The sequence below is a fragment of the Eleutherodactylus coqui genome, chromosome 2 (assembly GCF_035609145.1).
Source record: "Eleutherodactylus coqui strain aEleCoq1 chromosome 2, aEleCoq1.hap1, whole genome shotgun sequence".
Classification (NCBI taxonomy): Eukaryota; Metazoa; Chordata; class Amphibia; order Anura; family Eleutherodactylidae; genus Eleutherodactylus; species Eleutherodactylus coqui.
This window is the reverse complement of record NC_089838.1, coordinates 126,191,240-126,263,328: the sequence shown is the minus strand read 5'-3', so window position 1 is coordinate 126,263,328 and position 72,089 is coordinate 126,191,240.

Genomic DNA, 72,089 nt, shown 5'->3' with positions numbered 1-72,089 from the left:
TTGAACGTCGCAGTAGATATCACGAGAGTTGAGTAATTTAGCCAGCAGGGGTCTAGGTGGTGCTCCTGGTATGGGCGGTTTCATGGGCACCCGGTGGGCTCGCTCAATCACAAAGACTTGTGATAGTCCAGCATTGGGGAAGGTTTCGCGGAGCCATCATTCCATAAATTCTTCGGGTCGCTGCCCTTCAGCTCGTTCTGGTAGACCCACTACGCGCAGGTTATTCCGTCGTGAGCGGTTTTCGAGATCATCCACTTTTTGTCTCCAGTACTCGGCTTTCTGTATGAGGTCTCGTATGGCGGCCGACATTGGAGAGACGGAGTCATCTAGTGTAGAGATCCTGTCTTCCGTATTAGTGACTCGTTCTCTTAGGTTTTGGAGGTCTTGTCTCAGTAGGCTCACGTCCATATTTACTTTGTCGATTTTGCCAGTTAGAGTGGCCGTGGACGTTTGTATTGCTGATAGAAGTTGTTCGGATAACTGTTGCAAGGTTTGGACTGTGCCCTCTGGTGGGCCTGGGCTGCCGTTCTTTGTTGCTGATGTTCCTGCTATGGCGGGCGTAGTGGGTTCTGGGCCGGAGTCTTTTCGGGTCTGCCCCCTGGCAAATGCTTTAAGTTTGTCGACAGACGAGCTCTGTCTAGTGGGGCCCATGATGAGATAGTTTAATATTTCGTGCTGGTGAGAGGTTCTGCGGCGCTTTCAGTTCTCCACAGGGGGCTTTTGTATTCCCTGTATATGGGGGTTAGTAGCTGTATGCCCCTGGGGGATGGCAGCGGCGCTGCGAAGCTGGTGATTGCCTCTCAGAGGTATATGCTGTGCTTTTCTTCTTTACCTTCACTCTGCGGTCTCCCCCCTGCCCCCCCCCTCCGCTGGTTATGGCGGGAAAGTATGCTGTTCCCTCTCTCAGGGTGATATAGGGCTCTCTGTTCAGTTGTTCTCTCTATTCCTCTGTGTTCTCAGCACTGCCTCGGGGTGCCGTCTCCTCTTCCCAGGGGGGACCTCCCTGTGTTTTCTCAGCCTTCTCTTACTACTCACGGCCGGTGTTGCCTTCGGGTTAGTGGCGGCGGCGGTCGCGGCGCCACAGGTCTGCCGCCAGCGTCTCCTCCGTCACAGGTGCTGCGGGGTTGCTGCAGGCAGCCCGATCTCTCCCCTCTTCCTCGGCTCCGCGGCCGGTGTTGTCCTCCAGTCGGCGGCGGCAGAGGTCACGGCGGGTCCACCGCCCATGTCTCCTCTGCCTCGGGTGTTGCGGGGTTCGCTGCAGGTGGTCCAGTCCCCTCCCTCCCTTCACTTCAACCTCGCGGCCGGCGTTTCGCGCTAGATGGTAGCTGCAGCAGCCGCGGGTCCGCCGCTGGTGTTTCTTCCGTCCCGGGTGCTGCGGGGTTGTTTCAGATGGCTCAGCCTCCCCCCTCCTTACTTCGGCCCCGTGGCCGGCGTTGGTTCCAAAATGGCGGCGGCAGCGGTCGCGGCGCCGTGGGTCCACCGCTGGTGTCAGTTTCGCTGCAGGTGCTATGGGGCCGTTGCTGGTGGCTCTGTCCGCTCTCCTCTCACCTCAGCTGGTGTGTTGGTGGGTACAGGGGCCCTCAGCATGTTTACAGGATTCAGATATGCCGGCTTGAGCGGGAGCTCTCCTCACATGCTTCCGGTCTGCTCGGCTGCTTGGCCACGCCCCTCCTCAGAAATTTTTAACTTGCTCATATCATTTTGTATAACTTTTGATTAAAATTTTGGAGGCTTTGGAACCAATTAACAGTTTTCCATAGAGTCAGAGTTAATTAGTTCCATAGAAAAGCAATTGATATTGTATGTTGAGGGATCTCTGTGCAAAAAAAGAATCTTACCGTAATAAAAATTTTAACTTTCATTGTAGCTTTCAATAACCATTTTATTTCTTTATTTTTTTATATTTCAATAGACTGTATATATTACGCCATGCTTAGCAATGTAGTAGTAGGTGTAGTCTTTATGGTAAATGAAGAGAATAGTAGGTGGATAGTGCATTGTCGAAAAAATAACACAAAATAAATACATTCATAAATAAGAGTATCTACAAAGCCTCACATTTTATTATATTTGCTGTTAAGATCTTTTCTAAAAAACAGTATAGTATTCAACACAGTGGTTGGATTGGAACAGTATTGAAAAGCTGATGTTGGAATGAATATGCAAAGACAACAGATACAAATGATGTACCATTACATGAACTATAGACCTAGAATATAGTAAATTTAGTCTTCGGCTGGATGTCAGCATGTTGTTCAGTCTATTTTAATATCACTCTTTTAACCTATAAATTGAATCATTAGTGAAATAATAATAGCTATTTAAACCCGTCATCAGCAATTAGCAAAAGTAGTTGGAAAGGCAGCCTAGCTGCAGTAATTTTATGGACCTGTGCTGAATTTACTTTACTTGCATATAGCTAGCACCCAGATTAACTCTCAATAGTTAAAACTGGCAAATTAACTTCCTTTTACTTGAGGCAAAGGTATAAGGGGTACTAGTGTAGTAATTGTACCCGGGAACTTGATGGGGCCAAAAGGCCCCTTTGCTGCATACGAAAGCACCCATATTCTGAATGACCAATGATAGGTGGAGGTCTCTGTTACAGATCTTGTTCAGGCGCCTGAGAACTTCAAGTTACACCTCTGTCTTTCTTTTATAACTAAGGCCTTATGTCCACGGTTCGCACGGAATCCACCACTGTCCGTGGGCAGTGAGTCCTGCTTACCTGCATTTCCCCAACAGCAGCGTCCACGCAGATTCCTCCACTTCCTGGTTCGCTGTACTGCGCATGGTCCTCACTGCTCACCGTCGGACATGCACAGTATGGTTTTTTTTTTCTTTTTAAATCTCCTGCTTTCTTCAATGGAAGCCGTCTGTGCGGGAACCGCACAGAAATGGAGCGAACTGCAATTTGTTTTCCGGACCAAAAGGTCCGCAAATCAAATCAGCATGTTTAATCCATTTGCGGATGCCCATCCATCTCTATGGGCGGCTTGATTTGTGGATCTCCCGTGCGGATTCCGCAAATTGAATTTGCCTGTGGACATTGGGCCTTATACTAGGTTTACATGCTATACTGAAAAGATCACTTGCAGTACAGTGTTTATAAAGATTTCAAATGACTATACAGACACACTACAATAAATCTTAGCTCACAACACACATTTTTACCATGGCAAAGAAAGAAGGGTTAGACCAAAAACCCCAAATCCCAACAAACATAATCTTATGTATATATAAATCCAACTCAAATATAACCATACAAGAGCATCCTGCAGCTCTTACTCTCTCCCTGTCAGACTTTTGATGGTGTGCTTACTTATGCAGATATCAATGGCTGCACTCAGTGCAGGATAATGTCCATGCTCTTATATAAGATACTAAGAGTTGAAATACAGGCACTCTGAAACTATATGAGGAAATGGACTTGATGTATGTGAAGTCGGTGGTCCAGCCCATATACAAGTAGTCCCTGGATTCTTTATGTGGTCACATGACCAATGACAAACCTGAGAACAAGGGAGCCCTGATCACTATTCCTTAATTTGCTTTCCATGGATTCGGTAAAATTACAGCAATATATACGTTGATGTTAACATGTTTTTGATACATATATATATATATATATATCTATATATATCTATATATATATATATATATATATCTATATATGTATAGCGGCGTAACTATATGGGATGCAGGGAATGCGGTTGCGCCCGGGCCAAGGAGCCTTAGGAGGCCCATAAGGCCTCTCTTCTCCGTATAGTGAGCCCAGTACTATGAATAAACCATTATAGTTGGGGGCCCTGTTATAGATTTTGCACTGGGGCCCAGAGGCTTCAACTTTCGCCTCTGGAAATGTGTATATTAGAGATGAGCGAGCATACTCGTCCGAGCTTGATGCTCGTTCGAGCATTAGGGTACTGCTGCCTGTGACCGTGTTCAGTTTACTGCGTGTCTGCGGGGGGTAGTAGTCGCTCACTATTACTCAGCTAGGTGTTACTGCAGCCTTGCGCATAATTTTTTCTGGCTGCACTGTGCTTTTTCCCAAAAATTGGAAAAAAATACTATATTTGGGCTGCCTGTGACCGTCTTCAGTTTACTGCGTGTGTGCTTGGGGTAGTAGTCGCTCATTATTACCCAGCTAAGCCTGTGACTGTCTACAGTTTACTGCGTGTCTGCTGGGGGTAGTAGTCGCTCATTAATACCCAGCCTTGCGCATAATTTTTTCTGGCTGCACTGTGCTTTCAATAACCACAGTCATCCTCCAACAGGGAAATCCATATACAGGCTATATAGGCAGTGGGCTTTTTTCCCAAAAATTGGAAAAAAATACTATATTTGGGCTGCCTGTGACCATCTTCAGTTTACTGCGTGTGTGCTGGGGGTAGTAGTCGCTCATTAATACCCAGCTAAGCGTTACAGCAGGCTTGCGCATAATTGTTTCCTGGCTCTGCTGTGTCCGTTACATGATCGCCGTCATCCCGCCAGAGGGAAAAAGCATACATATATACGCTGCATACGGTGTCTGCCTGGTTTTTTACCTCACCATTTTAAAAATAGGAAGCAAAATACTTAAGGCCTACCACTGGCCTTTGGCCATTTTACTGGCAGTTTTAGACTGAGAGTGCAGGTGACCGACGAACTGTGGTGTGCAAGGTTTGCCACGCCAAGATCAGCCAGGGAGCCACCACCACCAGCCTCACCACCCCCAGCATGCGCAGGCATATGATGACCAAGCACCCCACAAGGTGGGATGAAGGCCATTCACTGCCTCCGGTTTGCACCACTGCCTCTTCCCCTGTGCCCCAACCTGCCACTGAGATCCAACCCCCCTCTCAGAACACAGGCATGACCATCTCTCGGCCTGCACCCACACCCTCACCTCTGCTGTCCTCGGGCCCCATCCAGCAATGTCTCTCAGCGCAGCGTCCAGCCGTCGCTAGCGCAACTGTTTGAGCGCAAGCGCAAGTACGCCACAACGCACACGCACGCTCAAGCGTTAAACGTACACATAGCCAAATTGATCAGCCTGGAGATGCTGCTGTATAGGATTGTGGAAACGGAGGCTTTCAAAAACATGATGGCGGCGGCGGCCCCGCGCTACTCGGTTCCCAGTCACCACTACTTTTCCTGATGTGCCGTCCCAGCCCTGCACGACCACGTCTTCCGCAACATTGTACGCGCCCTCACCAACGCGGTTACTGGCAAGGTCCACTTAACAACAGACACGTGGACAAGCACAGGCGGGCAGGGCCACTATATCTCCCTGACGGCACATTGGGTGAATTTAGTGCAGGCTGGGACAGAGTCAGAGCCTGGGACCGCTCACGTCCTACCCACCCCCAGAATTGCGGGCCCCAGCTCGGTGGTGGTATCTGCGGCGGTGTATGCTCCCTCCACTAAACCACCCTCCTCCTCCTCCTACGCAACCTCTGTCTCGCAATCAAGATGTGTCAGCAGCAGCACGTCGCCAGCAGTCGGTGTCGCGCAGCACGGCAGCACAGCGGTGGGCAAGCGTCAGCAGTCTGTGCTGAAACTACTCAGCTTAGGAGAGAAGAGGCACACGGCCCACGAACTGCTGTAGGGTCTGACAGAGCAGACCGACCGCTGGCTTTCGCCGCTGAGCCTCCAACCGGGCATGGTCGTGTGTGACAACGGCCGTAACCTGGTGGCGGCTCTGCATCTCGGCAGCCTCACGCACGTGCCATGCCTGGCCCACGTCTTTAATTTGGTGGTTCAGCGGTTTCTGAAAAGCTACCCACACTTGTCAGACCTGCTCGGAAAGGTGCGCCGGGGCAGTGCACATTTCCGCAAGTCCAACACGGACGCTGCCACCCTGCGGACCCTGCAACATCGGTTTAATCTGCCAGTGCACCGACCGCTGTGTGACGTGCCCACACAATGGAACTCTACGCTCCACATGTTGGCCAGGCTCTATGAGCAGCGTAGAGCTATAGTGGAATACCAACTCCAACATGGGCGGCGTAGTGGGAGTCAGCCTCCTCAATTCTTTACAGAAGAGTGGGCCTGGTTGGCAGACATCTGCCAGGTCCTTGGAAACTTTGAGGAGTCTACCCAGATGGTGAGCAGTGATGCTGCAATCATTAGCGTCACCATTCCTCTGCTATGCCTCTTGAGAGGTTCCCTGCAAAGCATAAAGGCAGATGCTTTGCGCTCGGAAACGGAGACGGGGGAAGACAGTATGTCGCTGGACAGTCAGAGCACCCTCATGTCTATATCTCAGCGCGTTGAGGAGGAGAAAGAGGATGTGGAGGGGGAGGAGCATGAGGAGGAGGGGGAAGAGACAGCTTGGCCCACTGCTGAGGGTACACATGCTGCTTGCCTGTCATCCTTTCAGCGTGTATGGCCTGAGGAGGAGGAGGAGGATCCTGAAAGTGATCTTCCTAGTGAGGACAGCCATGTGTTGCGTACAGGTACCCTGGCACACATGGCTGACTTCATGTTAGGATGCCTTTCTCGTGACCCTCGCGTTAGATGCATTCTGACCACTACGGATTACTGGGTGTACACACTGCTCGACCCACGGTATAAGGAGAACCTTTCCACTCTCATACCCAAAGAGGAAAGGGGTTCGAGAGTGATGCTATACCCCAGGACCCTGGTGGACAAACTGATGGTAAAATTCCCATCCGACAGCGCTAGTGGCAGAAGGCGTAGTTCCAAGGGCCAGGTAGCAGGGGAGGTGCGGAGATCAGGCAGCATGTACAGCGCAGGCAGGGGAACACTCTCCAAGGCCTTTGCCAGCTTTATGGCTCCCCAGCAAGACTGTGTCACTGCTCCCCAGTCAAGGCTGAGTCGACAAGAGCACTGTAAAAGGATGGTGAGGGAGTACGTAGCCGATCGCACTATCATCCTCCGTGACGCCTCTGCTCCGTACAACTACTGGGTGTCGAAGCTGGACACGTGGCCTGAACTCGCGCTGTATGCCCTGGAGGTGCTTGCTTGCCCTGCGGCTAGCGTCTTGTCAGAGAGGGTGTTTAGTGCGGCTGGGGGAATCATCATGGATAAGCGTACCCGCCTTTCAACCGACAGTGCCGACAGGCTTACACTCATATAGATGAACAAAGCCTGGATTTCCCCAGACTTCTCTTCTCCACCAGCGGACAGCAGCGGTACCTAAACAATACGTAGGCTGCAATCGCGGATGGAAGCATCATTCTCTATCACCATAAAAAACGGGGACCTTTTAGCTTCATCAATCTGTGTATTATATTCATCCTCCTCCTCCTGCTCCTCCTCCTGAAACCTCACGTAATCACGCCGAACGGGCAATTTTTCTTAGGCCCACAAGGCTCAGTCATATTACTTTTGTAAACAATGTTTATACGTTTCAATTCTCATTAAAGCGTTGAAACTTGCACCTGAACCAATTTTTATTTTAACTGGGCTGCCTCCAGGCCTAGTTACAAATTAAGCCATAGTAACCAAAGCGATTAATGGGTTTCACCTGCCCTCTTGGTTGGGCATGGGCAATTTTTCTGAGGTACATTAGTACTGTTGGTACACCAATTTTTTGGGGCCCTCGTCTACAGTGTAATCCTAGTAATTTTTATGGGCTTCGCCTGCACTCATGGTACAGCAAGGTGTGTAGGGCTGGCCTACACTTTTGCTGCATAAATGTAACTGGGGCCTTGTCTATACTGCAACTACTGAAATGTGAAAGAGACTGTTATCTCCCTAAACTGCTGCAACGGGAATGTTACTGTGGCCTGTCTTGACTGCTACTACTACTGAAATGGAACTAATACTGTGCTCCCCCTATACTGCTGCTTCAGAATTGTTACTGGGGCCTGTCTTGACTGCTACTATTACTGAAATGGAACTAATACTGTGCTCCCCCTATACTGCTGCTAGTGATATGTTACTGGGGCCTGTCTAGACTGCTACTACTACTGAAATGGAACTAATACTGCGCTCCCCCTATACTGCTGCTAGTGATATGTTACTGGGGCCTGTCTAGACTGCTACTACTACTACTGAAATGGAACTAATACAGTGCTCCCCTGATACTGCTGCTTTGGAATTGGAATGGGCAGTTGGGCAGCATGTTACCCAGGAGAAGTGGCAGTGGAGTGTCATGCAGGCAGTGATTGTGCTTTGTTGGAGGTAGTGTGGTGCTTAGCTAAAGTATGCCTTGCTAATGAGGGTTTTTCAGAAGTAAAAATTGTTGGGGGGAGGGGCACTCTTGCCGCTATTGTGGCTTAATAGTGGGACCTCGGAACTTGAGATGCAGCCCAACATGTAGCCCCTCACCTGCCCTATCCATTTCTGTGTCGTTCCCATCACTTTCTTGAATTTCCCAGATTTTCACAAATGAAAACCTTACATGTAGCCCCTCACCTGCCCTATCCATTTCTGTGTCGTTCCCATCACTTTCTTGAATTTCCCAGATTTTCACAAATGAAAACCTTAGCGGAGCAGCGGTCCCATACAAAAATGCTCGGGTCGCCCATTGACTTCAATGGCGTTTGTTACTCGAAACGAACCCTCAAGCATTGCGGGAAGTTCGACTCGAGTAACGAGCACCCGAGCATTTTGGTGCTCACTCATCTCTAGTGTGTATATATATATATATATATATATATATATATATATATATATATATATATACATACATTTCACCCAGATGCTTAAGCTGAGTGAAATGAAAAAAATCCAAAAGAGATGAAGTATGATACAGGCTGAATTTTTGTTAAAGTGATGGGTAAGTTTGGAGTGAGACTCATCACTCCCTTTATTTTTTTGTTGTATATGTCTATGTGCTATACATGACAGTGTTTCCACAAAACCTCTGTTCCTGGCATAAAGAAAGTTAAATGGACTTTTAATTGCACTGTCTCAGTGGCTGTGTCATTGCCAAAGATCCCGAAGAAATAAGACATCTCTCAAAGTGTATTTGTTGCTTATACAGAGAGCACTCAACTCAAGATGCTTGAAAGACCTATAAGTAGATTTTGCAATTGAACTTCTGTTTGACAGTACTCATATTCTGTACAAAAGGAACAAACTTGAACATATCCGAAAGGAATTCTTGTCTGTACTAGCTGCAATAATACACCATTATGTTCAACTATTGCATAAGACAGTAATTCCTATTATGATTACTTCTTCTTGGTTAAGTTGTAGCTATAAATAACACATTATTGCTACTGTATATACTAAATGGCCTATTTAAATTTTCTTCGGAATTGAAAAGAAGGAACTAAGGCTCTTTTTATCTTATGTTTAGTCATCCTGTGTGGTTTTCTTCTCTGATTTCCATCCTCCTTACAGAAAAAATGCATGGAGATGGACAGCTGGGAAGAACTGGGATGGAACTATTTGAGTCAATATGTGAGATGGAGAACTCTTTTGCCTCAGTTTCACATAGTTTCCATCCTTGTCAATCTTTTAAACTGGATAGAAAATAGCCTTAGTAATAAGAGTATGTATTGCTCTACTGTTATAGGTACTGTGAACTTACAACTAACTGTCTGATTGCTTCTACAGTATGCTTCAGTATTGCAGTAAACTGTATTTTTTAACGCTATTAAGCCCAGCAACAGGCATGGCTTAATAGGTGATCGTTAAAAATACAGTTACTGCAATACTAAAACATACCATAGAAGCAATCATACACTTGTAAGTTCAAGTCCTAAAAGGAGACTTAAAACAATGTAAAATTAAGTAAACTAATTTTTCTTTTTAAATAAAAAAAATTGAAACTAAACAAGTTTTTGACAATTTATCTCAAAACAATCTAAACATAAAAAAAAAATTGGTATCACCACATACAAAAAATCCCAAATTACCTATGTATTGCTTTATTTATCCCACACAGTGAATGCCAAAAATGCATAAATAAACCCACAAAAATTGCAATTTTATTTGGTCACTAGAGATGAGCGAGCACACTCATCCGAGCTTGATGCTCGTTCGAGTATTAGGGTACTTGAGATGCTCGTTACTCGAGTCAATTGCATTTCCTTCCCCGCATGTTTAGTGCCATTTTCTAGCCAATAAACATGCGGGGAAGGCATTACCACTTCCTGCTGTGACGTGCCAGCCCTCTGCCCGCCAACAGCAGTGAATGGCTGGGCCGATCGGGTGACCGCCGAGTACTGAAACTGGTCCCACCCGCGTCTAGGGAAAGTGTTGCAGCTTATACAGGGATAGTGTTAGCGTAGGATCCTGTCTTCAAGAACCCCAACGGTCCTTCTTAGGGCTACTCCTCATCTTGTACATTATAGTTGTGGCTGGCTTGGAGCAGTAGTGCACCAATTTTTTTTTTAACCATCTCGGGCTGTGCAGGCCATTTCAACTATAGCATTCTCAGTCTGCAGTGTATTACGCAGAGTTTAGGGACAGAGCTGCCTATATAGGGAAAGTTTTACAGGACTCCTGATCCTCTGTGCAAGAGCCCCAATGGTCCTTCTTAAGGCTACATCTCACCGTGTGCATTATAGTTGTGGCTGGCTGGGAGCAGTAGTGCACCAACTTTTGTATTACGCATCTAGGCCTGTTCCCAGCCTTGCAGATATAGCGTTCTCAGTTTGCAGTGCCGTACAACGAGCTTTCACCGTGAAACTGCACTCTAAAATTTCCTAGGCTACTGCAAAGTATTTTAGTTATATCGCTCTATGTCTGCAGTGCGTTAGACAGAGGTCTCACTGCTAAACAGTACTCGAATATTTCCTGGGCCACTGCAAACTATTTCAGTTATACCGTTCGATGTCTGCAGTGAATTAGACAGAGGTCTCACCTCTAAACAGTACTGTAATATTTCCTGGGCCACTGCAAACTATTTCAGTTATACCGTTCTGTGTCTGCAGTGCATTAGACAGAGGTCTCACCGCTAAACAGTACTCTAATATTTCCTGGGCCACAGCAAATTATTTCAGTTATACCGTTCTATGTCTGCAGTGTATTAGAAAGAGGTCTCACCACGAAACAGTACTGTAATATCTCCTAGGCCACTGCAAAGTCTTTCAGTTATACCGTTCTATGTCTGCAATGCATTAGACAGAGGTCTCACTACTAAACAGTACTGTAATATTTCCTGGGCCACTGCAAACTATTTCACTTATATCGCTTTATGTCTGCAGTGCATTAGACAGAGGTCTCACAGCTAAACAGTACTCTAATATTTCCTGGGCCACTGCAAACTATTTCAGTTATATCATTCTATGTCTGCAGTGCATTAGAAAAAGGTCTCACTGCGAAACAGTACACTAATATTTCCTGGGCCACTGTAAACTATTACAGTTATATTGTTCTATGTCTGCAGTGCATTAGACAAAGGTCTCACCGCTAAACAGTATTGTAAGATTTCCTAGGCCACTGCAAAGCCTTTCAGTTATATTGTTCCATGTCTGCAGTGTATTAGACAGAGGTCTCACCACTAAAAGGTACTCTAATGTTTCCTGGGCCACTGCAAAATATTTCAGTTATATCGTTCTATGTCTGCAGTGCATTAGACAGAGGTCTCACTGCTAAACAGTACTCTATTATTTCCTAGGCCACTGCAAAGTATTTCAGCTCTGCCACTGTGCAGAGCGTCTCACAATACCCTTTCCTTGGTGGTGTTGAGATAGCCGCAGTTACCAGCACTATGCACTGGCTTTACAGTCTTCTCTCACTCCATACAGCCTCTCTTATCTACAAATCTCTGTAAGCAGTAAATTCCCCTAGGTATCAGCACAAGACAGCGGGTTAATTTTTTCAAGTCACAGCATAGAGTCTCCGCTATCTACAAGTCTCTGTGTGCGGTGGATTAGCCACAGTTGTCAGCGCTGTACAGTGGGGTAATTTATTTGGGCCCTGCTCTATTCTTAATCCGCCATGATGAGGAGTAGGGGTAAGGGTCGAGGACGTGGACGTGGACGCGGACATCCAAGTGAGGGTGTGGGCACAGGCCGAGTTCCTGGGCATGGTGAATCACAGCTGGCTGCTGAGCGATTAGGAGAGAGGCAAGTTTCTGGGCTCCCCAGCTTCATATCACAATTTGCGGGTCCGCGTGGTAGACCTTTATTACAAACAGAGCAGTGTGAGCAGCTCCTGTCGTGGATGGCAGAAAACGCGCCCAGCAATGTATCGATCGCCCAGTCTTCTACGCAGTCCACTACTTCTGGCCTAGGGACTGCAACTCTACATCCTGTAGCTGCTTCTCCTTCCTCCCAGCCTTCTCACTCCAAACATGACAAATGACATATTCTGAGCAGGCAGACTTCCAGGAACTATTCTCGGGTCCCTGCCATGAGTGAGAAAAAACGGTTCCTCTCTCACCTGAGGAGTTTGTCGTGACCGATGCCCACCCTTTGGAAAGTTCCCGGAGTCCGGGTGATGAGGCTGAGGACTTCTGGTAACTGTCTGAAGAGCTTTTTGTGGATGAAGATGATGAGACACAGTTGTCAGTCAATGAGGTAGTAGTAAGGGCAGTACGTCCAAGGGAAGAGCGCACAGAGGATTCGGAGGTAGAGCTGCTTGACGATGAGGTGACTGACCCCACCTGATTTGCTAAGCCTACTGAGTACAGGGCTTCAAAGGGGGAGGCAAGTGCAGCAGCAGGACAGGTTGGAAGAGGCAGTGGAGTGGCCAGGGGTAGAGGCGGGGCCAGAGTGAAGAATCCCCCAACTGTTTCCCACAGCACCCTCTCACGGCAAGCCTCCATGCAGAGGGCTAGGTGTTCAAGGTGTGGATGTTTTTAGGTGGGGGCGCGGATGATCGACGAACAGTGGTGTGCAACCTGTGTCGCACCTAGATCAGCCGGGGAGCCACCACCACCAGCATATGATGGCCAAGCACCCCACAAGGTGGGAGGAAGGCCATTCACCGCCTCCGGGTTACACCACTGCCTGTTCCCCTATGCCACAACCTGGCACACAGATCCAATCCCCCTCCCAGGACACAGGCACAAGCGCCTCCCGGCCTGCACCCACACCCTCACCTCCACCGTCCTACACTCCATCCAGCAATGTCTCTCAATGCAGCGTTCAGCTGTCGCTAACACAAGCGTTGGAGCGAAAGCGCAAATATGCTGCCACCCACCCGCATGCACAAGCTTTAAACGTGCACATTGCCAAATTAATCAGCCTGGAGATGCTGCCGTACAGGCTGGTGGAAAGGGAGGCTTTCAAAAACATGATGGCAGCAGTGGTCCCGCGCTACTCGGTCCCCAGTCGCCACTATTTTTCCCGGTGTGCCGTCCCCACCCTACACCAGCACATCTCCGGCAACATAAATTGTGCCCTCACCAACGCGGTTACTGGGAAGTTCGACTTAACCACTGACACGAGGACAAGTACAGGTGGGCAGGGCCACTATATCTCCCTGATGGCACATTGGGTGAACTTTGTGGAGGCTGGGACCGAGTCAGAACCTGGGACTGCTCACGTCCTACCCACACCCAGAATAGTGGGTCCTACCTCGGTGCTCGTATCTGCAGTGTTTTATGCCACCTCCTCCGAACCCTCCCCTTCCTCCTCCTGTGCCACGTCTACCTCTCAATTAAGAAGTGTGAGCACATCACCAGCAGTCAGTAGCGCGCGGCGCGGCAGCACATCGGTGGGCAAGCATCAGCAAGCCATGCTGAAACTAATCAGCTTAGGTGACAAGAGGCACACGGCCCCTCAAGCTGTTGCAGGGTCTCACAGAGCAGACCGACCTCTGGCTTTCGCCACTGAGCCTCCAACCGGGCATGGTAGTGTGTGACAACGGCCGTAACCTGGTGGCGGCTCTGCAGCTCAGCAGCCTCACAAACATGCCATGCCTGGCCCATGTCTTCAATCTGGTGGTTCAGCGGTTTCTAAAAAACTACCCATACTTGTCTGACCTGCTCGGCAAGGTGCGCCACGTCTGCGCACATTTCCACAAATCCACCATGAACGCTGCCACCCTGAGGACCCTGCAACATCGGTTTCAGCTGCCAGTGCACCGACTGCTGTATGACGTGCCCACATGCTGGAATTTTATGCTGCACATGTTGGCCAGGCTGTACGAGCAGCGTGAAGCAATAGTGGAATACCAGCTGCAACATGGGTGGCGGAGTGGTAGTCAGCCTCTGCAATTCTTCACTGAGGAGTGGGCATGGATGGCAGATAACTTCCAGGTCCTCGGAAACTTTGAGGAGTCTACCCAGATAGTGAGCGGCGATGCAGCCATCATTAGCATTACCATTCAGCTGCTTTGCCTGCTGAGAAGTTAGCTGCTAAGCATAAAGGCCGACGCTTTGCAGTTGGAACAGGAGACGGCGGATGACAGTATGTCACTTGATAGTCAGACCACCCTCATGTCTATATCTCAGTGAATTTTGGAGGATGAGGAGGAGGGGGAAGAGACAGCTGGCCACACTGCAGAGGGTACCCATGCTGCTTGCCTCTCATCTGTTTAGCGTGTATTGGCTGAAGAGGAGGAGGAGGAGTATCCTGAAAGTCATCGATCTAGTGAGGACAGCGATGTGTTACGTACTGGGACCCTGGCACACATGGCTGACTTCATGTTAGGCTGCCTTTCCCGTGACCCTCGCGTTAGACGCATTCTGGCCAAAACAGATTACTGAGTGTAAACCCTTCTAGACCCACAGTAAAAGGAGAAACTTTCCACTCTCATTCCTGAAGAGGAAAGGGGTACAAGAGTGATGCAATACCACAGGGCCCTGGTGGAAAAAGTGATGCTAAAGTTCCCATCTGACAGCGCTAGTGGCAGAAGACGCAGTTCCGAGGGCCAAGTAGCAGGGAAGGCACGGGAATCAGGCAGCATGTCCAGAGCAGGCAGGGGAACACTCTCCAAGGCCTTTGCCAGCTTTATGGCTCCCCAGCAAGACTGTGTCACCACTCCCCAGTCAAGGCTGAGTCGGAGGGAGCACTGTAAAAAGTTGGTGAGGGAGTATGTTGCCGATCGTACCACCATCCTCGTGATGCCTCTGCTCCATACAACAATTTGGTGTCAAAGCTGGACACGTGGCACTAACCTGCGCTGTACGCCCTGGAGGTGCTGGCCTTCCCTGCCGCTAGCGTCTTGTCAGAGAAGGTGTTTAGTGCAGCTGGGGGAATCATCACGATAAGCGTACCTGTCTGTCAACTGCCGACATGCTTACACTCATAAAGATGAACAAAGCCTGGATTTCCCCAGACTTCTCTTCTCCATCGCCGGAAAGCAGTGGAACCTAATGATTCTTTCCACTGCAACAGGAGAAAAATGCATCCTCTATCACCCCAAAAAAAGGGGAATTAACTTTGTCAATCACTCTCGGATATTATTACTCCTCCTACTCCTACTCCTCCTCTTAAATAACATGTCATCACGCTGAACTGACAATTTTTCTGCGGCCCAAAAGGCTCTGTTTTTTTACAATTTTTCAAAGTTTCAAAAGTATTTATACTTTAACAGATACCAATTTTTTTCACAGGGCTGCCTCCAGGCTCTGTTACAAATAAAGCATCAGCGAGCTGTATTTTTAAAAAATATTTATGGGTTTCACCTGCCCTCGCTGTTGAGCAATTTTTCAGGGGTACACTTGTACTTTTGGTACACCAATTTTTCAGGTCCTTGCCTATACTGTTATCTAACTAATTATTCCGTCCTTCGCTTACACTGTTGGTAACCAATTTTTTTCAGGTGTTCGCCTATACTCTTGGTACACCAATGTTTCAGGGGTTCGCCTACACTCTTGCTACAGAAATGTTACAGGGGTCCGGCTATACACTTGGTACAGAAATGTTACAGGGGTCCGGCTATACAATTGGTACAGAAATGTTACTGGGATTCGCCTATACTCTTGCTACATAAATGTTAATGGGGTCTGCCTATACTCTTGCTACAGAAATGTTATTGGGGTCTGCCTATACTCTTGCTACAAAAAATATTTGATTGGTGTCCGCCTATACTCTGGCTACAGAAATATTACAGGGGTCTGCCTATACTCTAGCTACAGAAATGTTACTGGGGTCCGCCTATACACTTGGTACTGAAAGGTTTGAGGGGTTCGCCTGTACTCTTGCTACAGAAATGTTACTGCCTATACTGTGGGTGCACAAAGGTTTCCCATTGCAGTGTTCAGCTGCCTGACACATACACAGAATGAAGTGTGTGGGGACACATGGATTTCCTATAGCTATTTAACTCACGGCACCTTGGGTCACACAAGGTGGAGGCTGGGACCGAGCCTGACCCTGGGCCCGCTCACGTACTTCCCTCACAGATTAATGAGTCCTACCTCGGTCTTGGTTTCTCGGCCTTATTATGCCACCTCCTCCTCCTGCTTGGGGTCTGGGGATCAGCAGTGGGCAACATTTATTTTCTCTCGTGCTACCACAGTTATCTGAGACAGTGGTTTGGGCCAAACAAAAGGAGCGTTTCTGCATTAATGAGACATTCACAGCTGCACTAGCATCCGAGTCCGCTTGAGGACCACGATTACTGAGGGTGTAGGCAGAGGCCAAGGTCCTGGGTGGGAAGAATCAACTGCGCTTGGTATGGCTTGTGGAACTTCTTTGTTGTTCATCCAGTCTTTGGAGCCATGAAAGCAAATGTTACTGATTTAAAGAGACGTTCACAGCTGTACTAGCATCCTAGTCCTCTTTATGCCCACAATCACTGAGGGTGTGAGCTGAGGCCGAGGTCCTTGGCGGGATGAAACTGCCTTGGTTAGGTGCTCTGATTTCTTTATATGTAATACCGTCTTTGAGTTTTATGGGCTCGCCTATGCTGTGGGTGCACAAAGACTTCCCATTGCATTGTTTTACCTGTCTGGCAGAAATACAATGACTGACTTGGCTAGGGTGCAGACGGCTTTCCCATTGCGGTGTTTTACCTCTCTGGCACAAATACACTGAATGACTAGGGTAGAAGTGTGGGCCAAGGTCCTGGGCGGGTTGAAACTCTGCCATGTTTGGGCACTCTCTTTTCTTCCTGTATAATTTTGTCCCTGGGTTCCAGGGGCTCGCCTATGCTGTGGGTGCACAAAGGCTTCCCCATTGCATTGTTCAGCTATTGGACACATACAAAGAATGAATTGGGCAGAAATGTGGGCCGAGGTCCTTGGCAGGGTGAAACTCTACCATGTTTTGGCACTCTGATTTCTTCATGTGTAATACTTTCCTTGGGTTCCAGGGGCTCGTCTATGCTGTGGGTGCACAAAGACGTCCCAAGGTGGTATTTTACCTGTCATGCACAAATGCACTGACTGACAAGGGTAGAAATGTGGGCCAAGGCCCTTGGCGGGGTGGAACTCTGCCATGTTTGGGCACTCTGATTTCCTCATGTGTAATACCATGTTTGAGTTCCTTGGGCTCTCCCATGCTGTGGGTGCACAAAGACTTCCCATTGTGGTGTTTTACCTGTCTGGCACATACACTGACTGACTAGGGTAGAAAGGTGGGCGGAGGCCCTTGGCGAGGGGAAACTCTGCCATGTTTGGGCACTCTGATTTCCTCATGTGTAATACCATGTTTGAGTTCCTTGGGCTCGCCTATGCTGTGGGTGCACAAAGACTTCCCATTGCGGTGTTTTACCTGTCTGGCACACATACACTGACTGACTAAGGTAGAAATGTGGGCGGAGGTCCTTGGCAGGGTGAAACTCTGATTTCTTCCTGTGTAATACCATCTTTGTGCACTGACAGCATAGGCCAGCTCAAGGAACTCAAAGACTTCCCATTGCGGTTTTGAGCTATCTGACACCTACACAGAATGAATTGTGTGAGGACACACAGACTTCCCATCGCGGTGTTTTACCTGTCTGGCACAAAGTTACTGACTGACTTGGGTAGGGGGCAGATGGCTTTCCCCTTGCATTGTCGATGTGGTATCCGGCACCCAAACAGAATGAGTAGTGTGTGGACACATGGATTCCCCATTGCTGGGTCACACAAGGTGGAGGCTGGGACCGAGCCTGACCCTGGGCCCGCTCACGTGCTTTCCACACAGAGCATTGCTGCATTGTGGAGATGTGTAGAAGTGCTGGCACCTGAGTGCCCTTTATGCCCACGTTTGAGGCTCCTGACAATTTTGTGACGGAGGTGGCACGGAATTGGAATGATGATCGTACATCAATTTATCATCAATTCTTAACAGCAATGTGGGCTATCGCCCCCCCTTTAAAGAAGGGTCGCTGCCTCGCCCTGCCAACGTTCTGCAGTGTGTGCCTTTGGTCCCTCCTCATTCAATACACACTTATAAATAGACATGAGGGTGGTGTGGCTATGAAGCGAGCATGTGGCATGAGGCCAGCTGGACGCTGCGCAGGGAAACTTTTGGTTGCACTGTGGATGCAGGGTCGTGTGGGGGCGGGGGGGGGGGGGTTGGACAGCAATGCGAGCATGTAACCTAGGAGAAGAGGCAGTGGTGTCACCCGCAGGCAGTGATTGTCCTTGGTTGCAAGTAGTATGGTGCTTAGCTAAGTTGTGCCAGCGCGTGTGCTTTGCTAATGAAGGTTTGTTGCAAGTAAATTGTTAGGGGGGTAACCGCCAGGCTCTTGCCCCCATTTTGGTTAAATAGTGGGACCTGGGAGCCTCAGATGCAGCCATGCATGCTGCCCCTGCCATTCCCTATCAGTTTCTGTGGTGTTTATATGACTTTCTGATTTTTTCTGATGTTTCACAACTCATCACCTATGCGAAGCATCGGTCCCATACAAAAATGCTCGAGTCCCCCATTGACTTCAATTGGGTTCGTTACTCGAAACGAGCTCTCGAGCATAACAAAAAGTTCTACTCGAGTACCGAGCACCCAAGCATTTCGGTGCTCGCTCATCTTTATTGGTCACCACATCTCAGAATAAAAATTGAGTAAAAAGTGATCAAGAAGTCATATGTACCCAAAAATGGTAGCAATCAAAACTACAACTCACCATGCAAAGAATAAACCCTCACATAGCCCCATTGATGGAACCATAAAATACTTATGGGCTCGGAATATGGTGACAAGAAGCAATTCTTTTTTTAAAGTAGTAAATCATAAAAAAACTATGAATCTATTTTTATTGTAATCATATTAACTGTTTGAATAATGGTATTGTGTCACTTTTCTGTATCATGAATGCCATAAAAGAAAAATCCTCTGAAATTTCTGAAATTGCTTTTTCTTTGCATATCACCACACTTAAAAATGTAAAAGAAATATGTCAATACATTATATGGTACATTAAATGGTGCCATTAAAAATTACAACTCATCCTGAAAAAAATCAGACCCTCATATGGATATGTTGACAGAAAAATAAAAAAGTTATGGCTCCTAAAAGGTAAGGATGAAAAATATGGAATTGAAATGGCCTGCAGTTAAGGGGCTAATACATACACATTTCAATAAGTATAACAGAAAATGAAATTAAATTTAAATTAAATTAACAAATTAAAACATTGCAAAATTACATAACCTAATGCTTATCTAAGTCACACCTGCGTTAGAGCTCAGTTCAGTGTTTCCGTCTCTCTGCTCCATTTTTAGAGAAGAGAAACTGAAATAAAACAAAAAAAATTATCAGTTTTTATTCCCCCTAATGATGTCAATGGGTTTTCAAAAAGCAGTAAGCTAATGAAAATGCTTCCGTTTTTTCCATTCCATCAGATTATTGTTTTTAAATACTAAAAGAATGACACAGCAAACTGTGCTATTTTCCTGTAAAAAAAAAAACCCGGAAACCTAACTGAATGGAAGCAAACTGAAGCATTTATGTTTGCTTTCTGATTTTTTTAAACCCCATTATTGAAATCAATGGGGGAAAAAAGCTGATCTGTTTTTTTGCTATTTTATTTCATTTCTTTCTTCCAAAAATAGAACAGAGAGAAGGAAACTCTGAACTGAGCTCTAATATGTGAACCCAGCATCACATGGTGGGGGATATGTGTACAAACTGGTGCAAAGTAAAAGTGGCGCAGTTGTTCATAGTTGAGTCACTTAGAAAAGTCAGAGGAGAAATTTGACTGTTTGGATGCAGACAACTGTTCTACTTTCAACTTCACATATAACAGAAATTCCCATTGAGAAAATTACCTAAAATGCACTGTAATATCGATGTGTTACATGTGAATTGGGGTACACATTATGATTTTGTAAAAGTATGCAGCAGAGGGTGGTTAGGAACAAATTCCATTAAAGGTAGTGACTTGGCAGTTACTTGAACCCACTGAGGTGCTGGGAATATCTATATGAATTGGCTGTTGCAATCTCAGGGTAAAAAGCCTAGTTGAGGCAAGATCTGTCAGGAGGTAGCCTCCCATAGACTCCCAGAGGCAGGGTAGGTCAGATCAATAGCCACTTTAGGTGCAACCTGACCCTTAGTGAACTTGTGGAGCATGGCTTGGTCCCCCCGCCTTGAGAATCGACCTTCAGAATTGAACAAAAATTTTGTAATGTAACTGTTTGTACCACAAAGTGAAGCTATCAAGCTTCTAACTCTCAAGCATTTGTGCCACTGTAAAAAAAAATCCTAATTTGTTCAATCATCATGTTCTACAATCAAATCAATACAATAAGCAACCCTTACAAATTTATTGTTGGATTTACTAGAAATGGAAGAGCATTTCATGCATGCTGGAACGCATTGATGTCGTTAAAGAGAGAATGGGTTTGTATGGAAATATTTTACTGGGTACTAGAGATGAGCGAGTATACTCGCTAAGGCACATTAATCGAGCGAGTAGTGCCTTAGCCGAGTATCTCCCCGCTCGTCTCTAAAGATTCGGGGGCCGCTGCGGGTGACAGGTGAGTTGCGGCAGGGAGCTGGAGGGAGCGGGGGTGAGAGAGGGAGAGAGAGATCTTCCCTCCATTCCTCCCTGCTCTCCCCCGCCCTCCCCGCCCCCCGAATCTTTAGAGACGAGCGGGGAGATACTCGGCTAAGGCCCTACTCGCTCGAGTAATGTGCCTTAGCGAGTATACTCGCTCATCTCTACTGGGTACTAAAAATTATCTTTTGTCTAACACAGACTTAGCAATGTATTTTTTGTAATACATTTAAAATTTTTCCCGGGAAAATCTGGAACATTTTGACCATAGTAACGTAACCTACAGTTTAAAAATTCACAATTTTCATCACAGTTTCCTTTTCTTCATGTACTGTTTTTTTTTAGCAATGCTCCTCCCAATAACTGTTGAAAGAAACTTTCATAATGTAATTAGTAATTAGGGAATGTATGACAGATGAAAAATCCTAACAGATCTTTTAATTGAACTGAAAAATGCATTGTGATAAACCTTTCTTATCTTAGAAAAGGAAAGAAAAGTTCTAGTTTTAAAGCTCCGTAAACTTAGTAAAGTTTCTTAATAGATGATTTTTATCTACACTATTGCAATAGAAGATAATACACTGTAGACAAAAGCCAAGGCATTTATACCAGTCAACATGATCATATAATTACATATTGCACAGCTAAGTAGGCACAAGACAAAGCAAATTAATTAAATGTAGAAAGAGATACGACACGCACCCATGTTTGGAAATTTTCCAATGACTGTATATCTCCAGTTATCTGATCTATATTAACTCTATTCTGAGAAGTAAAGAGGATGTTGTTCAGCTCTCCGTATAATGACATTGCCCAAGTTATTTATCTTCGTTGACTTTCATTAAATCAAGTCAAGCTACAGAAAAGTCGTTGTAAGAAAACATGTTAGCCATATTAACATTGGGAAGAAACAACTAAAATGGATACATGTGGTCAAAATGAAAGTTAGTGTTAAACTATATATTAAAAGCATAGTAAGCTGCATAAAACAGTATTGTATAATCTCATTAATTAAATGCTGTCACATTAAGCATGAGTAGAAAAAAAAAATATTTTCAGAAATATTTCAATTGACAACAGTATTGCAGTTTGTTTGTAACGTATCAAATTTCTAATGTTGTAAGGATATATATGTATTTGAAGCACATACAGTACTACACTTTACAAGCCCCTTCTTCTTTGTATCACTAGTATGACCTGGTGCTGGCAGTCCACAGTTAGGAGATATAGAAAATGTTGAACACACTTTTTTTCACAAAGATGGACACACTGTTATAAAAACAACATGCACATAATATTGCCATATTTTATCATTTTTTCAGACATCTTTGTAACATAGTAACTTGGTATGTTAGGCTGAAAAAATGACATGTGCCCATCTAACTCAGCCTATTATCCCTAAATATTGATCAAGATGAAGGGAAAAAACCCCAATGAGGTAGTAACCAATTTTCCTCATTTCAGGAAAAAAATGACCTTCTTGACTCCAAGTCTAGCAATAATCCCTGGATCAACAACCCTTCTAAAGTAATTATTGACTGTGAGGGCTCAGTCACATGGGCGCATCGGCACCCGTACACCGGCGCCGATGCGCCTGTGTGACTGAGCTGTTACTGCAGAAAGAAGACAGCCGTACCTGAAGACGGACGTCTCTCTGCAGCGCTGATGAAAGAACACATGACCGGCAATGAAGCCGGTCACATGTTCTTTCCTCCGGCGCTGCAGAGAGATGTCCATCTTCAGGTACGGCCATCTGCTACCTGCAGTAACACGGGCGCTGATGCACCCGTGTGACTGAGCCCTGATATGTAATATTGTAAAACTTAAAAAAGGTGTCCAGGCGCTATCTTCTTCCAGGCTATCTGCAATGACAGTGAGACTACAAATCAGCTGATCGGCGAGGATCCTGTAATCTGATTCTCAGTCCTCTCAGGACTTGTGGGAGGAGCCTGGCTTACATATTGTGTGTGCTGTATTTTATAGACTGTACGTAAAAAATAGCAGATCCTGTTCTCTGAATATATGTAACATACACAGATTTAAATCATGTTATGGTACAGTGTACAGTAAGAGTAAGTATGATTTCTGTAGCTAAAACACATTACTATAAGCTTGCGGGCAGAGAATGTTTGAGTCACTCCTACCCACCTTCCTCTTCTCCTCTGCTTTGCAATCTATGCTGTTGTGGCAAGCTGGCTGCAATTGGGAAGTGGAACTGGGGTGGTGTCATGATGTCAGCCCTGTCCCACATGATTACACATTTGACAGATGCCCGCTGTCATTCAGCATTCGTCCCAGTAAGTGCCTCTTTCCTGTTATTGCAGAAGTTCTCTTAGGAGTCATCTGTTGGGAATCCCTCAGTGTTCAGTCTTCCTTTCTTCTCATCCCTGCTACAATATTTCCTGTAGTGTATGGACTGATTGGCTGACAGGAGGTGTTTCTCCTAGCCGGCCAATGAGATATAATGGATACTTTTATTGTGTTTTTTTCCATCTAGCTCTGGAATATATGTATATAGATAGCACCTACTATATATAATTCCCTATCCTCTGACTAGGAACAAACTAGGTCCCCTAGGTTTTAGATGTAGGGCTGTCCCCAATTGGATTATAACTTTTAGACACACTAACATAATCTTATAAAATAGGTTAGGGAGAGGGTTCCCACTCCTATATTGGTGTTTCCCATGTGTTAGTGTCTTAATTCATGTATATGTTGGTCCATTGCAGTCCATTTATCGTGTCAAGGTTAGACATGAAGGTAATGTCTATGAGGGTCACCATACTTGTGCCCCATACGAACATAACATATACATTTTAATGAGCACAATGGCTTATCCCCCACAACTGTTCTAATGTATCCATGTCTCCTGTCAATCAATGGAAAGCAGACATTGAACAGCAAACTATGAGGAAGGGAGACAGCAGCTTAGAGTTATTTTTCAGTACAAAAATGGAATTTTGGGTAAGTAGCAATTCTGCTAGTTATCACACTGGCTATCATACAAACACATGTTGTTTGAAAAGATAAGGACTAGAGATGAGCGAACACCAAAATGTTCGGGTGTTCGTTATTCGGAACGAACTTCCCGCGATGCTCGAGGGTTCGTTTCGAACAACGAACCCCATTGAAGTCAATGGGCGACCAGAACATTTTTGTATTTCGCCGATGCTCGCTAAGGTTTTCATGTGTGAAAATCTGGGCAATTCAAGAAAGTGATGGGAACAACACAGCAACGGATAGGGCAGGCGAGGGGCTACATGTTGGGCTGCATCTCAAGTTCACAGGTCCCACTATTAAGCCACAATAGTGGCAAGAGTGGGCCCCCCCCCCCCCTCCCAACAACTTTTACTTCTGAAAAGCCCTCATTAGCATGGCATACCTTTGCTAAGCACCACACTAGCTACAACAAAGCACAATCACTGCCTGGATGACACTCCACTGCCACTTCTCCTGGGTTACATGCTGCCCAACCGCCCCCCCTCCCCCCCACAGCACACACCAAAGTGTCCCTGCGCAGCCTTCAGCTGCCCTCATGCCACGCCACACTCATGTCTATTTAGAAGTGCGTCTGCCATGAGGAGGAACCGCAGGCACACACTGCAGAGGGTTGGCACGGCTAGGCAGCGACCCTCTTTAATAGGGGCGGGGCGATAGCCCACAATGCTGTACAGAAGCAATGAGAAATAGAATCCTGTGCCACCGCCATCAGGAGCTGCACACGTGGGCATAGCAATGGGGAAGCTATGTGCCACACACTATACATTCTGTCAAGGTGTCTGCATGCCCCAGTCAGACTGGTAACATGCACCTTAACAGTAACCGCGTTGGTGGTAATGTGGTGGTGACTGCGGACCTAGTAGCACGGTTGTATTTTGTTGGTTTTCGGAATGTGGCCAGGATTAAGTGGGCCGTGGCGGGGGGATGGTGTGGGGGCTCTCTTGTTGTGTCGGTAAAGGTGAAATTCTTGGACTGCCACCAGACGAACCAATGCAAAGGCATTTGCCAAGAATGTTTTCCCTGTTGGAGGAGGAGGGGGATTTTTTTGAGGCACTACGTGTCCTCTCCACGTGTCCGTGGTTATATGCACCTTAACAGTAACCGCGTTGGTGGTAATGTGGTGGTGACTGCGGACCTAGTAGCACGGTTGTATTTTGTTGGTTTTCGGAATGTGGCCAGGATTAAGTGGGCCGTGGCGGGGGGATGGTGTGGGGGCTCTCTTGTTGTGTCGGTAAAGGTGAAATTCTTGGACTGCCACCAGACGAACCAATGCAAAGGCATTTGCCAAGAATGTTTTCCCTGTTGGAGGAGGAGGGGGATGTTTTTGAGGCACTACGTGTCCTCTCCACGTGTCCGTGGTTATATGCACCTTAATAGTAACCGCGTTGGTGGTAATGTGGTGGTGACTGCGGACCTAGTAGCACGGTTGTATTTTGTTGGTTTTCGGAATGTGGCCAGGATTAAGTGGGCCGTGGCGGGGGGATGGTGTGGGGGCTCTCTTGTTGTGTCGGTAAAGGTGAAATTCTTGGACTGCCACCAGACGAACCAATGCAAAGGCATTTGCCAACAATGTTTTCCCTGTTGGAGGAGGAGGGGGATGTTTTTGAGGCACTACGTGTCCTCTCCACGTGTCCGTGGTTATATGCACCTTAACAGTAACCGCGTTGGTGGTAATGTGGTGGTGACTGCGGACCTAGTAGCACGGTTGTATTTTGTTGGTTTTCGGAATGTGGCCAGGATTAAGTGGGCCGTGGCGGGGGGATGGTGTGGGGGCTCTCTTGTTGTGTCGGTAAAGGTGAAATTCTTGGACTGCCACCAGACGAACCAATGCAAAGGCATTTGCCAACAATGTTTTCCCTGTTGGAGGAGGAGGGGGATGTTTTTGAGGCACTACGTGTCCTCTCCACGTGTCCGTTCCATGTCAGCAATAGTAGCACTCAAGACAGGCCCCAGTAACAATTCTGAAGCAGCAGTATATCGGGAGCGCAGTCTTCGTTCCATGTAAGCAATAGTAGCACTCAGGACAGGCCCCATTAACAATTCTGAAGCAGCAGTATAGCGGGAGCGCAGTCTTCGTTCCATGTAAGCAATAGTAGCACTCAGGACAGGCCCCATTAACAATTCTGAAGCAGCAGTATAGCGGGAGCGCAGTCTTCGTTCCATGTCAGCAATAGTAGCACTCAAGACAGGCCCCAGTAACAATTCCGAAGCAGCAGTATAGCGGGAGCACAGTCTTCGTTCCATGTCAGCAATAGTAGCACTCAAGACAGGCCCCAGTAACAATTCTGAAGCAGCAGTATAGTGGGAGCGCAGTCTTAGTTCCATTTCAGTAGCCTTAGTATAGCCAAGGCACAAGTTACATTTATGTAGCTAAACTGTAGGCCAACCCCACACACCTTTCTGTACCATGAGTGCAGGCGAAGAACATAGAAATTACTATGATTACACTGTAGGTGAGGGCCCACAAAAAATTGGTGTACCAACAGTACTAATGTACCTCAGTAAAAATTGGCCATGCCCAACCAAGATGGCAGGTGAATCGCTTTGGTTAATGTGGCTTAAGTGGTAACTAGGCCTGGAGGCAGCCCAGTGTAACGAAAAATTGGTTCAAGTTAAAGTTCCAACGCTTTTAAGCGCATTGAAACTTATAAAAATTGTTCAGAAAAATTATTTGAGTGAGCCTTGTGGCCCTAAGAAAAATTGCCCGTTCAGCGTGATTACGTGAGGTTTCAGGAGGAGGAGCAGGAGGAGGAGGAGGAATATTAGACACAGATTGATGAAGCAGAAATGTCCCCGTTTTGGATGGTGAGAGAGAACGTAGCTTCCATCCGCAGGTGCAGCCTACGTATTGCTTACGTATCGCTGCTGTCCGCTGGTGGAGAACAGAAGTCTGGGGAAATCCAGGCTTTGTTCATCTTGATGAGTGTTAGCCTGTCGGCACTGTCGGTTGACAGGCGGCTACGCTTATCTGTGATGATTCCCCCAGCCGCACTAAACACCCTCTCTGACAAGACGCTAGCCGCAGGACAAGCAAGCACCTCCAGGGCATACAGCGCTAGTTCAGGCCACGTGTCCAGCTTCGACACCCAGTAGTTGTAGGGGGCAGAGGCGTCACCAAGGATGGTCGTGCGATCCGCTACGTACTCCCTCACCATCCTTTTACAGTGCTCCCGCCGACTCAGCCGTGACTGGGGAGCGGTGACACAGTCTTGGTGGGGAGCCATAAAGCTGGCCAGGCCCTTAAAGACTGTTGCACTGCCTGGGATGTACATGCTGCTCGATCTACGCACATCCCCTGCTACCTTGCCCTCGGTACTGCGCCTTCTGCCACTAGCGCTGTCGGCTGGGAATTTTACCATCAGCTTGTCCGCAAGGGTCCTGTGGTATAGCAACACTCTCGAACCCCTTTCCTCTTCGGGAATGAGAGTGGGCAGGTTCTCCTTATAGCGTGGGTCGAGCAGTGTGTACACCCAGTAATCCGTCGTGGCCAGAATGCGTGCAACGCGAGGGTCACGAGAAAGGCATCCTAACATGAAGTCAGCCATGTGTGCCAGGGTACCAGTACGCAACACATGGCTGTCCTCACTAGGAAGATCACTTTCAGGATCCTCCTCCTTCTCCTCCTCCTCCTCAGGCCATACACGCTGAAAGGATGACAGGCAATCAGCCGGTGTACCGTCAGCAGCGGGCCAAGCTGTCTCTTCCCCCTCCTCCTCATCCTCCTCATGCTCCTCCTCCTCCTCCTGTACGCGCTGAGAAATAGACAGGAGGGTGCCCTGACTATCCAGCGGCATACTGTCTTCCCCCGCCCCCGTTTCCGAGCGCAAAGCAGCTGCCTTTATGGTTTGCAGGGAATTTCTCAAGATGCATAGCAGAGGAATGGTGACGCTAATGATTGTAGCATCGCCGCTCACCACCTGGGTAGACTCCTCAAAATTACCAAGGACATGGCAGATGTCTGCCAACCAGGCCCACTCTTCTGAAAGGAATTGAGGAGGCTGACTCCCACTGCGCCGCCCATGTTGGAGTTGGTATTCGACTATAGCTCTACGTTGTTCATAGAGCCTGGCCAACATGTGGAGCGTAGAGTTCCACCGTGTGGGCACGTCGCACAGCAGTCGGTGCACTGGCAGCTTAAAGTGATGTTGCAGGGTGCGCAGGGTGGCAGCGTCCGTGTGGGACTTGCGGAAATGTGCGCAGAGCCGGCGCGCCTTTACGAGCAGGTCTGACAAGCGTGGGTAGCTTTTCAGAAAGCGCTGAACCACCAAATTAAAGACGTGGGCCAGGCATGGCACGTGCGTGAGGCTGCCGAGCTGCAGAGCCGCCACCAGGTTACGGCCGTTGTCACACACGACCATGCCCGGTTGGAGGCTCAGCGGCGCAAGCCAGCGGTCGGTCTGCTGTGTCAGACCCTGCAGCAGTTCGTGGGCCGTGTGCCTCTTATCGCCTAAGCTGAGTAGTTTCAGCACGGCCTGCTGACGCTTGCCCACCGCTGTGCTGCCACACCGCGCGACACCGACTGCTGGCGACATGCTGCTGCTAATACATCTTGATTGCGAGACAGAGGAGGAGGAGGAGGAGGAGGAGGGTGCTTTAGTGGAGGAAGCATACACCTCCGCAGATACCACCACCGAGCTGGGGCCCGCAATTCTGGGGGTGGGTAGGACGTGAGCGGTCCCAGGCTCTGACTCTGTCCCAGCCTCCACTAAATTCACCCAATGTGCCGTCAGAGAGATGTAGTGGCCCTGCCCGCCTGTGCTTGTCCACGTGTCCGTAGTTAAGTGGACCGTGGCAGTAACCGCGTTGGTGAGGGCGCGTACAATGTTGCGGGAGACGTGGTCGTGCAGGGCTGGGACGGCACATCGGGAAAAGTAGTGGCGACTGGGAACTGAGTAGCGCGGGGCCGCCGCCTCCATGATACTTTTGAAGGACTCCGTTTCCACAACCCTATACGGCAGCATCTCAAGGCTGATGAATTTTGCGATGCGGACGGTTAACGTTTGAGCGTGCGGGTGCGTGGCGGCGTACTTGCGCTTGCGCTCGAACACTTGCGCAAGCGACGGCTGGACGGTGCGCTGAACTACACTGCTGGATGGGGCCGAGGACAGCGGAGATGAGGGTGTGGGTGCAGGCCATGAGGCGGTAGTGCCTGTGTCCTGAGAGGGGGGTTGCATCTCAGTGGCAGGTTGGGGCACAGGGGGAGAGGCAGGGGTGCAAACCGGAGGCGGTGAACGGCCTTCGTCCCACCTTGTGGGGTGCTTGGCCATCATATGTCTGCGCATGGTGGTGGTGGTGAGGCTGTTGGTGTTGGCTCCCCGGCTGAGCTTTGCGCAACAAAGGTTGCACACCACTGTTCGTCGGTCGTCAGGCGTCTCTGTGAAAAACTGCCAGACCTTAGAGCACCTCGGCCTCTGCAGCGTGGCATGGCGTGAGGGGGCGCTTTGGGAAACACTTGGTGGATTATTCGGTCTGCCCTGCCTCTACCCCTGGCCACCGCACTGCCTCTTGCAACCTGCCCTGCTGATGCCCTTGACTCCCCCTCTGAAGACCTGTCCTCCTGAGTAAGCGTTGCACACCAGGTGGGGTCAGTCACCTCATCGTCCTGCTGCTCTTCCTCCGAATCCTCTGTGCGCTGCTCCCTCGGACTTACTGCCCTTACTACTACCTCACTGCAAGACAACTGTGTCTGATCGTCATCGTCCTCCTCACCCACAGAAAGTTGTTGAGACAGTTGGCGGAAGTCCCCAGCCTCTTCCCCCGGACCCCGGGAACTTTCGAATGGTTGGGCATCAGTGACGACAAACTCCTCTGGTGGGAGAGGAACCGCTGCTGCCCAATCTAAGCAGGGGCCCGAGAACAGTTCCTGGGAGTGTTCCCGCTCCTGAGCAGGTGTTATTGTAGTGGAGTGAGGAGGCTGGGAGGAAGGAGGAGCAGCAGACAGAGGATTCGGATTGGCAGCAGTGGACGGCGCAGAACTGCGGGTAGACGATAGGTTGCTCGAAGCACTTTCTGCCATCCAGGACAGGACCTGCTCACACTGCTCATTTTCTAATAACCGTCTCCCGCGTGGACCCATTAATTGGGCGATGAATGTGGGGACGCCAGAAACGTGCCTCTCTCCTAATCGCGCAGCAGTCGGCTGCGACACACCGGGATCAGGAGCTCGGGCTGTGCCCACACCCTGACTTGGCCCTCCGCGTCCTCGGCCGCGTCCACGTCCTCTAGGCCTACCCCTACCCCTCAGCATGCTGTATTACCAGTGATTTGATTTCACAGGCAGGAAATAAATTGGCGCAAGACTGCAGGCCAAATATAATTTTTGCCCTTTTTGGAAAACGAAAGGCCCCACTGCCTCTAGTGAATGAATTATCTAAGTTTAATAACTGTGCTGTGTCCCTGCTTATGTGTCACAGAACGTGAGGGTAGCAGAGTTATTATAACTCTTGGAGAGCAGGTATTTTTTTCCCAATTAAGGAAAGCAAATGGCGAAGCCAGCAGTAAAGCGTAGCTGGGTGCGTCTGATTTAGCAATGTTGTTCACGCAGCTCACACGTGTCCACCGCCCTTAGGACGGACAGAGGCTGGACAAATAGATTTGTTTTCAGTTTTTTTCCACCAAAAGGCAGCACTGCGTATATTCAATGAACATGAGAAGTTTAATAACTGTGCTGTGTCCCTGCTTATGTGTCACAGAACGTGAGGGTAGCAGAGTTATTATAACTCTTGGAGAGCAGGTATTTTTTTCCCAATTAAGGAAAGCAAATGGCGAAGCCAGCAGTAAAGCGTAGCTGGGTGCGTCTGATTTAGCAATGTTGTTCACGCAGCTCACACGTGTCCACCGCCCTTAGGACGGACAGAGGCTGGACAAATAGATTTGTTTTCAGTTTTTTTCCACCAAAAGGCAGCACTGCGTATATTCAATGAACATGAGAAGTTTAATAACTGTGCTGTGTCCCTGCTTATGTGTCACAGAACGTGAGGGTAGCAGAGTTATTATAACTCTTGGAGAGCAGGTATTTTTTTCCCAATTAAGGAAAGCAAATGGCGAAGCCAGCAGTAAAGCGTAGCTGGGTGCGTCTGATTTAGCAATGTTGTTCACGCAGATCACACGTGTCCACCGCCCTTAGGACGGACAGAGGCTGGACAAATAGATTTGTTTTCAGTTTTTTTCCACCAAAAGGCAGCACTGCGTATATTCAATGAACATGAGAAGTTTAATAACTGTGCTGTGTCCCTGCTTATGTGTCACAGAACGTGAGGGTAGCAGAGTTATTATAACTCTTGGAGAGCAGGTATTTTTTTCCCAATTAAGGAAAGCAAATGGCGAAGCCAGCAGTAAAGCGTAGCTGGGTGCGTCTGATTTAGCAATGTTGTTCACGCAGCTCACACGTGTCCACCGCCCTTAGGACGGACAGAGGCTGGACAAATAGATTTGTTTTCAGTTTTTTTCCACCAAAAGGCAGCACTGCGTATATTCAATGAACATGAGAAGTTTAATAACTGTGCTGTGTCCCTGCTTATGTGTCACAGAACGTGAGGGTAGCAGAGTTATTATAACTCTTGGAGAGCAGGTATTTTTTTCCCAATTAAGGAAAGCAAATGGCGAAGCCAGCAGTAAAGCGTAGCTGGGTGCGTCTGATTTAGCAATGTTGTTCACGCAGCTCACACGTGTCCACCGCCCTTAGGACGGACAGAGGCTGGACAAATAGATTTGTTTTCAGTTTTTTTCCACCAAAAGGCAGCACTGCGTATATTCAATGAACATGAGAAGTTTAATAACTGTGCTGTGTCCCTGCTTATGTGTCACAGAACGTGAGGGTAGCAGAGTTATTATAACTCTTGGAGAGCAGGTATTTTTTTCCCAATTAAGGAAAGCAAATGGCGAAGCCAGCAGTAAAGCGTAGCTGGGTGCGTCTGATTTAGCAATGTTGTTCACGCAGCTCACACGTGTCCACCGCCCTTAGGACGGACAGAGGCTGGACAAATAGATTTGTTTTCAGTTTTTTTCCACCAAAAGGCAGCACTGCGTATATTCAATGAACATGAGAAGTTTAATAACTGTGCTGTGTCCCTGCTTATGTGTCACAGAACGTGAGGGTAGCAGAGTTATTATAACTCTTGGAGAGCAGGTATTTTTTTCCCAATTAAGGAAAGCAAATGGCGAAGCCAGCAGTAAAGCGTAGCTGGGTGCGTCTGATTTAGCAATGTTGTTCACACAGCTCACGCGTGTCCACCGCCCTTAGGACGGACAGAGGCTGGACAAATAGATTTGTCTTCAGTTTTTTTCCACCAAAAGGCAGCACTGCGTATATTCAATGAATAACAACTGTGTTGTCGCCCTGCCTATACAATTCTTTCCCTGCAGTATCAATGGAGGGTGCAATGGTCTGCAGAGGCGATTTTGAGAAGCAAAAAAAAATGCAGCACAGCTAACAGCAGCCTGGACAGTACTGCACACGAATAAATATGGCCCTAGAAAGGACCGTTGAGGTTCTTGAAGGCTACACTCACTCCTAACACTCTCCCTGCCTATGCAGCACTTCTGTCCCTAATGCCAGGTGCAACGGTCTGCAGAGGCGATTTTGAGAAAAAAAAATTTGCCACTGCTAACAGCAGCCAACACACAGCTATCAGTGGCCCTAATAAGGACCTTTGGGGGGTCTTGAAGCCTACACTAACTACCAATTCTTTCCCTACAGCAGCTCCGGTACAAACAGCACTGTCCCTCATCTAACTCACACCGCATCTGAGGCGAACCGCGGGAGGGGCCGACTTTTATGTTCGGGTGACACCTGATCTTCCCAGCCACGCACAGCAGGGGGGTGGTATAGGGCTTGAACGTCACAGGGGGAAGTTGTAATGCCTTCCCTGTCTTTCAATTGGCCAGAAAAGCGCGCTAACGTCTCAGGGAAGGAAGTGAAAATAACCAGAACACCGCATGGTGTTCGTTACGAATAACGAACATCCCGAACACCCTAATATTCGCACGAATATCAAGCTCGGAAGAACACGTTCGCTCATCTCTAATAAGGACCATTCAGTATAAAATGTAAAAATTAAAAAGAAAAGGAAATGGCAGATATAATTCTTCTACTGACAAAATATCATAAATTATATACATGGTAACTAAATCTGCAAATTCACACCATTTGGAGTGGCAGATGTATTCCTCAATTTAGCTACACAGAAGTGACCAAACCATAAGATTACATTAAACATTTTGGCCTATGAACGGTGAACAGAGAGTGTAAATTAATTTTCACTTCACAGTGGCATCTTTTTGCAATTGCAAGTTGAAAGCAAAATCGGCGTGATTGAATTAATCTGAATGTCCAATAACAATCTTGAATGCAACATGACTATTACTGAAATGATAGTAGTTATGTGCAATTGGCCTGTTATTGCTACAATTACTACAGCATTAGAGCATAAATGGAACTGTGTGCAATGCCCATGTAAGTGTTTGCATGCATTTTAGAATTGTTGTGCTCTGAGATCATATATAACAGAGAACCAGAAAATGTTATTAGAATTTCACATTTTTAACATAGCAAGTCATTTTAGGGCATACTAAGGATAACATAATTATGTCCATAAAGCTATGAACAGTGGTTTACATCCACTAACTGTACTTTTCTGTTAGAACTCTTGAATAGTGTTTTTTTTTAAAGCCTGTTTTTGTGGCAGGTCTTTAACAGTTTTTGGAGCAAAAGCCAGAAATGCAATCAAAATAAATGGAAAATATAAAGGATTAGCTGATTTGCCCAGCTTCACCCGAGTTGTGTGGTACAGGTGTTTACCTGTTGTTCGCACAGAAAATTTTATGGAGTCATGATTACTTCAGAGGAACCGAGGAAAAATATATATACACATAGAGAAGCATTAGATTCTCCTCAGACTGCATGTACCGATATCCCTCTGCGGAATGTGCCACCCCTCCCACTCGCCTCACTTTTTACTTTTAACGGTAACACCCCTTTTTATTCAAATTTACTCCCAGACTGGAGGTTGCAGCCTCTTCTTAGCCTTAAAGGCATGCTTCATTCCTGCAGTCCTTGGCCACTTCCTTATGTACTTTACAGCTTTTTCAGTATATACACAGAGGTCAGTTATATTCTCCTTAGTATATACACATAGAGGTGGGGTAGATTCTTCTCAGTATATGCACAAAGAGATCAGTTAGATTCTCCTTAGTATATACAAACAGAGGTAAGGTAGATTCTCCTTCGCATATGCACATAGAGGTGAGGTAGATTCTCCTCAGTAAACAAATCATTTCCCTAGGCTTTATGGTTTCTGAGAAAATTTGTATGACACTGGGAAGTTACATAACATATGGGTGCACTTACTTTTGCACTTGGCATTGAATAATCGAGTTGTGACTCCCTTACTTTTCCTATGTAGGACCTAAAGAATGGTCGTGCCAAATTTCACATTTGTACAACACCAGGTAGTTAGAAAATTAGTGACAAGTCAGTGAGTCAGTCAGTCAGTCAGTGAGGGCTTTCGCCTTTCTATATATATACACTGATATACTCGGCTTTGCCCGGGTTAAGTTGATACAGGTGTTTATGTGTTGTTCACATGGAGATTTTTATAAGGTCAAGGTTACTTTAGAGGAACTGAGGAAAAATATATGTATACACATAGAGGACCATTAGATTCTCCTTAGGCTGCATGCACTGATGTCCCTCTGCAGAATGTGACATCTCTCTCATTCTCCTCATTTTGGACCTAAAGAATGCTTGCGCCAAATTTCATGCTTGTATGATACCGGGAAGTTACATTACATATGGGTGCAGTTAGTTTTGCAATTAGCATTAAATAATCGGGTTGTGACCCCTTTACTTTTCCTATTTAGAACCTAAAGAATGCTCACTCCACATTTCACACTTGTACGACATCGGGAAGTTACATTACATAGGGATGCACTTACTTTTGCAATTAGCATTGAATAATTGAGTTGTGACCCCTTTACTTATCCTATTTAGGACCTGAAGAATGTTCATGCCAAATTTCACATTTGTACGACGCCAGAAAGTTACATTATATAGGGGTGCACATACTTTTGCAATTAGCATGGAATAATCGAGTTGTGACCGCTTTACTTTTCCTATTTATGAACTGAAGAATGTTCATGCCAAATTGCACGCTTGTACGACACAGGGAAGTTAGATTACATAGGGATGCACTTACTTTTGCAATTAGCATTGAACAATCCAGTTATGACCCCTTTACTTTCTGTATTTAGGGCCCAAAGAATGCTCGTGCCAAATTTCATGCTTCTACAAAGCCGAGAAGTTACATTATATAGGGGTGCCAATACCTTTGACTTAGAAAGTCTCTGCTAAAATGAGCCAGATGTTGATTGATGCCTATATATTTTGCCATGCATGTATGCCTATATTAGGTGCACAACTCCTTCCCACTGGATCGATAATGGGTAGGTGTAAAGCATAAATTTGGACTGGATTACAGTTATAATCCCAACTGTTGTTACTCAGCAAGTCTGTCAGAGAACCACATCAAGGTGACTGTATACCAATACTGTTAAAGGTTTGCTATGTTTGCAGTCTAGTATACTCGTAAAACACCCCTCAATAATGACCCCTGCGACAATCATTGATTAAAACAGAGTCAATAAGAAGGTATCACCAAAATGACTGTATGCCAACTGGCAAATATTAGGAAAATACAGCAGAGGCCTAAGAATTTGAAGAGAGGTGGCATAAAAGGGCAGAAGCGGTACTTAAAAATTGACCCTACACCAGCCAGACTAGGTCTGACTATAAACTGACCCTATTCTGTTCTAGAATCATGAATAAACTCAAGAGGAGAAAAGAAGGAAAAAGACCCAATGCGTTTCCTATGGCATATACATGATGCCCTTTCCTCAGGGGTCTATATAGAGCACTCTAGTAAATGGAGCTTTGAGCCAAAGTGATAGATTTAGATAAGCAGAAAAACAGCCACCATGGTGGCCAGTAGCATGTCTAGAAAAAAGAGCCAGTGTTGCTGGACACTGCCCGTTATATAAGTAAAAGACACCGCCCCCAGTGTGGGGGCTTGCCTCAATCAGCCAATTATAAGATCCAGGGGACTCTCAGTCATGCTCCCCTTGAACTGACATGACCGCATCAGGAGGTGGGGAGAAGATACTGTCAATAACCTCACATATCAAATTGAGCAATGGAAATATAAGAATGCACACAATAGGACCACACCATAGTGATTGATTAGCCCTTACTATAGCGATAAGTTATGGCATCTATAAACCTTGCCATAGTGATCAGTCACTGTGTGCATATCTAATGTAAATGCCCGAGTTCATCTGCGATTACAATTTAGTATTCATAAATAAGGGTAAGTATTGCACATGCATCCAGGCGCAATATGCTACCCACATGCTATCATCCTTGTTCTGCAGTAGTGCCGGAGGAGATGGCAGGATAACACAACAGAACTTTAATGTCTAATTGCCTGAGCGGTATGGCAATCATATACTACCATTAGAGATGAGCGAGCATACTCGTCCGAGCTTGATGCTCGTTCGAGTATTAGGGTGCTCGAGATGCTCGTTACTCGAGACGAGCACCACGCGGTGCTCGTCTCGATTAAACGAGCACTGACCATTGAATTCTATGGAGCCGGCAATACAGCCGGCTCCATTGAAAGCAATGGGCTGCCGGCTAGCGCGGGATGAATTTTCGGGAAGGGCTTAAAAATATAAGCCCTTACCTGAAAATCATCCTAAAATGTATAAAAAGTAAAAAAAAAAATATATACTCACCTTGTCCTGGCAGAACGATGTTAGCCCATTGAATTCAATGGAGCCGGCAATACAGCCGGCTCCATTGAAAGCAATGGGCTGCCGGCGATCGCACAATGAATTTTCGGGAAGGGCTTAAATATATAAGCCCTTCCCTGCAATTCATCCAGAAATGTGTAAAAATAAAAAAATATATATATACTCACCTGCTCCCGGCAGACGGAGTTCAGCTGCAGCCAGCTGGCAGTTCTCCTGAACTGCTCTCTGTAGTATTCAGCAGCCGGGGATTTAAATTCCCCGCCTGCTGAATGAGCTGCCTCTGATTGGTCACAGCCTGACCAATCAGAGGCAGATCTCACTCACACCCATTCATGAATTTATGAATGGGTGAGTGAATGCTGCCTCTGATTGGCTCAGCGCAGCTCTCAGCTGAATGACAGCAGTTCAGCACCACAGTGCAGGGGACAGCAGGAGAAGACACGGCTGTGCCCCGGCAGCTGAAGGGAGGTGAGTATCTATTTTTTTTGTTTGTTAAATTACTTTTAATTCATTTCCAGGGAATGGCTTATATGTAAAGCGCTTCCCTGAAAAATAATTCAGGTGTGCCAGCAGACCATTGTCTTCAATGGAGTCGCCGGCAGCAGCAGCGGCTCCATTGAAGAGAATGCCTACATTTTTATTCTTTTTTACACTAAAATCTTTCTTTTTCAGGTAAGGGCTTATATTTTTAAGCCCTTCCCGAAAATTCATCCCGCGCTCGCCGGCAGCCCATTGCTTTCAATGGAGCGGGCTGTATTGCCGGCTCCATTGAATTCAATGGGCTAACATCGTTCTTCTCTGCCACAGCTGTTACAGCTATGGCAGAGGAGAACGATATTAATGCTGACATAATTTTTTTTTTTATACACATTTTAGGATGATTTTCAGGTAAGGGCTTATATTTTTAAGCCCTTCCCGAAAATTCATCCCGCGCTCGCCGGCAGCCCATTGCTTTCAATGGAGCCAGCTGTATTGCCGGCTCCATAGAATTCAATGGGCTAACATTGTTCTTCTCTGCCACAGCTGTTACAGCTGTGGCAGAGGAGAACGATCTTTATGCTGACAGTGCAGGGGGGGGTCTCACTCTTGCCACTATTGTGGCTTAATAGTGAGACCTCGGAGCCCGAAATGCAGCCCTGCATGTTGCTCCTCGCCTGCCCTATCCATTTCTGTGCTTTTTACATGACTTTGGTGATTTGCTAAGATTTTCACAAATGAAAACCTTAGCAGAGCACCAGTCATATACAAAAATGCTCGAGTCTCCCATTGACTTCAATGGGGTTCGTTACTCGAAACGAACTCTCGAGCATCACTGAAAGTTCGACTCGAGTAACGAGCACTCGAGAATTTTGGTGCTCGCTCATCTCTAACTACCATATAGGACATTCAACATGATAAATAAATGCTCAGTCCATTTAAAGAATACTTAATAATACAGCTGTGAAGATCCATAGTTGGAAGATGAAATGCACTGGGGTCAGTTGAGAACTGAGTATAAAGCATAGCAGGATATTTCGGGAGTATTACCATCCATGTCAAACAAAAGACTGATGTAAAATGTGCTCCACTGTCTAAACATCACAACCTTCTAAATGTCATAGCACTTTACACAAATGGGGTGAACGGCATGACCTCATTGAGGCCATCTGGGTGGCAAGTCTATAACCGAAAAATCTATTGTGCTTCCTTCTTCATAAGCAGACGATCAATGTCACCACCTTTGCCGTCACTCCTGATTACTTCCAATCCCTGGAACGTGAGTGCGGACAGATTATTAGCATGAGCTTCCCAAATATTTGTAGCCTGTGGGGTGTCTTCTTTGCGTCTAATATTGCCCAAATGGGCCAAAATCCTACGGTGAAGTTGTTGAATGGTTTTACCCATGTTATTTTAATTCTTAGTTGTTTTTTTTAACAAATTCACAGGCCTTGCAATTTCAGCATTTGTAGGTACATAAGATACGACTTATCCCTAGCCAATTCAGGGAATTGATGTCTGGTTTTAGATGACTTTATTCGACCATGTTAGACTTGCATCTGCTGAATAACAATGCTTAGGATTATAACAGTACTCCAGCCTAAGTTTATGGGGTTGCTCCACAGCTACCAATTATCGATCTATTGGGGCTGTTGTGCACCTAACATAGACATATGTGTATGGCCAAACATATATGCATCAATCAACATTTGGCTCATTTTAGCAGAAACCTTATCAGATTAACAGATTTTTTAACATTGGTCTACCTAACAAGGCAATTCAAGAGTCCATTACACTGGTCATATTTTTTCACTTTCTGGTGACATCGATTTTATTTCAAGCTATAGAAGTTTGGCTAATGTAAGTTTAGCTATATGTTGGCTAATGTAATACTTTATGGCAGCCTCAATCTCAGCTCTTGACTCTATTAAGGTGTCACATATTTTATTCAGCCAGAGACAAGAGGTAGTCAAGCACACATAAAGTAGCTTGCATACATAACTCTGTTTTCTCCAATCTGTTCTTTCTGGCAATTGTTTGGTATATTTATATATATATATATATATATATATATATATATATACATCCATGTGTATACAGAAATGCATGAGGATACACACATACACTTGGGATGTTGTGATGTTATAGCCAGGAATAAAATAGGAGATATTTGATAACAGTCCATCTGTTTTTTATTTGGCTAGTAAAGGCCCATTTAGACACAACAATTAAAGCTCAAAATGTGCCCAAAAGCTGTCTTTTGAGCGATAATCGTTGCATCTAAATGTGTGGCCATCATGCACTGTTCATGCCCTGTTTATTCATTGTTCATTTCTAGCCAGCTAGAAATTAGTGATAAACCTTATCAGCGCCACCCACTGATATCATTCTTTCAGCTGTAATCCCACTGGCAGTTCTCAGTGGGACACCAGCTGAAATTGCTGAGAACACTGCAGCTGTTTGGAAATTCAAAACAGCTACATTGTTCTCGGAGCTATTGTGAAGGTATCTAATTAGCTACTTAGAGTTATGCAAAGATGATTGCTCAAAACTGTCACTCAAACTGTCATTTGAGTGATTTTTGAGCGATCACCGCTCCGTGTAAATGAGTCTTTAGAGTACTCCTGAATACTTGAGTGATGCTGTCTGATCAATGTGCTGAGGAAGGTAAATGTACTCCTTGAAGTTCTCTTCCTTAGGGCAAGTGCATCTCATCAGGCTCATGAGGTCTGCAGGTCAGTTCGACTTCACAGGTCCAGGGTGTGTGAACATGTAAAGGATATAAGAAATAAATATATTAAAATTTTGATATATTTTATACCTATAATATCAAATGTTCCTTTTATATGTTTTGTCTATATAGTAAACATTGATATATCACTTTCTTTTATTTCCTATTCAACTTCATAACTTTTTTTCATAAAATACTGCAAAACATTTCACACACAATGTTTCTAAAATGCAGACACCTTGGATTTTTCATGCTAGTGTAATTGGTCAGGAGAAAGGAACTGAAAAAAATGATGATTTACTTTAGCACGAAGAGAATTGAAAATGTGATTCTTGGATAAATGGAGACTTGTCCTGACCTCTCAAATGCATTTATTGTATGCATACAAAAACACTAAAGAAACAGAAAATTGTTCTTTTAGAGTACAGACAGATCACATAATAGAATACTGCAACATTATGACCTTTTTTAATGAAAGTGAGAAAAAGAGAGAAAAAAAGAAAATAATAGCGTACAGAGCAAATGTTAAGCTTCCACACATTGGGGCCCATTTAGGAAATGTCTTAGTGCAATACTTATTTTGCTTTGAATAATGTTTTGTCCGTTATTTGCCAATAAAAGACACATGACCATTTATATAAATTTAGTGCACAAATGGTGTTTATCAAGCTGTATGAAAAAGAAAAAAAAGCTAATAACCAGACCCCCATAAAATATAAATATATACCAGTACTGATATTGTTCAAATGGTCAAAATGATATACATTTGCCACATACTACATTTCTCTGTAATCCTGACCAAGGGTCAGCCTTAAGGGTATGTGACCTAGGTTGTCACAAAGAGGGCACTACTTGTCAATATTAAACAGGGCACCTCTAGTCCTAGTGACATGGGAACTTGCACTCTCGGTCTCATACTCCATGAACCAGCTACACAGCATAAAGCTACGTTTAATCATTAGTCAGTGTTTCTTATTTCAGCTTCTTACAGTAATGTTATTTGAGCATCACTGGTGTAACTATAGGGAATGAGGCTGCACTCGGGCCCATGAGCTTTAGGGGGTCCATAAAGTTTCTCTTCTCCATATAAAGAGCCCAGTACATTATAGTTGGGGGCCCTGTTACAGGTTTTGCATTGGGGCACAGAAGCTTCAAGTTAAGCCTCTGTTGAGTGCTATATGATTATACAGTATAATTTGGGCACTATATGGTAAACCATTAGGCACCAGCCAACCAAAGGCTGGCACAGTAATGACCCACCTACACACTTCAAGAAAATTATAAAAACAGAATATCACAGTCTCTTCTTAGATATTGAACAACGATAAAATTCCAAGAGTCCTACTCTGAAATGTAAGAAAAATCACACATTTAAAGTAATGTACAATAAATGGCCTGTGAATCTTATAATAGCTAAATAGCATATAATTGTCCAAAAAAATTTTGTTTTACTCCTCTTTAGATAAAAAAAAACCCAGTAATAGACTAAGACAGCACAGAAGCTCACTGGCATGCTTTGTTAGCTCTCTTGCCTTGTAGCACTGGTGTTCTGAGTCTGGATCAATGCAAGGTCAATATTTCCATAGTGTTTGTGTGTATTTCCTCCAGATATGTTTATTTTATTTTTTTAAGCGCTGAATTCAAAGACCCTTAACATTTTTCTTTCCTTGTCAATGATGCTGTGTGAGATTTTTTTTGTGGGACAAGTTATACTTTTTAATGGTACCATTTGTTGAGCCTCGCGACTTTTTGATAGTTTTCTGTTCCATTTTTTGTAAAACAAGATATTCAAAATTAGCTATTTTCATCATATTTCTTCTTCACAGCACCATGCAGGTTGAATAACAAGCTAACTTTTTCTGTAGGTCATTAACTAGCCGATACCAGAAAATTTTACATTTATGATGGTTATTTTTTTTTTTACATAGTGAGGGCTCAGTCAGACGATCAAATTTTTCATGCATGTATAGGTGCATGAAAAATTTGCACAAAACATTGCGTGATCAGGTGCCTTTGCACTTATATGTCCTATCTTTTGCAGGTGCGAATTCGAAACACTTGTAAAAAACGGACATGTGACCACTTTCATTGGAAAGCATTGGCTCTAATAGATCCGTTTTGAAAACGCGCCTATACATGCGTGAAAAATTCGCTCGTCTGACTGAGCACTAAGGCCTCATGTCCACGGGCAAATTAGGAATTAAAATCTGGAGCGTTTTTCCCGCACGCCGATCCGCGCCCCAAAGGAATGCATTGACCACCCGCGGGTAGATAAATACCCGCGGATGGTCAATAAAAGTGAATAAAAAATTTTTTGGTGCATGAAAAAAAATGGACCATGCTCCATTTAGGTGCGGATCACGCGTGCGGGAGCTCATAGAGCACATAGCTCAATTGATCTGCCGCATGAAAAATAAAAGACAATTGCAGTGCATCCGCAGCCCAAATCCGCGTTACAAATCCGCAGCGGATCTGATTTTCCCCATGGACATGAGGCCTTACGGTCAAAATGTGAGGTTTTGATATTTTTAGTTTTTTATTATTTTTTTACACTTTAACTTTTTTTTGTCCCACTAGGGGACTTAAGTTTTACTAAAATTGATTGTTTTTATAACACACTGCTATACTCTAGTATAGCAGTAGATTATGTTGCCTATGAGCCTCTTAGGCCACCACATCTGCCAGACCCAAAGGCCATTTTCAACCCTCCTAATGGCAAAGTAAACCATAATATTGCAGGGATTCGATAGGTGACAGAGGAAGCCCCATACCAGTCTTCTGATGCAGCACTGTAACAAGGCGCATGCATCAGAATAAGGTACCTTAATCGTCACCATAAAAAGGTGAATGGGTGGTCGTTAAGGAGTTAATAAGCCCTGTGTGTGTAAATATCATGTAACATTTTCTGTAGCGAATACTTCAGTGATCCCTTTTATTGTTGCATTATTTAATTCTCTTGGCCGCTTTGTTGGTAAGTTATTAATCTTCTCTGTATACATTTCCGTTGTTTTATTTAAATAAAGTATTGTGGCCATTCCTCAAATTCCAACATCATGCCATGCATTTAGTCAAGGGATAGTTAAATATTTTAATGGCTAATGCAGATGCCACATATATTACAGCTGATAAATTGCCAGCTATGTTTTGTGATGCATCTCTTCAGGGTGTATTAAAGTCAATAAAGGAATAGGATTTCAAAGAAACCTTATTTAAAACCTGACCTGAAGTCCATGATCAATCAACCTTCCCCCAGTGTGCATAGTTAGGTTAGGCCTCTCTTGCCTGAATCTATGAATCAATTTTAATTGCTTATTTTGGCATCCAACAACAATAAACTGCTATTGCACAGCCTCAGCTACCAGCGAGAGAGGCAAAAATAGATGTTTTAAACAGTCTTCACAGCAGTACACCTAAGCTTTTGCTATAGAGCTCTCCATTTTAGTCACCTAAATATTAAACATTGTGGGGGAGCTTCCAAAATAAATATGGTTAATTTTAGAACCCACTTGGAAATGACTCACTGGCAAAAAAAAGCAATGCATCAAAAATAGCGCTATTAGAAACAGAGATTCACAAAGTTTGAAGAAGGAAATTTAGCTGTGAAAAGCTAATTACGTCTAAGCTGATTTCAATATTACTGACAACTTCCTAACAGTTCTGTTCATGTTTTATACCTTATTTCTAAACATCTTATAATTAATTTGTTGACATTTAGGTGCACTCACATTTCATTAATTCAGTAAATGAATTCAGAAATTGGCAGTCATAAAGTCAACTCGAAATGTACATAAATTGCAGTATTAATGAATTGTCAATTGAGATGAAATCCAATGTACATGATACTAGCTAAAATATTTACAATCTCTCAGCCACACATTATATAAATCACCTTCCAGCTCTAGTCCTGTTTGATCATGAATTTCTAAGCATTCAGTTAGGATTTAACAATTAGAAGTTTGCAGTGTAACTACATTATGGTTTAAAGAGAGTCTGTCAGCAGTTTTGCCGAATGGAAAACTGCTGATGGCGCTATGCAGGGCCAGAAGGGCAGGACTAAAGTATACAGTAGAATTGTGAAAGTATTTACTATCAGAAACAGTGATAAAATCAAGTTTTACTCCACATCACATACAGCTGCAAGTGCTCTGGGCATTCTCTTCGAAGTGCTTTCCATTGACCTACTCTACAGCTCTGACTGACAGCTGTAGCGGTCTTCTGGATGGATGGTTACAGCTGTCATTCAGAACTGTGGAGTGGCTCAATGAGTAGAGAGGGAGATCACTTTGGAAATAAGATCTATCGTTAGAGAACTTGTGGTGACACTTTGTGGAAAAAGGTTGATAGTATCCCTGCTGCTGATAATACTGTAAAGGGCTTCACGAAGCAATACTACTGACAGGCTCCTTTACTGCAGTGGAAATAACAACTACATGTTCACAAATCAATCTCAGTTGTAATTTTGCATTCATCATTTGGTGAAATTGAAATAAATGCCCATCTTTTATCATTAGGTCATTTTTATATTGACATTCTGTACTGATTATTTTTATTTTAATATATCTTTACAGTGTTTGGACATCTATGCCTATGCTAATCCCAAGCATGGATAGCAGTAGAGTTTTACTAAGAGTCAAAAATGTGTGTGAAACCATCCTTAGTTTTTCTTGCGTTTTTTTTTTTCCAAAGCCAGATGTGAATTCAAAAGATACAAGAAATACTTCTCCTTCCTGCCGCATTCCTCTTCTGGCTTTGGCTCAAAAAATTGATCCCAACGCTACAGACTATTGATGAAGATTTTGTTTCTTAACAAGACGGATGGTCCTGTCATACAGGTAAGTCGACTAAAATCTGGTTGACTCAAAATGGGAACCCCACACTTCCCTTGCCTGCAGGCAGAGCTGATATTTTGTCAATTGAGTCCTTATGAGGACAGATTAAAGGCAAAGATTTAGCAAATTTGTGATTCAACAACCCCTGAGGATTGCCAAGGACTACTAAACTTGATGACTTCTTGACTAGGAAAAATCATTCTATGCAAAAAGGGATGCAACAAAGTTTTAAATGAAGTTTTCATTATTTTTTTACTGAACCAGTTGGACTATTTTGATATACACTACCGTTCAAAAGTTTGGGGTCACATTGAAATGTCCTTATTTTTGAAGGAAAAGCACTGTACTTTTCAATGAAGATAACTTTAAACTAGTCCTAACTTTAAACAAATGCACTCTATACATTGCTAATGTGGTAAATGACTATTCTAGCTGCAAATGCCTGTTTTTTTGTGCAATATCTACAAAGGTGAATAGAGGCCCATTTCCAGCAACTATCACTCCAGTGTTCTAATGGTACAATGTGTTTGCTCATTGGCTCAGAAGGCTAATTGATGATTAGAAAACCCTTGTGCAATCATGTTCACACATCTGAAAACAGTCTAGCTCGTTTCAGAAGCTACAAAACTGACCTTCCTGTGAGCAGATTGAGTTTCTGGAGCATCACATTTGTGGGGTCAATTAAACGCTCAAATGGCCAGAAAAAGAGAACTTTCATCTGAAACTCGACAGTCTATTCTTGTTCTTAGAAATGAAGGCTATTCCATGCGAGAAATTGCTAAGAAATTGAAGATTTCCTACAACGGTGTGTACTACTCCCTTCAGAGGACAGCACAAACAGGCTCTAACCAGAGTAGAAAAAGAAGTGGGAGGCCGCGTTGCACAACTAAGCAAGAAGATAAGCACATTAGAGTCTCTAGTTTGAGAAACAGACGCCTCACAGGTACCCAACTGGCATCTTCATTAAATAGTACCCGCAAAACACCAGTGTCAACATCTACAGTGAAGAGGCGGCTGCGGGATTGTGGGCTTCAGGGCAGAGTGGCAAAGAAAAAGCCATATCTGAGACTGGCCAATAAAAGAAAAAGATTAAGATGGGCAAAAGAACACAGACATTGGACAGAGGAAGACTGGAAAAAAGTGTTGTGGACGGATGAATCCAAGTTTGAGGTGTTTGGATCACAAAGAAGAACGTTTGTGAGACGCAGAACAAATGAAAAGATGCTGGAAGAATGCCTGACGCCATCTGTTAAGCATGGTGGAGGTAATGTGATGGTCTGGGGTTGCTTTGGTGCTGGTAAGGTGGGAGATTTGTACAGGGTAAAAGGGATTCTGAATAAGGAAGGCTATCACTCCATTTTGCAACGCCATGCCATACCCAGTGGACAGCGCTTGATTGGAACCAATTTCATCCTACAAGAGGACAATGACCCTAAACACACCTCCAAATTGTGCAAGAACTATTTACAGCAGAAGCAGGCAGCTGGTATTCTATCGGTAATGGAGTGGCCAGCGCAGTCACCAGATCTGAACCCCATTGAGCTGTTGTGGGAGCAGCTTGACCGTATGGTACGCCAGAAGTGCCCATCCAACCAATCCAACTTGTGGGAGATGCTTCTAGAAGCGTGGGGTGCAATTTCACAAGCTTACCTCAACAAATTAACAGCTAGAATGTCAAAGGTGTGCAATGCTGTAATTGCTGCAAAAGGAGGATTCTTTGACAAAAGCAAAGTTTGATGTAAAAACAATGTTATTTCAAATACAAATCATTATTTCTAACCTTGTCAATGTCTTGACTCTATTTTCTATTCATTTCACAACGCATGGTGGTGAATAAGTGTGACTTTTCATGGAAAACACAAAATTGTTTGGGTGACCCCAAACTTTTGAACGGTAGTGTAGGTCCGCTAATAGTCAGACTATTATCAATATACAGGCTGTGCTTTATCACAAATCTCTGTGTTCTTAGTAGCTGGATATTTTAAACACATTTTCTTAAATGTAAATGTCACTTTATTTAAGCAGTTTTATTCATTTTAGGCTACATTCCCATGAACGTATATCGGCTCGGTTTTCACGCCGAGCCGATATATGTCGTCCTCATCTGCAGGAGGGGGAGGATGGAAGAGCCAGGAGCAGGAACTGAGCTCCTGCCCCCTCTCTGTCTCCTCTCCCCCCCTCTGCACTATTTGCAATGGGGAGAGGTGGAACGGGGGCAGGGCTAATTCTCGAAACTTAGCCCCGGCCCCATCTCCCACCCTGCAGATGAGGAAGATGTATATCGGCTCGGTGTGAAAACCGAGCCGATATACGTTCGTGGGAATGCAGCCTTAAATTGTATTATTTTCAAAAAAGGTAATTAAACAAGCTGATCTAGTTGAAATTTAGAGGTTAGCCAGATTATTATGAAAAGGAGTAGTATAAACAGTAGTAAATTGATGTAGAACTCATTGTTCCTCTCCAACATATTACTGGCTTTCTGTTTCAAAGTAGGGGCCCATTGATGCTAGTGTGACTGCTTCATAAGTGGTGGCTCATGGTTTGATAATATCACCACTTTTCCATCTAGGAAAGCACTTGTGTGATTATCCATCAGTCATTTTGACTCTGGTATGACTGAAGGGGAACAACATAATATTATTTACGGCACTGAAAAAGGTCCCTTTGCATAGTGTTATTAAATCAGAACATGTTTTGGCTTTCTAAATATAATTTCCACTCATTCTCAAAATGTTAACTATATTTGCTTGGCTTATTGTGAGAAATGGGCAAATCATATCTCCTTAATACAGTTGCTGTATTAACGTATAAAACCTCCAGTTTGTAATTCTTCCATTGTGAGCAACAAGAATTCTACCACTTTGCAGTCCAGTCAACTCTCTATTCAATTCCAAAAGTGTTCTCCTGTGTTTTGAAAGGCTTTATCTGACTAGTATAATGAATAAACAAGCTAAGAGCTGCTTTCCAGTCTCTTCCCACTCAAGAGAATAGCTGTTCAAATTAGATGTGATTTTCTAAATGTGGATATGTTCAACAAAGCAAGAAGCTTTTATCGTTAAATAGAAGAAACCCCATGAGGTAACACAAATCATTATACCAAAAAGTATTAGAATCCACAATAATAATTGTGATATGTTGCAATGTCTTGAAATGCACATATAATTTCAATCCAATTGGCAAGCTAGAACAGCTATAATTGTAATTTGAAGTCACCTGTTTTGCATTTGAAATTATATTTATGCTGTTATTTAGGCATGTTATAAAATCAACACATAGCAATTGTATAGAATATTCAATTAATAAGGTAATTTCACTTTTCAAAATAATAAGGGAATACATAATAATAAACATTCATGAATTTCATTTTCAGATTTTTTTTTACAGAACAGCACAAACACACATGAAAAGTCTTGGCATTCCATTAGGAAGACCCTAAAAATTGTATGACCGTTAAATAAGAGTAATTGGTAATTTAAATCTTTAAACTTATTAGCAAAAAGAGGGATTGATTTGTCTTTGTGTTGTATTTAAATCAGGAGAAAAAACATTTGAAATAATAGTTTAGCAATCTCAGGCTAATAGATAGATTTGGGTGCTAAACATGGATTACAAAATATTTTATGTAATGATGAACTGTTTTGTAGAGGCAGAATTCATGTCATTTTTGCGAAAAGGAGGATAACTAAAAGTTCATTTACACTGAAAGATAATCACTCAAACGATAGTTTGAGTGACAATTTTGAGCAATCATCTTTGCATAACTCTAAGTAGCTAATTAGCTACTTAAGAGTTAATGCAGGCAGAGCAGAATACCACCACGATAGTTCTGAGAACAAAGCAGCTGTTTTGTATATGCAAACAGCTGCATTGTTCTCGGATCTTTCAGCTGGTGTCCCACTGAGAACTGCCAGCGGGATACCAGCTGAAAAAATACTACCACCATTGCCTGCTGAGAAAATCAGCGTGCAGTGTTGATAACAGTCATCGGTGATTTCTAGCTTGCCAGAAATTACTGATGAATGAATAGTGCATGAACCGTGCACAATGGCCTTGCGTTTAGATGCAACGGTTATCGCTCAAGAGATGGGTTTTGAGCAAATTTTGAGCAATAAACATTGTGTCTAAATGGGCCTTTACACAAAAGCCTTGCTTCATCAAATTAGCATCAAATATAAGATACTATAAATTAGTAAGGGTTACTAATTGGAGTATTAGGACTGTCCAAATGTATAAATCTAGATAATAATCTGAAACTCACTTATGATAATTTCAGTTGGATGTTAAATTAGGTGGCTGAGATCCCTTTTGCAATAAATTCTATAACTTGCTCTATGAAGAGCTATATATGCAATCTATAAAGTATGATTTTAAAAGTTTTTTCAGCACTAGAGATGAGTGAGCACACTCGGTAAGGTCAGTTAATCGAGCAAGCATTGCTCTTCTCGAGTAACTGCCTTCTCCTCTGAGCGTGCTCGAGGGGGGCAGCCACCCCCGAGCACGCTCAGAGGAGAAGGCAGTTGTTCGAGAAGAGCGATGCTCACTCAAGTAACTGGCCTTACCAAGCATGCTCGCTCATCTCTATGCTGCACATTATATGGTACCATTGAAAAATAGAACTCATCCTTCAGAAATCATGCTCTCATATGGCTATGTCAATGAAAAGTAAAAAAGGTTATGATTTTTTCAAAATGAGTATCATGTTGTGGTCCTGGGACCTATAGTTCTATGGTTTTCCAGGAGCACACTGCAGCAGGTGTGGATGAATTAGGTGGCTGATGGTGTAGATTTCTCTAGGCAGCCAATCATTATTGGTCTTGTGCACATAAATACCAGCCCCTTTTACTAGACGGTGCTGGCCATTTATCCATTATTCCTTTCCGTCTCAGTACTTGGTGCTATGCATGCTGTTAGTATGAGTTGCTTTCCCAACCTTCACTGAAGATAGTCTGGAAACCCAATCTCCTTTTCTGCGTCAATTGTGGGCCCCTGTTCTCTTCCCTTTTATCAGGTTCAGCCTCTAGACATTTGATGTCCTGTATATTGTCAGGTGGGTGATATCTTACTACACATTTCTTTTACATCAGATTTGTGTCTGACGCTCTTGCTTCTTTCTCGGTGTGTGGATGCTTGAACTAGCTTCTATTATATCTATGCATGCATGAGAATATGAGTGAGGTTTCCCTCTGTGTGTGAGGTGAGCAGACTTTTGTTTGTTCAGTGTATGTATAAGGATGTGGATGACACTTGGTGTGAACAAGTTCCTGTTCTGTGTATGTCTGAAGGTAAGGACTACACTAAGTGTGAACTTCCTTTTTCAGTGTGCATGTTGCATTTCCCATGTCTAGTGTTCCTGCCTGTTACCATCTAAGGAGAGCCAAGCCCATAGGTTCCAGTGAGGGGCCGTTCCTACTTGGACAATCACCCTGCTTGTAGATGGCTTCCCTTTTTGAGCTTTTAGTTGTTTTGTTAGAGTAGGGACTCACAAGACAATGAGGACCCTTGACATGGGGTTCCAAAGTAGAAGCAGTGGTCAGCAGCAAAGAAAAGTGGAAAACTGCACACTCTAGCAATTCAGCTAGAATACCATATGCACGCCATATAAAAGGTTTGGACCATAACCCACAAGTAATCCACATGGGCATGGGACATGGGCTTCTGAGCTTTTGGCTAGAATACAAATCAATACCTCGTACTTATAGATTTTTCCATCTGTCTGATAGTTTAGTACATTGGTAAGTATTTTGACATTTGTTTTCTTTGCTGTGGTTGTTTGTAAGCACATTCAGTTTATGTATGTTTCGGTGTCCGTTCGAGTGCATATTCCTTCCTTTCCAGCACCTAATTTTCTTTGCGTTTGTGTAGGTCAGTGTTCCCACGGCCTATATCGACATAACAGTGAGGAGGAAAGCAAAAAAAGGCCATATCCTTAAGGGGTTCACGAAGAACTGAGATTAAGAGACAAAAATTTAACATTTCTAGAAATAGAGACCCTAGGAGTTTTTTTTTTTTACTCTTTTTCTTTCCATTGCCAAATCTTTCTACTTTACAAGACTAATTACTGGAGCATGTTCATATATCTATGGTATTAGTGTTATTAATTCCATAGCTACATACAGTTAGCAGACTTTTTAAAACTCATTTTTACAATTTGAAGATACTTGAAATTTTACAATTTTAACAGTGGTACTTCTGTGATAAGTACCGATGTGTCCTTCCTTAGCTTTCCTCTTCGCTCTGCCTACTGCATCCTGATATGTGTGAGATGATCAGTTTTGAAAAAAAAATAATAATTTCACTCCGTCATGTCTATGCTACTAGAGTCTATTGAATAATATATAACGGGTATAAGCTGAACTAATAGACCCACCCACTCAGTAGTTATTGCTAGCATAGCCTCAGTGTCGTACTTCCTAAAATATATGATTTAAATATAAATAAATATTATATATGATTATCACTATGTTTAATTTATTTAACTGATTTAATAGACTGTTATGTGTAATAGAAATATAATGAAAATAAATACAATGGCAAAACACACCTGTTATAGAGTTCTTGATGACTGGGGGATTTCAAGGTCATAAAAGGTTATCCCTACCAGACAACCCTTGTCTAAAGAAAGCCATCCCAGTTTTCAGCCAATTATCCTAGGTTTGGCTGCTGAAAACCCTAGAGATCAGCTAATATCAACAGGGAAATCTATGGTAGTTGTCTTGTGACTTGACACAGCTTAGTGATTTTTGGATGATCTTTGTCACCTTTGGACTTTTGTAAAGGGGATCTGTCATACTGAACATTATATCCTATCAGCAGGCAGCATGTTAGGAGAGGATGAGCACATCGATATATAGTTTTACAGGAAAATTTTAAGTTACAAGCACTTTGGCTTTAACAGTGGCAAGAGAGGGCTTAATTATTATCAGGTAATTACATAGTAGGTTACGTACACTGTTTCAACAATAAGGGCTCAGTCACACGGGCGCATCGGCACCCGTACACCGGCGGCGATGCGCCTGTGTGACTGACAGTGAGAAGACGGCTGTACCTGAAGAAGAACGTCTCTCTGCAGCGCTGATGAAAGAACACATGACCGACAATGAAGCCGGTCACATGCTCTTTCCTCTGGCGCTGCAGAGAGACGTCCGTCTTCAGGTACGGCCATCTGCTACCTGCAGTAACACGGGCGCCGACTGAGCCCTAATGTTGTAGCTATTCACAAAGTCACTTTGTTGTAAAAACTGTTACAAACATACTGGTAAAAATCAGGGTTTTATTTGCCCTGTGCTGCATGCAAATTAAGGTCAATCGGTCCAGTAGGCAGGCTAAACTAACTCTAAAGCTTTGGGTACCTTCCCAAACATGCTCATCTGTGTGCCACACACATAAAGACATTCTCTATGCATTGTATTCAAATCTCACATTAGCGCTAAGATTAGCACACATGCAGCTGAATTTGTTAAATCTGCCCACAACAGGAACAGATGAGCTGCACGTGTGCCGATCCTGGTGCTGATGTGAGATTTAGACTGCGGCGGCAATGCAAAAAAAAATCTCCATGTGTCTGGCACAGAGAGAAGCGTGTTTGGAGAGGTATGCAAGGCATCAGAGTTGAGTCAGCCAGCCCATCACGGATCATCTGGCCCACCCATCAGACCAATCAAAACTAATTTGCATGTAGCATGGGACAAATAAAACTTTTAATGCCTCATGCCCACGACCGTCGCGGGATGCGCACGCGGATTTATGCCGCGGGAGTACCGCATTGGTAAACAAAACGCACCCGCTGGTGATTATATTAATGGAGATCTCCCACTGTGTAAATCCACGGAAAATAGAACAAGATGCAGGTTTTTTTCCCTGCTGTGGAAATCTGCGGTAAAATTCTGTGTGTCAGCATTGGCTGGCAGAAAAGCTGCGGAATTCCACTGCGGGAAACGCGGCAGAAATCTGGCCATGGGCATTAGCCCTTACCGGTGTGTTTGAATTACCATTTACAAAAAACTAGCTTTGTGAATATCTGTAACATCATTGTTTAAGCAGTGTAGGTAGCTTAATATGTAAAAAACTGACTACAGGTTCCATTTAACTTGGAGTATCATAGTAACGGAAAGGGCTGAGGATTTTTTATTTGACTGTTTTGTCCTATTATATTTTCTCTTTCTATTTCAGAGTTTTGGGAAACACTATTACTGGTTATATGTTTTAACAACTTTATCTCTGACTTTGAAACCCAACTCACAGAAGAAAACTATAAAGTGATGGGTGAATCCACAGTAATCATGATTCTAAACACAATGCAGTATTCATACATGGTATAATTTATGCCTAGAACTTCATCCATCAAGGGATCAGAATCAGTTAACTGTATTATTTAATTTGTTCCCCGGCACGAGAAATAAAGAAAAACTAAGTTTTGATGCTACAGACAAGTTCATGATGAAAATTTGCAGGAATAATTTAATTCAAGACTTTCACACTAATTTACACTGCAAGACACTACAGCAATTAATGACATTATCATATGCTCCAGCAGTTTGCATATATATTTTTATGCAGAGTTTTTTCTGCTATCACCATTTGACCTGTACTTTGTACCAATAAAAACATAAAATAAGACTAAATATTGGATATCTATTAGAGATGAGCGAACGTACTCGTCCGAGCTTGATACTCGTTCGAGTATTAGCGTGTTCGAGATGCTCGTTACTAGAGGCGAGCACCATGCGATGTTCGAGTTACTTTCACTTTCATCTCTGAGACGTTAGCGTGCTTTTCTGGCTAATAGAAAGACAGGGAAGGCATTACAACTTCCCCCTGCGACGTTCAAGTCCTATACCACCCCCCTGCAGTGAGTGGCTGGCGAGATCAGGTGTCACCCGAGCATATAAATCGGCCCCTCCTGCGGCTCGCCACAGATGCATTCTGACAGAGATCAGGAAAGTGCTGCTGGTGCCGGAGCTGCTATAGGGAGAGCGTTAGGAGTGATTTTAGGCTTCAAGAACCCCAACGGTCCTTCTTAGGGCCACATCTGACCGTGTGCAGTACTGTTGAGGCTGCTTTTAGCAGTGTTGCACAATTTTTTTTTTTGTATATCGGGCGTGCAGAGCATTGCGTCCTCAGTCTGCAGTCATTGTACAGAGTATAGGGCCAGTACTAGTGAGGCAGGGAAAGAGATATTCAGGCTATATAGGCAGTGGGCTTTTTCCAAAAAATTGGGGAAAAATACTATATTTGGGCTGCCTGTGACCGTCTTCAGTTTACTGCGTGTCTGCTGGGGGTAGCAGTCCTAATTAATAGGCAGCCAAGCGTTACAGCAGGCTTGCGCAAAATTGTTTCCTGGATCGGCTGTCTCTGTTACATCAGCGCCGTCATCCCGCCAGAGGGAAACAGTATACATAATATTATACGCTGCCTACAGTATCTATCTGCTGGGGGTAGTAGACCTAATTAATACGCAGCTAAGCGTTACAGCAGGCTGGCGCAAAATTGTTTCCTGGATCTGCTGTCTCTGTTACATCAGCGCCGTCATCCCGTCAGAGGGAAACAGTATACATAATATTGTACGCTGCCTACAGTATCTATCTGCTGGGGGTAGTAGTCCTAATTAATACGCAGCTAAGCGTTACAGCAGGCTGGCGCAAAATTGTTTCCTGGATCGGCTGTCTCTGTTACATCAGCGCCGTCATCCCGCCAGAGGGAAACAGTATACATAATATTATATGCTGCCTACAGTATCTATCTGCTGGGGGTAGTAGTCCTAATTAATACGCAGCCAAGCGTTACAGCAGGCTGGCGCAAAATTGTTTCCTGAATCTGCTGTCTCTGTTACATCAGCGCCGTCATCCCGCCAGAGGGAAACAGTATACATAATATTGTACGCTGTCTACAGTATCTATCTGCTGGGGGTAGTAGTCCTAATTAATACGCAGCTAAGCGTTACAGCAGGCTTGCGCAAAATTGTTTCCTGGATCTGCTGTCTCTGTTACATCAGCGCCGTCATCCCGTCAGAGGGAAACAGTATATATAATATTGTACGCTGCCTACAGTATCTATCTGCTGGGGGTAGTAGTCCTAATTAATACACAGCTAAGCGTTACAGCAGGCTTGCGCAACATTGTTTCCTGGATCTGCTGTGCGTTCCGTAAGGGAAGTCAGCCTCCAACCACAGGCCAATAAGCGGCACATTTAATTACAGCGTTCTGTTTCTGCACTACTGGTATTACAGCATGCTGAGGGGTAGGGGTAGGCCTAGAGGACGTGGACGCGGGCGAGGACGTGGAGGCCCAAGTCAGGGTGTGGGCACAGGCCGAGCTCCTGATCGAGGTGTATCGCAGCCGACTGCTGCGGGATTAGGACAGAGGCACGTTTCTGGCGTCCCCACATTCATCTCACAATTAATGGGTCCACGCGATAGACCTTTATTAGAAAATGAGCAGTGTGAGCAGGTCCTGTCGTGGATGGCAGAAAGTGCATCCAGCAATCTATCGACCACCCAGAATTCTGCGCAGTCCACTGCTGCAACTCTGAATCCTCTGTCTGCTGCTCCTCCTTCCTCCCAGCCTCCTCACTCCATTACAATGACACATTCTGAGGAGCAGGCAGACTCCCAGGAACTGTTCTCGGGCCCCTGCCCAGAATGGGCAGCAATGGTTCCGAATCCTCTCCCACTGGAGGAGTTTGTCGTGACCGATGCCCAACCTTTGGAAAGTTCCCGGGGTCCGGGGGATGAGGCTGGGGACTTCCGGCAACTGTCTCAAGAGCTTTCAGTGGGTGAGGAGGACGATGACGATGAGACACAGTTGTCTATCACTCAGGTAGTAGTAATTGGAGTAAGTCCGAGGGGGGAGCGCACAGAGGATTCGGAGGAAGAGCAGCAGAACGATGAGGTGACTGACCCCACCTGGTTTGCTACGCCTACTGAGGACAGGTCTTCAGAGGGGGAGGCAAGTGCAGCAGCAGGGCAGGTTGCAAGAGGCAGTGCGGTGTCCAGGGGTAGAGGCAGGGCCAGACCGAATAATCCACCAACTGTTTCCCAAAGCGCCCCCTCACGCCATGCCACCCTGCAGAGGCCGAGGTGCTCAAAGGTCTGGCAGTTTTTCACTGAGAGTGCAGACGACCGACGAACAGTGGTGTGCAACCTTTGTCGTGCCAAGATCAGCCGGGGAGCCACCACCACCAGCCTCACCACCACCAGCATGCACAGACATATGATGGCCAAGCACCCCACAAGGTGGGACGAAGGCCGTTCACCGCCTCCGGTTTGCACCGCTGCCTCTCCCCCTGTGCCCCAACCTGCCACTGAGATCCAACCCCCCTCTCAGGACACAGGCACTACCGTCTCCTGGCCTGCACCCACACCCTCACCTCCGCTGTGCTCGGCCCCATCCACCAATGTCTCTCAGCGCACGGTCCAGCCGTCGCTAGCGCAAGTGTTGGAGCGCAAGCGCAAGTACGCCGCCACGCACCTGCACGCTCAAGCGTTAAACGTGCATATAGCCAAATTTATCAGCCTGGAGATGCTGCCGTATAGGGTTGTGGAAACGGAGGCTTTCAAAGGTATGATGGCGGCGGCGGCCCCGCGCTACTCAGTTCCCAGTCACCAGTACTTTTCCCGATGTGCCGTCCCAGCCCTGCACGACCACGTCTCCCGCAACATTGTACGCGCCCTCACCAATGCGGTTAGTGGCAAGGTCCACTTAACAACAGACACGTGGACAAGCACAGGCGGGCAGGGCCACTATATCTCCCTGATGGCACATTGGGTGAATTTAGTGGAGGCTGGGACAGAGTCAGAGCCTGGGACCGCTCACGTCCTACCCACCCCCAGAATTGCGGGCCCCAGCTCGGTGGTGGTATCTGCGGCGGTGTATGCTTCCTCCACTAAACCACCCTCCTCCTCCTCCTCCTCCTACACAACCTTTGTCTCGCAATCAAGATGTGTCAGCAGCACGTCGCCAGCAGTCAGTGTCGCGCGGCGTGGCAGCACAGCGGTGGGCAAGCGTCAGCAGGCCGTGCTGAAACTACTCAGCTTAGGAGAGAAGAGGCACACGGCCCACGAACTGCTGCAGGGTCTGACAGAGCAGACCGACCGCTGGCTTGCGCCGCTGAGCCTCCAACCGGGCATGGTTGTGTGTGACAACGGCTGTAACCTGGTGGCGGCTCTGCAGCTCGGCAGCCTCACGCACGTGCCATGCCTGGCCCACGTCTTTAATTTGGTGGTTCAGCGCTTTCTGAAAAGCTACCCACGCTTGTCAGACCTGCTCGGAAAGGTGCGCCGGCTCTGCGCACATTTCCGCAAGTCCCTCACGGATGCTGCCACCCTGCTAAAACGGTTTAATCTGCCAGTGCACCGACTGCTGTGCGACGTGCCCACACGGTGGAACTCTACGCTCCACATGTTGGCCAGGCTCTATGAGCAGCGTAGAGCTATAGTGGAATACCAACTCCAACATGGGCGGCGCAGTGGGAGTCAGCCTTCTCAATTCTTTACAGAAGAGTGGGCCTGGTTGGCAGACATCTGCCAGGTCCTTGGAAACTTTGAGGAGTCTACCCAGATGGTGAGCGGCGATGCTGCAATCATTAGCGTCACCATTCCTATGCTATGCCTCTTGAGAAGTTCCCTGCAAAGCATAAAGGCAGACGCTTTGCGCTCGGAAACAGAGGCAGGGGAAGACAGTATGTCGCTGGATAGTCAGAGCACCCTCCTGTCTATATCTCAGCACGTTGAGGAGGAGGAGGAGGAGGAGCATGAGGAGGATGAGGAGGAGGGAGAAGAGACAGCTTGGCCCACTGCTGAGGGTACCCATGCTGCTTGCCTGTCATCCTTTCAGCGTGTATGGCCTGAGGAGGAGGAGGAGGAGGATCCTGAAAGTGATCTTCCTAGTGAGGACAGCCATGTGTTGCGTACAGGTACCCTGGCACACATGGCTGACTTCATGTTAGGATGCCTTTCTCGTGACCCTCGCGTTACACGCATTCTGGCCACTACGGATTACTGGGTGTACACACTGCTCGACCCACGGTATAAGGAGAACCTTTCCACTCTCATACCCGAAGAGGAAAGGGGTTCGAGAGTGATGCTATACCACAGGACCCTGGCGGACAAACTGATGGTAAAATTCCCATCCGACAGCGCTAGTGGCCGAAGGTGCACTTCCGAGGGCCAGGTAGCAGGGGAGGCGCGGAGATCAGGCAGCATGTACAGCACAGGCAGGGGAACACTCTCTAAGGCCTTTGACAGCTTTCTGGCTCCCCAGCAAGACTGTGTCACCGCTCCCCAGTCAAGGCTGAGTCAGCGGGAGCATTGTAAAAGGATGGTGAGGGAGTACGTAGCCAATCGCACGACCGTCCTCCGTGACGCCTCTGCCCCCTACAACTATTGGGTGTCGAAGCTGGACACGTGGCCTGAACTCACGCTGTATGCCCTGGAGGTGCTTGCTTGTCCTGCGGCTAGCGTCTTGTCAGAGAGGGTGTTTAGTGCGGCTGGGGGAATCATCACAGATAAGCGTACCCGCCTGTCAACCGACAGTGCCGACAGGCTTACACATATCAAGATGAACAAAGCCTGGATTTCCCCAGACTTCTCTTCTCCACCAGCGGACAGCAGCGATACCTAAACAATACGTAGGCTGCACCCGCGGATGGAAGCATTGTTCTCTATCACCATCAAAAACGTGGACCTTTTAGCTTCATCAATCTGTGTATAATATTCATCCTCCTCCTCCTGCTCCTCCTCCTGAAACCTGACGTAATCACGCCGAACGGGCAATTTTTCTTAGGCCCACAAGGCTCAGTCATATAATTTTTGTAAACAATTTTTATACGTTTCAATGCTCATTAAAGCATTGAAACTTGCACCTGAACCAATTTTTATTTTAACTGGGCTGCCTCCAGGCCTAGTTACAAATTAAGCCACATTAACCAAAGCGATTAATGGGTTTCACCTGCCCTCTTGGTTGGGCATGGGCAATTTTTCTGACGTACATTAGTACTGTTGGTACACCAATTTTTTGGGGCCCTCGCCTACAGTGTAATCCAATTAATTTTTTGCCCACCTGCATTAAAGCTGACGTTACATCAGCTGTGTTGGGCACTGCAGTGGGATATATTTATGTACCGCCGGTGGGTTCCAGGGAGCCACCCATGCTGTGGGTCCACAGGGAGTTGTAACTGCATGTGTCTACTTCTAAAGAACCCCAGTCTGACTGGGGCATGCAGTGTGGGCCGAAGCCCACCTGCATTAAACATAACATTACCTCAGCTGTGATGGGCCCTGCAATGGGATACATTTATGAACAGACGGTGGCTTCCTGGCACCCACCCATGCTGTGGGTGCACAAGGAATTCCCATTGCGGAGTTATACCTGCCTGTGACTATTTATTAAAAACCGCGGTCTGACTGGGGCATGCAGACACCTTGACAGAATGAATAGTGTGTGGCACATAGGTTCCCCATTGCTATGCCCACGTGTGCAGCTCCTGATGGCGGTGGCACAGGATTATATGTAGATACCCGCAGCACTACAACAAACCCTTATCCAAGGGGAGGCTCTCCCTGCACAGCCGTTAATTAGGAGACGGATCCAGATCATCCAAAATCTCAGAATATATCCAAAAGAAAGCAGCAGGAGCATCCAGGTGCAGTAAATGAGGTATTATTCCTTTATTCCATCCTCAGTAATAATGCAACGTTTCGGCCGTTACAAACAGCCTTTGTCAAGCATCATGCTTGACAAAGGCTGTTTGTAACGGCCGAAACGTTGCATTATTACTGAGGATGGAATAAAGGAATAATACCTCATTTACTGCACCTGGATGCTCCTGCTGCTTTCTTTTAGATATAAACAGGATTATATTTCTCATTGCTTCTGTACAGCATTGTGGGCTATCGCCCCACCCCTTTTCAAGAGGGTCGCTGCCTAGCCGTGCCAACCCTCTGCAGTGTGTGCCTGTGGTTCCTCCTCATGGCAGACGCACTCATAAATAGACATGAGGGTGGTATGGCTATGAGGCCAGCGTGTGGCATGAGTGCAGCTGAAGGCTGCGCAGGGACACTTTGGTGTGCGCTGTGGACACTGGGTCGTGCGGGGGGGGGGGGGGGGGGGGTGTTGGGCAGCATATAACCCAGGAGAAGTGGCAGCAGAGTGTCATGCAGGCAGTGATTGTGCTTTGTTGGAGGTAGTGTGGTGCTTAGCTAAAGTATGCATTGCTAATGAGGGCTTTTCAGAAGTAAAAGTTGTTGGGAGGGGGGGGGCACTCTTGCGGCTATTGTGGCTTAATACTGGGACCTGGGAACTTGAGATGCAGCCCAACATGTAGCCCCTCGCCTGCCCTATCCGTTGCTGTGTCGTTCCCATCACTTTCTTGAATTGCCCAGATTTTCACAAATGGAAACCTTAGCGAGCATCGGCGATATACAAAAATGCTCGGGTCGCCCATTGACTTCAATGGGGTTCGTTACTCGAAACGAACCCTCGAGCATCGCGAAAATTTCGTCCCGAGTAGCGAGCGCCCAAGCATTTTGGTGCTCGCTCATCTCTAATATCTATCTAATTATCTATTTCATATTTATCTATCTATCTCGCTCTCTCATATCTATCATCTGTCTATCTATTTATAGAATGATAGAATCATAGAATGGTAGAGTTGGAAAGGATCTCCAGGGTCATCGGGTCCAACCCCCTGCTCAGTGCAGGACCACTAAATCATTCCAGGCAGATATTTGTCCAGCCTTTGTTTGAACACTTCCATTGAAAGGGAACTCACCACCTCCCGTGGTAACCTGTTCCACCCATTGATTACCCTCACTGTCAGAAAGTTTTTTCTAAGATCTAATTTGTGTCTCCTCCCTTTCAGTTTCATCCCATTGCTTCTAGTCTCTCCTTGTGCAAATGAGAATAGGGCTGATCCCTCTGCATTGTGACAGCCCTTCAGATATTTGTAGACTGCTATTAAGTCTCCTCTCAGCCTTCTTTTTTGCAAGCTAAACTTTCCCAGATCCTTTAACCGTTCCTCATATGACATGATTTGCAGACCGCTCACCATCCTGGTAACTCTTCTCTGAACTTGCTCCAGTTTGTCTATGTCTTTTAAAGTGGGGTGCCCAGAACTGGACACAGTATTCCAGATGAGGTCTGACTAAGGAAGTGTAGAGGGGGATAATGACCTCACGTGATCTAGACTCTATGCTTCTCTTAAAGGAGATGTCCCGCGCCGAAACGGGTTTTTTTTTTTTTAAACCCCCCCCCCGTTCGGCGCGAGACAACCCCGATGCAGGGGTTAAAAAAACCACCCGCACAGCGCTTACCTGAATCCCGGCGCTCCGGTGACTTCTCTACTCACCGCTGAAGATGGCCTCTTCCTCCGTGGACCGCAGCTCTTCTGTGCGGTCCACTGCCGATTCCAGCCTCCTGATTGGCTGGAATCGGCACGTGACGGGGCGGAGCTACACGGAGCTACACGGAGCCCCATAGAGAACAGCAGAAGACCCGGACTGCGCAAGCGCGGCTAATTTGGCCATCGGAGGCCAAAAATTAGTCGGCACCATGGAGACCAGGACGCTAGCAACGGAGCAGGTAAGTAAAAAACTTTTTATAACTTCTGTATGGCTCATAATTAATGCACAATGTACATTACAAAGTGCATTATTATGGCCATACAGAAGTGTATAACCCCACTTGCTGCCTCGGGACATCTCCTTTAATACATCCCAGAATTGTGTTTGCCTTTTTGACTGCTTCATCACATTGTTGACTCATGTTCGGTCTATGATCTATTAGCATACCCAAGTCTTTTTCACATGTGCTGCTGCTTAGCTCAATTCCTTCCATTCTGTATGTGCTTTTTTTCATTTTTCTTGCCCAGATGTAGGACTTTGCATTTCTCCTTGTAAAATACCATTCTGTTGGTCGCTACCCACTGTGCAAGCTTTTCTAGATCTTTTTGAATACTTTCTCTCTCTTCCCTAGTGTTAGATATCCCTCCTAGCTTTGTGTCATCAGCAAATGTGATCAGTTTTCCATCAATTCCCTTCTCCAGATCATTTATAAAAATGTTGAACACCACTGGGCCTAGGACAGAGCCTTGTGGTACCCCACTTGATACATTACTCCACTTGGATGTGCAGCCATTTATGACCACTCTTTGACTACGATCACTCAGCCAGTTGTGAATCCACCTAACAGTTGCCTTGTCAATGCTATATTTGGTCATTTTTTCAATAAGTATAGTAATAGATACTTTGTCAAATGCTTTACTAAGGTCAAGAAAAACAATATCCACTGCATTTCCCCAATCAACCCAGTCAGTAATACTATCATAGAAGGAAATTAGATTCTATCTAATCTATCTATCTCTCATATCTATCTCCTATCTATCTCCAATCAATCTATCTATCAATCTATCTATCTATCTATCTATCTCCAATCAATCTATCAATCTCCTATCTATCTATCAATCTCCAATCAATCTATCTATCAATCTCCTATCTTTCTATCTATCTATCTATCTTACTCTCTCATATCTATCTATCTAATATCTATCTATCTATCTCCTATCTATCTCATAGCTATCTATATATCTTCTATCTATCTGTTTATCTATCTCTCTATCTATCTCACTCTCTCATATCTATCTCATATCTATCTATCTATCTCCTATCTATCTCATAGCTATCTATATATCTCCTATCTATCTCATTTCTATCTATCTATCTATCTATCTATCTATCTCATTTCTATCTATCTCATAGCTATCTATATATCTTCTATCTATCTATTTATCTATCTCACTCTCTCATATCTATCTCATATCTATCTATCTCACTCTCTCATATCTATCTATCTCCTATCTATTACATAGCTATCTATATATCTCCTATCTATCTCATTTCTATCTATCTATCTATCTAATATTTATCTATCTATCTATCTATCTATCTCATTTCTATCTATCTAATATCTATCTATCTATCTCCTATCTATCTCATAGCTATCTATATATCTTCTATCTATCTATTTATCTATCTCTCTATCTATCTCACTCTCTCATATCTATCTCATATCTATCTATCTATCTATCTTACTCTCTCATATCTATCTATCTATCTCCTATCTATCTCATAGCTATCTATATATCTCCTATCTATCTATCTCATTTCTATCTATCTATCTATCTATCTATCTATCTATCTATCTATCTATCTATCTATCTATCTAATATGTATCTATCTATCTAATATCTATCTATCTATCTATCTAATATCTATCTGTCTATCTAATATCTATCTATCTAACTATCTAGCTCTCTCTCATATCTATCTCCTATCTCTCTGATATCTCTCATATCTCTCTATCTCTCTATCTAATGCTATGCAAAACAAATGCTTTATGCTGTACCAAAAAAAAAATCTGAAACTAAAGCCTCATATACATGTTATAATTTTTATAACCACTACTGAATCATTGTATATATGCTGGCCGATATACTTAAAATAACTCTGATTATACTGGCAATGCATGTAGGTAAAGTTAAACAATGACCATCGACATTTAATAAACTCAAAAGTATAACAGTGATTTTATGCATAAACAATGAATTTTAATCAACAATATTTTTTATCGTTAATCATTTTGCGCTTTTAGACTGTACAATTATGGTTATGATTGCAAGGAAACATAATAATAATTGATTAACAGGCCTTAAAATGAATCTCCACGTTGCTATACTGTGGTTTTTGGTCCAAGATTTTGTGTTGATAAATGTCTTAGTATTTCCTTATATTATTTGGAGCTCCATTTTCCTTATGGGGTGCTGCTAGTCCTGTGCATTGTCATCTATATATATAAAGACTAGAGATGAGCGAACGTACTCGTCCGAGCTTGATGCTCGGGCGAATATTAGGGTGTTCGGGATGTTCGTTATTCGTAACGAACACCACACGATGTTCGGATGTTCGGGTTACTTTAACTTTCTTCCCTGAGAAATCTTTTCTATATGCGCTCAATGGGGCCGGCGGCAGCAGCGCCAACCCCATTGAGAACATATAGAAGACAAATCCTTCTTCTCTGCCACAGCTGTAACAGCTGTGACAGAGAAGAACGATGTTTGCCCATTGAATTCAATGGAACCGGCAATACAGCCGACTCCACTGAATGCAATGGGCTGCCGGCGATCGCGGGATGAATTGTCGGAAAGGGGTTAAATATATAAGCCCTTTCCTGCAATTCATCCAGAAATGTGTAAAAATAAAAAATATATATATATACTCACCTGGTGCCGGCAGACGGAGTTCAGCGCGGCAGGCTGCAGTTCTCCTGAACTGCTCTGAACAGCTGTGAGTAGTATTCAGCAGCCGGGGATTTAAAATCAACCCAGCTCTCCTGCCCCTGAGCCAATCAGAGGCAGCCCTCACTCACCCATTCATGAATTCATGAATGGGTGTGAGTGAGGGCTGGCCTCTGATTGGTCAGGCTGTGACCATTCAGAGGCATCTTATTCAGCAGGCGGGGATTTTAAATCCCCGGCTGCTGAATACTACTCACAGCTGTTCAGAGCAGTTCAGGAGAACTGCAGCCTGCCGCGCTGAACTCCGTCTGCCGGCACCAGGTGAGTATATATATATTTTTTATTTTTACACATTTCTGGATGAATTGCAGGAAAGGGCTTATATATTTAACCCCTTTCCGACAATTCATCCCGCGATCGCCGTCAGCCCATTGCATTCAGTGGAGTCGGCTGTATTGACGGCTCCATTGAATTCAATGGGCTAACATCGTTCTTCTCTGCCACAGCTGTTACAGCTGTGGCAGAGGAGAACTTGCTGTGTCGTTCCCATCATTTTCTTGAATTGCCAAGATTTTCACACATGAAAACCTTAGCGAGCATCGGCGAAATACAAAAATGTTCCGGTCGCCCATTGACTTCAATGGGGTTCGTTATTCGAAACGAACACCCGAACATCGCGGGAAGTTCGTTTCGAATAACGCGAACCCGAACATTTTGGTGTTCGCTCATCTTTAATAAAGACGAAAGCTCTCACTGACTCACTGACTCACTCACTGACTGACTGACTCGCCAAAAGTTCTCCAACTTCCCGATGTCGTAGAAACATGAAATTTGCCACACGCATAGATTATCTCCAAAATAGGAAAAGTAATTGGGTCCCAACTCGATTATTCAATTCTAGTGCAAAAGAATTAGCGTCCAAATTTTACGTACGGAAGCTACTTCTCTCACTTCCCGGTGTTATAGAAACTCGAAATTTGGCAGGAGCATTGATTATGTCATAAATGGGAAAAGTTAATGGGTCCCAACACGATTATTCAATTCTATGCGCAAAAGAATTAGCGTCCAAATTTTACGTACGGAAGCTAATTCTCTCACTTCCCGGTGTTATAGAAACTCGAAATTTGGCAGGAGCATTGATTATGTCATAAATAGGAAAAGTTAATGGGTCCCAACTCGATTATTCAATTCTATGCGCAAAAGAATTAGCGTCCAAATTTTACGTGCAGAATCTAATTTTTTCACTTTCCGGTGTCATAGAAACAGGAAATTTGGCACGAGCATTGATTATGTCATAAATAGGAAAAGCTAATGGGTCCCAACTCCATTATTCAATTCTATGCGCAAAAGAATTAGCGTCCAAATTTTACGTACGGAATCTAATTTTCTCACTTCCCGATGTCATAGAAACAGGAAATTTGGCACGAGCATTGATTATGTCATAAATAGGAAAAGCTAATGGGTCCCAACTCGATTATGTAATTCTAGCACAAAAGAATTGGCGTCGAAATTTTACGTGCGGAATGTATATTTTTCACTTTACGGTGTCATAGAAACGTGAAATTTGGCACAAGCATTGATTATGTCATAAATAGGAAACGCTAATGGGTCCCAACTCCATTATTCAATTCTATGCGCAAAAGAATTAGCGTCCAAATTTTACGTACGGAATCTAATTTTCTCACTTCCCGATGTCATAGAAACAGGAAATTTGGCAGGAGCATTGATTATGTCATACATAGGAAAAGCTAATGGGTCCCAACTCGATTATTTAATTCTATGTGCAAAAGAATTAGCGTCCAAATTTTACATGCGGAATGTAATTTTTTCACTTTCCAATGTCATAGAAACGGGAAATTTGGCAGGAGCATTGATTATGTCATAAATAGGAAACGCTAATGGGTCCCAACTCCATTATTTAATTCTATGCGCTAAAGAATTAGCGTCCAAATTTTACGTACAGAATCTAATTTTCTCACTTCCCGATGTCATAGAAACAGGAAATTTGGCACGAGCATTGATTATGTCATAAATAGGAAAAGCTAATGGGTCCCAACTCCATTATTCAATTCTATGCGCAAAAGAATTAGCGTCCAAATTTTACGTACATAATCTAAATTTCTCACTTTCCAATGTAATAGAAACATGAAATTTGGCACGGGCATTGATTATGTCATAAATAGGAAAAGTTAATGTGTCCCAACTCGATTATTCAATTCTATGTGCAAAAGAATTAGCGTCCAAAATTTTACGTACGGAATCTAATTTTTTCACTTTCCGGTGTCATAGAAACGTGAAATTTGGCACGAGCATTGATTATGTCATAAATAGGAAAATTTCATAGGTCCCAACTCGATTATTCAATTCTAGCGCAAAAGAATTAGCGTCCAAATTTTACGTGCGGAATGTAATTTTTTTTACTTTCCGGTGTCATAGAAACGGGAAATTTGGCAGGAGCATTGATTATGTCATAAATAGGAAAAGTTAATGGGTCTCAACTTGATTATTCAATTCTATGCGCAAAAGAATTAGTGTCCAAACTTTATGTACGTAATCTAATTCTCTCACTTCCTGATGTCATTTTATATAAAGTAAACGTTACATGGTTACCTCCACGTGGTGTTTCCTGGGTAACGCAGAGAATTATGCAAAATGGTGAACATATGTTTTTCCGGTATCTCTAAAGTAAGCACGACTTCATAAGATTTTCCGTGTGAACACCAGATAAACACCAGTACCAAATTAACTCGGGCGAAGCCGGGTATATCAGCTAGTAATGTATATCACTGAAAAATGCCATACAATGCTTACTGATACAGGAATAAGTTAAAATTCAAGTTACCATCAGGATACAGACAATTCTGATTGTAGACATTCTCTTTTGTTATCCATGTGTCCCATACTGGACACAAAAATCACAACTACTGATGACTGTAGAGTTTACTGCCAAAACATTTTTGGCTCCTCACTTATGAAAGCTTTCCCAGCCTCTGTTGCAAAACAAATGTATTCACACCCCATAATACTAAATTAAACTGACCCCAGATCAAATCCTAAAATAAAGTCAGACACCAGATCACACCAAAAAATTTGAAAAAGTATACCCTAAACTAGAGCTCTTCATGCTCTTTGTTTTTGGGTCCTCTTCAACTTCAGGCATGCATCAGAAGCTAGTGCAGTAGTTCCCAGAGCTGAATAGGATATGGGTGCAAAGGAGAGAAAGTATACCATTCATACCTCGGGGACTGAGCTGTCAGAAGTTGCTTTCAGGCTCTATAGGGAAGTAGGGACAGGAAATACAGGAAGAAACAGAGGCTCTGCTAGGTGATGGGGTGGGCAGAAGTAGGTGGCAGGGACTCTGAGGGGTGTGTGGCAGTAGTTTGGAGGGGTTCTGTAAGGTAAGGACTGGTATGTTGAAAATAAAAGGTGGAAGTGTTGCATTTGGTAAGGAGATAGAAACATGTGACTTGAACTCTGTTATAGGAGGGGAACAGAAGCTGCAAGGGGCTATGTAAGGATAGGGAGTGTAGTAGCAGGAGACAGAGGGGCTGTATGAGGGGAGGATGCCAACGTCTCTATTACTGAAAGGAGCACAGAAAGTGGGCATAGTTGGTAGAGGAGGCTTTCTGGGGTAGGAGAGAGACATAAAAGGTTCTGTAGGTGGTAAAAGCACACTCTGTTCTCATCTCTTTTTTGGGTTGGCACTGGATGACACGGGCAGGTTGCAGTCACTCCCATTGCTGCAGCCCATTGAAAAGCAAGCTTCACCTCCTCACAAGGCAGCAGATGCACATCACATAACTTTGAGGAGGGAGAGAGGAGGATGGGGGGGGGGGGTTGAAAGAGGTAGGAATCACTCCTTTAACTGATGGTGCTGTGTGGCCCTGATCACATGATCATGGCAATAGCGTCATACCAGAGTCACAGTCATATGACCATGAAAATTGCCATGACAACTGGTCTGCTGGAGGCTGCAGGCTTCTGCAAGCCATGGGCACAAATAAAATAATTTAAGAGTTTAATACACTGAGAAAAATATCCAGGGTTCAGCGAGCATCTATTACGATCACCCTGCCAAGCCATGATTGTCAAAAAGTGGTAGGGTAGCACTGGTGCCTCCTGGGTTCACTACTACACTGGATAAAACACAATGCTTTGTGAGGAAGATTACAAAATTACTGATGACCATCCAGTTATACACCTATCATTCATAAGGGTTATGGTTGCTAATGGCCTGCTTAATATTTTAATTGCACACAGATAAGTCTTCCATTTAAATGTACAACATATAGTAGAAAAAGGCCATACATACTGATAAAAGGTTAAAACACCAGTTACCAGCAAGTGGCAGGCAAGCCGCAATACTACATTAGGGAGTTCAAGAGGTATTAGTTGATATGTGATACACTGTACATTTTAACATATTTTAGGGATTTGCTTTTGATTTTAGTACAGCAACTCTCACAAAAATGAGTTCCCTTAACAAGCATGATAAACCTGTATGTTTTGGCCAGAATATCAACTGTTACCCCATGTTCACCAATTTTGCAGGATGCGGTCTGACTCTGTGATGTTGGGGGATAAGAAAATGTCAGTACTTTGTATAGTGCACTCAGAAGGTGCTGGGCAGCCTACCAGAGCTAATATTATTAGTGTGAGAAATAGGCTGGTGCACTATTCATAAACATGTGCCTTCTGCTTTATATAAGCCATATCTTTGTGTATTCAGAATATGAAGCACACGCCCTTCATCTGTATAAAGGGTTTCTATGTGAAGTGATGCTTAGTTTGTTGCAGCAATCAACCACCTTCATATGGCATTGTAGTGTGTCACATCCTGCTGGGAACTGGTAATTTAACTAGCACTTGTATCAATATTTATGCCCTTCCTCAGCAATATCTTGTACATTTGATACTAATTTTGTGGCTTATACACATAATGTATAATTGTTTGCAAAAAGCTTCTATGCACCCTCTTGTAATGGCTACAGTCAGCCAGAATGTTATCTTTTAAATGTGTCTATGCATGTGATTTGACTTTGAACCAGCAAACCAAAGCCACAACAATTGTAAAGATATATTACATTGTTAGGCCTCGGTCACCCGACCGTTTTTTGGTCCGATCTGCAGACGCGCTTGCGATCTGCAGATCTATAGACCAAATGCATCCCAATGGGATCGGTCACATGTCCGCTTTTTATGCGGATGTGCGATCAATTATAGGACACAATGATTTGCATCGCTGTGTTCTATATATGCCCTCAATGGGGCTGGCAGCAGCAGTGCCGTCCCCATTGAGAACATATACTAAAGATCGTTCTCCTCTGCCACAGCTGTAACAGCTGTGGCAGAGAAGAACGATGTTCGCCCATTGAATTCAATGGAGCAGGAAATACAGCCGGCTCCATTGAAAGCAATGGGCTGCCAGCGAGCGCGGGATGAATTTTCGGGAAGGGCTTAAAAATATAAGCCCTTCCCTGAAAGTCATCCAAAAATGTGTAAAAAAAAAATGTATATTCACCTTTTCCCAGCAGCCGGAGTTCAGCTGCGTCTGGCCGGCAGTTCTCCTGAACTGCTCTGTGTAGTATTCAGCAGCCAGGGATTTAAAATTCCCGCCTGCAGAATGGGTTGCCTCTGATTTGTCACAGCCCTCACCAATCAGAGGCAGCTCTCACTCACCCATTCATGAATGGGTGAGTGAGTACTGCCTCTGATTGGCTGAGTGCAGGGACCAATCAGAGGCAGCTCTCAGCTATTGAATGACAGCTGAGAGCTGCCTCTGATTGGTCCCTGCGCTTAGCCAATCAGAGGCAGCACTCAGCCAATCAGAGGCAGCACTCACTCACCCATTCATGAATTCATGAATGGGTGAGTGAGAGCTGCCTCTGATTGGTGAGGGCTGTGACCAATCAGAGGCAGCTCATTCAGGAGCCAGGGATTTTAAATCCCCAGCTGCTGAATACTACACAGAGCAGTTCAGGAGAACTGCCGGCCGGCCGCGGCTGAACTCCGGCTGCAGGGAAAAGGTGAGTATATATTTTTTTAATTTTTACACATTTTAGGATGATTTTCAGGGAAGGGCTTATATTTTTAAGCCCTTCCCGAAAATTCATCCCGCGCTCGCCGGCAGCCCATTGCTTTCAATGGAGCCGGCTTCATTGAATTTAATGGGCGAACATCGTTCTCCTCTACCACAGCTGTGCCACAGCTGTGGCACAGCTATGGCAGAGGATAACGGGCAGTGTGGGGCGGTTTCACTGAAAACGCTGCTAGGTGCAACTTTTTCAGTGAAATCGTTGGCCCCGGTCACGCGATTTGCGGATGCGCATCTGTTATGCGATCCGCAAATCGCGGGAAAAAACGCCCGTGTGACCGAGGCCTTAGACTTATTCTTGAGTACACTTGGGGTGTTGATTCCAAAAATATCAACAGTTTTGCCCTATCAGCTCTAGTTTCAGAGAAAGGGGACAAAATCACATTGTATACTGCTCCGATTGGTAGTCCTTCAAAATTCAAGATCTTTAATGATATGAATATTAATAGCATCAATATTGTACTATTGCAACAAACACCATATTTCAAACAAAAGCCATAATACTAAACCACCATATTTCAAACCAAGAGCACAAATTTATATTCTAAATATATATGTCATTCAACATCAACACACAAAGTTTCTTTTGTAGGACTTTCTAGAGTGGAGTCTACAAGTTCTACTGTCGTGCTGAAGGCTATAGTGATAATCTGCCATTATGTGGGTATCTCATCCTTCCTGGTAACCTTCTTTCACAGTTTTTATGTTCTGTTGGGATATTTCTCCTTGCTATTCATGGAAGTCACCAAGGTTTTCTGGAAAGCAATGTAAGTGGCAGTGAAGGTAGTGGATCATGATGCTCATATTATAGCCAGGACTTTTAAAACTGCAGACCATATCCTGTACTAATTCAGAGTAGTTGTGTGCCTTATGGTTGCCAAAAAAGTTTTTAACAACCACAATAAATGAAGATCAAGCATTAGATTCAGTCTTGGCCATTACATTTATGAAATCTGAGTCATTTATGATTTATAACTGTTAGTGCACTTTATTCATCATTGACTTATATCTGAATTAATTTGAAGCGGCTATGTAAATGCATTATGTCAACAAAGTAAATCACTCAAAAAATGTAAACAATACAAAAATTAAAATGATTAGAATGGAGGTGTTATGTCGTCATAAGTAACTTGATCTTTTTTATAATTCATAAATTACACCAAAATGTCTACGAAATTAAATTTGGAAAAACAAAATGCTCGTATATTGACTAATATATAAAAAGTAAGGAAGTTATGCCATTCCTTACCATGTAAGCCAATGAAAGCTAGTGCTGGGTTAACCAATCACAGCCGTTCAATGATGTCATTCAATGGCTGTGATTGGTTAACCAGGCACTGGCTTTCGTTGGCTGATGCGGCACTGGATTAACCAATCAGAGCATTAGCTTGCTGGAGGCGGGGAATTCAAGCCCCGCCTCCACAAAGCAATGGTTTATCGGCGTTAGCACTGCAGACGATCGCGAGGACCAGACGCTGGTGGTAGGTGAGTATAGGTGTTTCTTTTTTTTACATGTAGTTTTCACATTGAAATGATTTGAAACACCATTAATGAGGAACGGGTTTCAATTCATTTCAATAGGGAAAATTGATTTTACATACATGTTTTTTGCCTTAAGAGCTCTGTCACAGAATGGATTAAACTCATGTCAAAACACTACTATACTTCAAATTAAAAAAAAATATTGTTAAATTATTAAGTCTCCTAAACATGATAAATTTTGAAATGTGCTTCCAAAATAAACAAGTTGACATATATATCTGATAAAAAAAAAAGTACAATATGTTTGCACATACTGTACTTAAAAATAGATTTTTTAAAAATTTCATAAATTTTAGCATTTTTTAATAAATATACACAAATTGTATCGGTCTGCCTTTGCTATCTAACATAGTAACATAGTTCGTTAGGCCGAATGAAGACAATGTCCATCTAGTCCAGCCTGTCTATCCTCCTGTGTTGATCCAAAGGAAGGCAAAAAAAACAACAAGAGCAGAAGCCAATTAGCCCTTTTGGGGGAAAAAATCCTTCCCTACTCCCTAATGGCAATCAGACTGTTCCCTGGATCAACCCCTAATAGTTCCTACCTGCCTGTAAACCCTGATTAACAATTAACCTAAGATTTATAACCTATAATATC